Source organism: Haemaphysalis longicornis, unplaced genomic scaffold, assembly GCF_048455015.1.
Source record: "Haemaphysalis longicornis isolate Haplotype H1 unplaced genomic scaffold, Haemaphysalis longicornis Haplotype H1 scaffold_2, whole genome shotgun sequence".
Taxonomy (NCBI): Eukaryota; Metazoa; Arthropoda; class Arachnida; order Ixodida; family Ixodidae; genus Haemaphysalis; species Haemaphysalis longicornis.
In genome coordinates, this window is record NW_027526295.1 from 196,368,067 (window position 1) to 196,440,155 (window position 72,089).

Here is a 72,089-nt window from a genome sequence, read left to right on the forward strand (position 1 = left end):
GTCGAACGCCTCATGTTGGGGAAAGGGAAGAGGGGAAAATGTTTGCCGGTGGAATTGGTTCTTTTTACACTTCCTCCCCGCCCACGGACCACTTAGTGAAGGTCATTCGGGGAAAACTAACCTTCCGAGAGAATCCACTGGTGGCTTGGTGGTGTCTTTATGTCCACCCCGCACTCGGACCACCTCAAGTTCTCTGAGGAAGGTTGGCATCTTTCGCGAAAGACCAGAGGGACATGTACGTTTCTATTTGGCTTTGCTGTGGCCTAATCCATTCTTCATATGTGGGAGGAACATAGTGTGGCTCGTGTCTCCACCTTTCTTCATCCAGCTTGTCGCATTCCCATATAAGGTGCTTAACGCTGGGTCTGCTGTTGTGACATAGCGTGCATAGACGGAAAAAGTTGAAAAAATTGAGATTTTACAAGAATCAGGCAAGCAAACCTACTTCCTAATTTTTCTTAGCACTCGGGCATGTATGGTAGTTCCCGTTTCTTCTGCTTTTAGGTTAGACTAAGAGTCGATGCGTCTATTCCAGATCTTCCCATCAGCAATTCTAGTGTTTTAACTTGAAAAGAAACACGCGCACCGCGAATTCAAGGTACTGCTGGCCCCAGTACCATCCGTGAAGCCGTTTTCATCATTATCGCAGTTATATTATTCATCATCACCATCATTCAATCATCATGTGGGTGCTTTATTGTTATCGCTTTTTTGTCCCCGTAGCGTTTTTTTATGGGGCTGTAATGGGAACCCGAACGCGGTAGTAAACGTCGCTTACACGTATACTACAGCCCGCCACGTCGTTGGTGCGTTCACGCGGATAGGCTTTCTGCGAGCGCATTAGTCGCGCTCCGTGCACCGTGCATCGATACGATGGTTCCTCGCCGGGACAGGTCGGGAGGCGGAGCGCAGGGCTGCGCGTCTCGGCAAGCCAGGCGTGACATCGTCTTTTTTTCTTCCCTGCGCTCACGAACCGACGAACGAAGCTAGGAAAAGAACGCGCTCATCCGCCGAGAACAACGCGGCGTGCCACGCGGCGCCGACCGAAGTGATGGAGAAGAGAATGGCGGAATGAGCTGGCTGTGGGCTTCGCTTTTGACAGCGATGGAGTTCCACACCTGGAGAGCATTTATATACATAAAATGAGCAAGAACTGACGCAAATGTTCTCACTTTGCCTGCGTGCTTGCACAGGCATGCGTGTGCGGGTAGACGATCTCCGAAGCTAGGGTAGTTCATTTTGTCGGCGCCAAACAAGAACCTGTGATCTGTAATTTAAGCAACCGATAACATACAGCCATGCCTGTAAGCTTACGTCGGGCGCACACACGAATAATGTTTCAATTCGAGAAACATGACTACGGAGAAGGTGACTGTGAACGCTGTGGGCGTTCATCCAAATCTACATAAGGGAAATATTCGGCTTCCAGAAGCCCTAGGATTTAAGGGTAGCACAGAGGAAGTTAACTTCAAGGCTGTCGAGGGGACGAAAAGAAGATTAGAATGCTGGTGGACGAAAAGCAGAGAGGGGAATATTGCCTAGGACAGGTACCACCTGTAACAGGAAAAGAGAGTATTTTCTGCCTAGTAAGTTTTTTGTGCCTGCCCTAAGCAGCGCTAGTATTGAACCAAGAGGGGAAAACACAGGTATATTAGTTCTTTTTGGTAAGATGACACGTCATCACACCGCTACAAAGGTGAAACCAATAGTAATCATCATCATCGTCATCCTTATCATCATCGGGCTGGGTTTTCTACGCCCGCTAATTTTCTTCTTGAGAAAATTACAGTGACAGAGAGCGAGAAAGTAATACGTAATCGGTTAACAATTACTACCAAGTACAACTTTCCGGTCGCCCTGTCACACTTCATCTGCATAATACGTGACTATAAACGCCACCAATGGAAGACGTACGCTGGAATCGCGTCGGTTACGTTGCGTTGTCACCGGCCTGCGGAAAAAACAGAAGAGAGAAATACTTACCGTGTTCATTGGCGTATTTAAAGGCTTTTATAAGAGGCCAATCACCTACATTTCGTTTCGGTCTTCTTGGCGTGCAGGATACATCAACGAAATTTTCTGGAATACTTTTCTGATGTTCGTAACCTTCATGGGACTGTAATTTGTAACTACCTTTTTTTATTCATATTGCCGGGGCTACCGCCACTTGCGATACATCATCAAGTGTTTCAGCGCCAAGAACCCCGGACTCAGTTTCACTACTCCGCTTTTTAACGAGAAATTAATCGATTGCAGGCTCAAAGACTCACGTAGTTTAGTGATGTCCATGTGCTCTTCTTGTGATACCAGAAACATTGGCTGCCTTATCTTCTTGTCTAAACATTAAAACGTCCACTCGCCGTCTTGCAAATGAACAGTTTAGATGTGTGTAGGATTCCGGAAAAATTTGTCTTCCTTTGTATTGGCGAAGAGAGGACGCACGCCGTCATTGATTTTCGAAAGCCAGCTTGCAATATTTTTATCGTCGTCATCGCTCTAATAATCTCGCATTATCAATAGAGAGTTTTAGCTACCCGTTTTTGACGGTCCGCTCCGGTATCGGCGACAGGCTCAGCGCAACCGGAGCCAATGCCGTTCGCAGCCAAGCGCGCCACGCATGCGCAATGGCGCTCCCGCTTGCTATCGGAGCGAAGTGGACCGTGAAAAACAGTCAGCTTAAACTCGCATTTATCTGTAACTGAAATCTCGAGGGCCGTTCCAGAAACCATCACATCGCATACGTCCGGCCAGTAGCGGCGGTATTGCAATCACCGATTCTGACCGAGGAGTTCAATTCATTTCACTGCTTCTCCAGCGTCTGTTGCTTTGTCAGTTTATTTGTTCAGCACAAGTTAGCTGGAATAAAAATTGTTTCCCCATTTAGCGAGGCTAGCATCGGTCTTCGTGACATTGGAACATTTTCTATACCGTCTGCAGTATGTTGAGATATCCCCTTCCCCAAAGCCACCCCATTTGCCGGTTCTTTCTGGTCGATTCTATGCCTCAATTTGCGTACGCGAAGTATTCATGCCTTCAGCCCAGTCCCTGTCACCAACATTTACCTTTGTCCTCTTTCGACACCGGCATGCGAAGCTTCTTTAGCGTGTTTTGGGCGAAACGCAAGAGAAAAGAAAATAACTTGGTATTACGCACCCTCGAAAAACAAAACGAACATAAAATGGGAAGGGCAGGTGGCGAGAAGGATAGTAGGAAGAGGAGGGTTTAAGGTATAGAGCCACGGTATAGAGCCAGTCTTGATTAAAGGCGTACTTTATGCGCAGTGCTTATACCGTTCTGTTTTGTTATAATTTTTAGGGAGACTTTGATGGCCTCAAGCTAATTAGAATTCTCATCCGGTGGGTTCTGATATGGGTTAGACCCCGAAAACAAAAAGAAAAGAAGAAAGACGTGTAGATTAAACTAAAAACCGCGACCGCCGGAAAACTGCGAATAAAAAAAGTGCACCGACCACTAATGCATAATCGCTTTTAGGGCGGCAGCACTTGTAACAGCATGGGCCTAGCCATAACGTCCAACTCTATATGTCGGATAGAGCCACCCTGCAATGGCATTCTACATTTGCCCGCTCTTACTCTCGTCCGTAAACAAAATAAGCCGAGTTTCGACCGAACCCGATGCGGGTTATATTCTAGCCGCCTTGGGTCGATTACGTTCCCGGAACGGCATTTGCCTTGATTGCCCGCTGTTCCCCATGCGGGCTAACCCGAGTTCATTTTGGTTTCGAGCGCTGAAGGCTATCGTAATTTTTTTACAACGAAAGCACTGTTAGACTGCCTCGGCTGATTACCCAAATGCCAAATTTGGCGAAGCCTCTGAAGCCTCCCGTATTTTCCGGTTTATAACTATATTGCACCATTGGGTAATGCGCAGTAGACGCAGAGAGCGATGCGGGTATGCGACATGCTAGGCCTAGCCCCACGCTTTGAGGTCTAATGTCGTCAAGTAGTACCCGCAGCTTGACGTAGAATAAGTACGACCATGCTTGGTACGTCGCCAGGCTCAACTTGAAGGCATTAATTAAGCCTGAGCATATTACGGTAGGACTAACGTCAGGCTTAGAATTGTGAACTAGTAATCATTGTAAAATGTACTCATCCGACTATTAACTGCGGGTTTATGTTGAACCCGTAAGACCTAAAAGCGAACCAGTAGGGCTAGGCTCCGTCGATCCTTCGCAAACTCGGGAGTTGCTGCTGTCATTCCAAAAAAGCCACACGTAGTCACAGAGTTGCACATACCTGCAGATGCCCGTTGAACAACACTTAATGAACAGGAACCCACGCTGTTCCAAATCCTCGCGTTGGTACGGACGCTACCAAGCAATGAATAAATCAATGATTCAATTACTTACAGCGCAAGCACTAGGAGAGCCGACCACAAGGAATATGTGCAGGTAGTCTGAATATGTGCAGGAATATGTGCAGGTAGACGGAGATTGCTCTTAGCGTCTTCTCTGTTTAGCTGAGTACACTGCTGAGTCCTAACGCCGCTAGCCCCGAGCCTACGGTGGGAAGTGCGTTTAGCTGCAGCGGAAGACGAAGGACTCGTTCTTTCCCCTCGCCTGGCATCAGGTCACGCGTTTCACAGCAGCCGCCAAAACGGTGCTTAAACACGGCACTGGTAGCGCTTATATATACTTCTACCATTGGCTTCTCCTAATCTTCCTTAGTCTACCGCCCTTTCCTTTTCCTGTGCTGCCGGACGACAACGCCTACGCCGGCTTCGCATAAGGCAGGAGTGGGCGCCTATGACAGCTGCGCTCGAAACTGAAGGACAAATCAACTTTGTATTTCATATTCCGACTACACTATTACCTGAACAAAGCAAACGCATATTCTGTAGGTTCACATTGCCCTACAACGGCCATGAAAACCTCCTCTCCTTTCCCCTTAGCGACTTCCTAGACGTAACTTGAACTTTTTCGTTGAGTTCCGCTTCCGAGGGGACGCAATAAATACAACTCATTTCTCTTAGAAAGGCAACAGATGCCTTCACCGTTATGCCCAGGGAAGTTCCACCCAAAGCCCGATTCCTCAGGGAGTTAAGGCATGCCCGGAATGGATAGCGAAAAACCCGATGCTCGGCCGCAGCGCTTGATGTTGTTCCTCGAAAACGTAAAAACCCAAAAGCAACACTGAACCGGGAAAACCACGGGGGAAAAATCCACATGGCAGAAATAAGCCGCATGGACAAAGGAAAAAACCTTGTTATCTCGATTGAATGCACCGCATTCGGAAACGCAACGCCCGGAGTCGCTCCTGATTAACTTTTCTCTCGAATAAGATTGCTCGTATTGAATGTCAGTTCGACTTCGGTTTTCTAGTTTAGAAAAATGTTGTGTTATGCATTTTTTACGTGTGTGTACCCGCTTGCGCATGCTTTCTAAATAAGCGCGAGGACTTTATAAACCTCGAATGGGCAGCAATGTTAGTGACATCATGAAAGCGGCTCACGCAGCCTTGTTTTAACACGATCTTATTTTCCGAGCCGAATAAATGCATGGGGGTCCGTGTGTACTGTGCAATACGTTGTTTTTTCTTGTCTTCGGGAAGTAATTGAAGTCGTCGTCCGGCGGACAACGACATGTCACCCGCAGGCCCACGTCTTGATGTAGCGAAGCGTCTGAAACTCCGCGATGTGGTTATTGTCTGTAACGTCAGCCGAAGGCTTTCGAAAGAATCGACACGAAAGTGCGTTGTGGGGTTTTTGAATGGTTTATCCAGAACCATTGACTCGACTTCCCGTTGGAGTTGTCATATATTTCTTTTTCTGCAGTATGCACAAGCAAACAGCTTTGATGTCGCGGTCCCCGTCCATCCTTACTCCGAAATGTTTTTGGATAGTAATGCTTTGTTGTCGGTCCCTTCTCTCGGATCTTTTTCAAAGGAGGGTAGTGAATGTTCCTGACACATAAGTGAGGAGAAAAATCAACAATTACCGTAAACCGAAGACGTCGTTTGTAAGCCAATAAAAGCCAGCATCTAGAGCTTGTATTAAATAAGTTTGAGCTTAGAAACATAACAGTGGCCGAATATCATGGGATAAAAAACAACGACAGTTACACGAAGAAATTCATGCCGCTATCGTGACGTTATGGGGCCCGTTAAGGAATTTCAACCTCAGCAGACGCTGAAGGATAAAGAAAACAGACGACACCCTAAGAAGTCATATACCACGTCGGGCTCAAGCCTTGTGACATCCTACCGAGGTTGTAAGTGCGCAGCACTTTTGGGGCCCGTCTCGTCGTCGTAGCTGGTCCAAAATCACCTTATCTAGTCACTGTAGTCACGCGGCGTCACGCACCCGAACAGCAGCTTCGAAAAGATAATCGCTTCTGGTCGGGATCGAAGATGGGTCCCTCGCGTTTTGAAGCCAATGTCAATCCCATTGCGCTACAGTGGCTCACGTCCCTCACATGCAAAGTGTTGAGGGTGATCTTGGCGCTGCGCCGTAGCCACGGAGTCTGCCGTTGCTACGCCGCGAATAAGTACAGAAGAATATCAGATCAACCGAAAATTGGGAATTAACACATTAATTACACTAAATGAATAAAAACTCAGTCCAGTGTCTCTTAATAGGCCTTTTCAGGGGCTCCTGCGACCTCTCTTGACTACTTTCATTATCAACACCAGGCTGATACTAAAACTAGTCAAGAGAGGGCGCCACAGCCCCTGTCTTCCGCCTTGATTGAAGGAAGGGTGTATGTGTTTGGCGATGGGAGACACGAAGATATGAGCGCGGAGTGACGGAGAGATACGCTGGGGGATGCCTAAAGGTAGAGGAGTGGGGTAGCCTAGTTTATGCAGTACCGTGCGGCCCGTAGGGGTGAGGGCAAGGCGAGTGAGTTGCTGGACCCGCTGTGCTTCGAGGAGCTCAGAAAGGGAATTGTGGATACCTAATTGCAGAAGGCGGGCAGTATGCGTGAAGGCAGGGAGGTCGGGGGCAATTTTGTACGATTTCCTGATAAGGGCGTCTAATTTGGCATGTTCCTTTGGTTTGAAGTTTACAATGGGAGCACCATATGTAATGCGGCTGATCAGTAGGGCTTGAACAAGACGGCAGGTGTCTGGTTCTTTTAGGCCATGGCGCTGGGTGCAGATTCTTCTGATGAGATGTGTGAGCTGGGTGACTGTGACATGAAGTTGTGGGAGAATCGCTGCCCTAGAGCCATCAGCGTGGAACGTCACACCAAGTATACGGACTGAGGGCACTTGGGGAACGGGCGTGGAATCGATCGTGACTGATGGGTCCGGAGTGGCATTTGGAGGTCGGCCTCGGGTGCGGGCTCCAAGAACGAGGAGTGCGGATTTATGTGGTGCACGTGTCGGACCACGCTGTTGCAGGTACCTGAATGTGCAATCAACGGCTTGCTGGAGAATGTCTTGTTGAACTCCGGGGGATCCTGTGTTAGTCCAGAACGTGAGGTCATCCGCATAGAAAGCGTGCTGAAGGTTGGGGATGCAGAAAGCTGGTCTGGGAGTTGAAGAAGGGCTATGTTAAAAAGGAGTGGGGATATTACAGAACCCTGTGGTGTTCCTTTCGGCGGAGTCGGGAAAGGGTCAGACTGGAGGGGGCCAATAGGGAGCGTTGCGGTGTGGTTCTTGAGAAAGGCCCGGACGAAGTTGTATGTGGCCTCCCCGCAATTGGTTGCTTGGAGTCCTTGTAGTATTGCTGCATGCGTGACATTATCAAATGCTCCTTGTACATCTAATGCAAGTATGGAACTGGGGTGCGTTTTGCTTAAATTTTCGATAATTTGCTCTTTAAGTTGTAAAAGCACATCTTGGGTAGACAGGTGTGCTCGAAATCCAGACATGGTATGAGGATAGAGGTCATTGTCCTCCATGAATGCCGTAAGTCGGGAGTGAACGAGGTGCTCGAAGAGTTTACCCAAGCATGATGTGAGGGAAATAGGGCGAAGGTTGCAATGGAGATTGGTTTGTGCGGTTTCGGGATGAGGGTGATGTCGGCGTGGCCCCACTGAGAAGGAAGGGTGCCTGCTGCCCAGTGCTTGTTGAAGAGGGCAAGGAGGGAGTTGAGGGTGTCTTCATCGAGGTTTCGTAAGACCCTCGGGTCGTGAGCGGCCTGGCGCCCAGACCGTTGCCCGCACGCATCAGCAGGGACGCCCGCTGCCTGCTTCTCCGCATGCGGCTCAACTGCTGCAATGTGGCGGAGCGTCTGCACCGACACGGGCGCAAGGACTCCCCTACATGTGCGGACTGTTCCGAACTGGAGACGCTCGAGCACCTACTCTGCTTCTGCCCCCACCACGCGGGCCCGAGAGCAGAGCTCCACCGAGCGCTCCAGCATCGAGGCCTTCCCAGCGCCGACATGGAGGACCTTCTGTTCCCGAAGCGACCTGCGGCAACCCAACGGGAAGTCTTCACTTATCTGCTTCATTTCCTGGAGACGACCGGCCTTACGCAGCGGCTGTAGCCCGGAGTGCAGTGATTGACTGGTGTGCCCGGACTGACAGCGTTCTAGGACTGACAGCGCTCTTTATACCTTTACCTCTCTCTATCTCTCTTTGTACTTTATCCTATCACTCCCCCTCTACTTCCCTTCCCCTGCACTGGGTTGTATGCAGGTGAGCTCCCTGCTGAGCTCAAAATATCCCCAGTGAATTTCCTTTCATTTTCCCGTCGCAAACCACAACCCCCCCCCCCCCCCCCCCACCCCCGAGGTTTCGTAAGGTCTTGTTGGTGATTCGATCTTTTCCAGGAGTGGTATTGCGCGTGATGTGGGCGAGGGCCTGCTTCAATTCTTGAATCGAGAAGGGGGCATCAAGCGCAGGGTTCAGGGTACCCATGTAGTCGTTAGATGGAGGAGGTGGCGGGGTTTGCGGGGTAGCAAAAAACTTCGTGCGTAGGGTGTCTAGAAGGTGGGCAGGGGGATGGGGGTAGTTATGAATCACACGTAAAATGTGGTGATACGTGGCAGTCTTGGAGTGTTTTAAGCCCAGCAGATGTCTCAGAATACGCCACGCACGCTTGGTGCTAAGCGTACCCTGCAGCTCGTCGCAGAATGAGCGCCAATTTTGGGTTTGAAAGGTTCCAGAGTATTCCGCGGCACGCTGGGTGACTTGAGCGATGCGGCGCTTTAGCGAGCGATTGTGCTTGCGCGTCTTCCAGCGGTTTATTAAGCCTCGTCGGGCTGCCCACAAACGTGCGAGATGGGAGTCCACAGAGGGATTGGCTGTAGTGAGGGGGATAACTGTTGTGTACTTCTGAACCTTCTGAACCAGGGACAGAAGCTGCCATGTCCATTCTTCGAGGTCCGTGATGCCATCTGGCAGGGCGGTGGGATTCTTGCGGAACGAGGACCAATCGATGAGAGTAGCGTGACCGATTTTACGCTTGAGAAAAAGGCGGGGAATAGTGAGCGCCAGAATGTGATGGTCACTCCCCAAAGTATCCGGTAGTCTCTGCTTTTGGAGGTAGGGGGCATTTCGAGCGAAAGTCAGGTCCGGGTTGGTTGCGCGTGAAACTGTTCCCTATACGGGTCGGGAGGGCTAAGTCGTTGCACAGCGTGAATGCATGGTGCTGCGTTGCATGAAGAAGGGCAGTGCCTTTCCTTGTGGCTTGGTTATAACCCCATGAGTGGTGGGGGCGCTGAAATCCCCAAGCAGAAGAAGAGGGTTAGAGCCGGCTTTTTGTGTAGCCGTCAGAAGGAGGGGGTTGATATCCTTAAGCGGGTGTTGCGGGGGACTGTACCTGTTGAGGATAAAGAGGCTGTGTTGACCCGGGTGAGTTGGGAGAATCTGGACCAAAGTGTTGTTAATGGATGAAGGGATATCATGCTGCTGCGCCGAGACCGTGTTAGAGACGAACACTGCTGTGCGATGAGAGGGATCCTGGGTGAAACATTCGAAGCCACGAAGCGTTGGGGTTGGTGTATCCGTTTCCTTGATTGGCATATGGAGTGACCGAGCTGGGCTTTTTTGCTGTTATATGACCGGCAGTTCCATTGATAGACGGTAATCGCGGAGGGGTCAGACATCATCGGACGGGAGGGGCGTGGCGGCGGCTATCTGGGCATCGGGATGCTGAGATATCTTCGGCTTCTTCGGTTGAGGAGTCCTGTCGCTTTCGAGGGCATCAAGGCGCTGCAGAATCGCCTGGGTAAGGTTTTATGGGCTCGCCTGTTCTAGGGTGGTCATGCGCTGGGTGAGGGAGTCAGTGAGCCGATGGAGAGTCTGGGCAGTGTCGGTAATGGTTTTTTGAGAGCAGCTAAGGCATCGGTGATCTGTTTTTCGACAAGCGGCATGATTTGCGTAGGAATCTTTTCGTCAATGAGGGCGTCGGCTGGTACGTCAGAAAGGGAGGGAGGTAGGGCGGCCGTCTCTGGGGGAGGCAGCGTTTTCGGGGCTTGTTGGGAGAGGCGGTTAGCGTTTTCGAAAGCTTCAATACGCTGAAGCATAGCGGCGTTTTGCTCTTTTATTTCGGCTAGAAGTTGTTCTATTGCGGGCGGGGCCGGGGAAATTGTGATTTGAGAGGCTGGTGCAGGTCGCGTGGCGAGAGGAGGGAAGGAGTGAGCAGCAGGGGAGCGCGAGACAACAGCTGACGAGCTCACCTGTCGGGGGTCGACGTCCGATGCTGGAGGGGTGGTTCGTCCATAGTGGGTGGGGCGAGGCTTGGAGACTGGGTGTGCAGGTATGAGTCTCTTAGGGCAGTCTTTGCATGCGGTTGCATGGGGAGGCTGCACACTTTGCACTGGGGACGTACTGCACGGACGGTCTGCGGGAGGATTGCTCAGTCCACAAGCGGGGCAAGTCGGACGGTCGGGATGCGGGCAGATATCTTGCCTGTCGCGGATGTCGCCGCACAGTTTACAAACTTCTACAGTCCGGCGGAATTTGCGGCAGCGGTACAGGAGACTGTCGACTTTCACGTAGAAGGGCACGTGAGGGCCCTGGAAGGTCAGGAGGGCCGAGGTGGTACGCCCCATGAGGCGAGCATGTATGAGCTAAGGCCTGTTTGCTTTTAGGAGGTCGGCGAGAGCTTCATTTGTTGTGTCCGGGTCCAAGTCATGAATGACTCGCCGGCAAGTGTCGGGAGGTGGCTTCATGTACAGCATGATTTCGTATTGTACTCCGCCGATTTGCACACATGTTATCTTGCTCAGCGTGATGGCATGACTGGCGTTGGGCGTGCTTGCGACAAATAAATTTTGGCACGTCTGGATTTGAATAATGATGGTGTCTTATAATTCCTGCTGAGGAATCGCACTTACTGTTGCGAAGCTTTGGAGAGCGGTGCGAGGAGCCCAGGCCGCGACTTTAAGGCCAGAGCGGGGTCGATAAACCGCGGTGTAATTGTCTTTCGGCAACCGCGGTTGTCGTGCACGGCGGGTGTTGGCGCCCGTGGTAGGTGAAACTCTTGGCTCACTGCGTTGCGGCGCTAAAGCTTACGTGACGTTGCCCGGTGGCTTCGATGGCGCTTTTTTGAGGCGTGAGTAAATGACATGGGTCCAGGGGTTTTCCCGTGGGATAGTGCGGCCACTGAGTTGGTCGAATTCCTTGGCCTCTTGGCGCTGGGAGTGGGGCGCTGGGAGTGGGAGCTCTGCGCCCGCCCGCATGGCCGGATGCAGCAGTACAGAACAGCTTTGGCGCAGTACAGAAGAGCAGAAGCGTCGCCGCCGCGGAAGTTCACAGTCGGGTAATTAAGGAGAGAGAGGCCCTCCGACGGCACTTGAGGCACCGAATTCAGCATGGTGGATAACGTTAGAAGCACGATGGAAAAGCCATTCACTTGCCAGTGAGGGTAGTCCGCTGATTTGGAGGTTCAGAGCGGGAGCCCATACAAAACGTGACCGTCTGTGTCGGCCCCCTGGCGGCAAATCTCCCGTCAGGAAAAAAAAAAAAAAAAAAAAACGAGAGATATACTTTCGTTCTTATGGAGCTCTACGAGATATTAAACCCGACAGTAGCGGTTTTCAATCGGTGATAATAGAAGGCTCATAAGCAGAAGATGGACGCTACTGACTTGCTCGAGAACTTTGCTGCGGCTCCTCACATAGGAACCGAGGTCGCGTTGACCGCGCTTGCGTGCTAGGGAAAGTCAGTCCACCCAATTCCAACGAAGCTCACGCAGGCGGAAATCACAGGCGTCTCTTTCAGGAAATAAATTCGCTTCCCCCAGAGCCCTTAGTGTCTTATTGTTTTTTTACCGCAGTCTTTCAGCGCATTGATAAATTATTGGCAGCGACCACCGCAAATACAATTCATAGAAGATGTGGGATGCGCGTCCCTTTAGGCATCCAATTTATGGAACCAGCTGCTTGTAAAATGAGTCCCGATTTTACGAAATTCTTTATTTAACGAAATAACTGGCGGTTCCCGGTGACTCCCTTAGATCGGGATTTAACTGTAGTTGTAAATATCTGTTTTAAATATTATTTTCTACTTTGACCGGAAGTGCAATAAATACCATGTAAAAAAAAAAGAGACACTCGGTGTGGAGCTGCTGGGTCCTGAAATGCGCACAACACAGGCTCCTCACCTCCTAGTGACCCTACCCATTCGATGCCGTGGTTGCGACATATCCATTACATGGATAACGGCATTTGAGGACGACACAGAGCGATTTAAATTAGCACGTATACCGAAAACATTTTGATGCCCGTCTATTCTCTGTGTGGTACCATATTTTGTCCACTGCTTACGGTGCGCCCGCTCAAAACTGCAAGAAAACTTCCATATTACTTCCGTGACTGTTCTCAGACAGACAAATGTTATGACTCGGCAACTCCCGCCGGCGAAGAGGATTGCGCGGAGGGGCGAAATCCCGTGCTCTGAGCCAACTTCTCGTTACGGGCGAAGAAGCGGGTACTACGAAATCTCGTTACCGAGAGTGGAAGAGTATGTATACATCTAAGGCTCGCGCGCGGCGTAATATCAACGCCACGAGCTTCGTCAGCCTTGAAGCCCGGAGTCGCGCTCGGCCGTCTCCTCCGTGTGGCCAATCTTAAGAAGTCCTGAGTCGGGCCGCTGGCGCCCCGAGTGAGTGAAGGATCCGCGCGGCGGCGGCTTTTGCGCGCGCCAAACACATGCAGCCCCGTAGGCAGAGCCAGGGCGCTCGCGCTCGCTGCATTTTTCATGAGTGACCTGATTCTGCGGAGACGATGTAGTCTTCGGTACATTTGCGCCTCCAAAAACAGCAACCAGAAAACCTTCACTGCTCGGCGTCCATAATACATGGGAGGAACTGGAAGAAGCTCATCGCATCTCCCAATTCACGCGACTTAAGCTCGCGCCAACCGGCAGGGTTACACTTACCCGGCTCGGCTACAGGCCTCCCCCAAAATGCGAACAGAGGCAACGCATCCCTCTAACCATTCGGCAGTATATCAAAGTCACACCCATTCCTAGAAATATGCACCCCATCTACAACAAGGCACGTCGAGAAGCCCGAATACGATCCCTTAGAAAACGCTTTCCCAACTCTCCCTGTACTCGTTACACGGATGCACCTCCATACCACCAACAACCCGCCCATGCCGTGAGTGTCACCGACGCCAACGGTGCAGAACTGACGGCCGCTACAGTTCCCACGACATCTATTGAGGCAGCAGAAGAACTTGCCGTCTCTCTAGCCGCCACCACTGGAAACGACTACCTCACTATAATGACAGACTCACAAGCCGCCTGCCGCAACTTCCTGGTAGGTCGCATAACATCCACGGCCTTAAAAATTCTGCGAAGTGTGCGCCAACTCCCGGAAATGCCCATCATCTGGACCCCCGGACTCGAGTCCTTCGAGGGGAACGAGGTGGCATACGCCTCTGCCCGCGTTCACACACACCGAGGCGTTTCTCAAGAAGGCGAGGTCACGCAGTCCCTGCGCTCTCCCAAGCACACTACTCTTAATTCATACACGGACATCCTCGCCCATTACCGCCACCAACGACGACGCTTCCCGCCAACACATCCCCATTTATCTAGAGCAGAGGCGACTGCCTTTCGCTGACTTCAGACAAATTCCTATCCTCACCCCCCTATCCTCCATGCCATGTACCCCACCCTCTACAACTCTACGTGTAATTTCTGTCCCTAATCCAGCACCCTGTACCACATGGTATGGGAGTGTCAGAAAACCCCATCCCTTACCCTAAATCCTCACCCAACGTACGAGCAGTGGGCGGGCCAGCTGGCCAGCTCCGACCTCTCAGTCCAGCGTAGCCTGGTGGAGAGGGCTAGGGCAGCCAGTGCGGACCAGGGCTTCCCGGACTAGGGGAGGCCCCCACCGGGCGTGCGCCGAACCATCAGCGCCGGAAGCTCGTCTACATAAAGTTTATCCACTCCACTCCACTCTTAGACTTCCAACTTCCTGGCGAGGGGGAAGAAGAAGAAGAAGAAGAAGAAGAAGAAGAAGAAGAAGAAGAAGAAGAAGAAGAAGAAGAAGAAGAAGAAGAAGAAGAAGAAGAAGAAGAAGAAGAGCGAAAGGAAGGAGAAGACGAGGAATACGAAAAGCTACGGGGAAGGAAAGGAGGGAGGAAATGGGCAAAATCTGAAGGGAAGCATTCTTTTTCCCGAAGCCTCTTCGCTCCTACCCATTTTTTTACACTTAATTCCCTCTCCTTGACCGCTTCGGGTCCTCTATGTTATTCCCACCGATCCAAAGACCGCCTCCCAGCGACTCGGTCGGATCGGCCACGAACGTCTCTGAGGTGTTCACTGAGTCTCGCTTTCGTTATTGGATTCCGCGCCATCAAAGCTCGCTTAAAGTCACACTTGATTTGCACATGCCGCCAGGCTGAGGTAGATGCAGTTGCCCCTTGGGCTGTCGTCACTTCTTTTTTCGTGTACAAGTGGACAGTCACCTCCCCGTTTAATAACAACTGTCTGCTCAGTGTACACTGCCACCCCCGCCAGTGAAACGTCCCGGAAGGAAGATCCGTCTAAAGCGGGCAGCAATTTGGGGACGAGGCTTTTCTCGAAGAGTAGGGTTGGGAGAAGGACCCGCTGCAGAAGCTTGTTTCGTCGTGAGAAGTGGCACAGTTGGGGAAGGCGGTAAGGACCCATCTATTCAGCAACGAGCCACCATTCAATTCCCTTCCGCGATTGGTTCATTCTTTAGTTTCGCTTATTCTTCAGTGCTCGGGGAGATCGCGTGTGTGGATGTCTGAACGACCGAGGCTTTTAAAGTGGGTTCCAGGCCTTGTCGCCGTGAAATAACGTTCGCTCGATGCCGCTACTGAAGGTTTGAATGGCTGGTAACGTTTTTCGTTGAGGTATTCCGAAGCTGTAAGCGATGACCGAATGGAGAAATTCTCGGAAAAGTAGCCCGTTATACATTTATTCTTACTGTTACTAATAAAGGGGGGACCTATGATTAGGTTACCACTATTTGATATTCTATGTTTTTATCTTCCTTGGAAGATTTGGGGCGAATAAAGCCAAGTCACACTTGAATATATAGAAGCACTCACGATGTGCCGAAGCGCAGGCCCAGCATGGATAGGGCAGCTTTGTGCCTTTACTGGAGAAGCGCACTTAAATTGTGTACCATTAGGCATTGCCATACTAATATTTCGTCTTTTTTAGCACAATGTCATTGCTTTGTACCGTCATGTACGCGTTAGCTGTTGTTGATTGTAACTCGAACTGAGTGATCGCCGTAATGTTGAGGAATAGGAAGTAGGCCTGCAAAGAGAAGGTAGGATTGCTGTCTTCTCCCTTTTTGTTTATCGCATTGGACGGTGTAAGATCCCCACCGGTGTCTGAAGAAGTATGTTTATGTAGCCATTGAATGAGGAAGGGTGATATGTGTAACGGTCAGGGACTGGACACGAACCTCTAGGATCAGGGAACAAAGTCGAGTAGAAGATATCATAGTTCAAATTAAAAATTAAAAAAAAAGAGATACAATTGTGCTGGCCATTTGGGAGCCGAAATGACAATTGGTGGGCCACCAGGGTAACATAGCGGCTACGGGTTTAGAAGAAGGGGAAGGCAGACGCGCGAAATAAGAAAATTCGGAGGCAAGGAATGGGCTCAGGCGGTGCAGGCCACAAGAAGGTGGAGGTCAATAAGAGAGATCTTCATCCTGCAATGGACCTAAATCTGATGATGATAATGATGATGATGATGATGATAATAGAGATTTATTTAGTGAGTAGTAGTGTGTTCCCCTCGAGAATCAGCAGCACCCGAAAAGAAAAAAATATTCAAATTATGTAATGTTTGGAGGAAACCGAGAGCGTGAGACGCTATGCGCTGTTCAGGGCTCAACATACGAGCAGCGTTCCCACGGGTCACCTAAAATCAGAAACACCCATCTGAAAGGAGCGACAATTAGGTTTAGTAAAAGCGGGGACTATTTCCAGTATTTAAATAAAAGGGAGCAGGGCTGGAGGGACGTGGGGGGGATGCTGAAAGAAGTAGAGAAATAGGGCGTGCGGCTCAAAAGTTGCACGAAGCATGTCATTTCTGAACATTTCGCTCTCTCCCAATCAATTTTGTGGTTTTGACTGTCTGCGTACCAGCTAGCTCTACTTGATTAGCTCACAACTTAGGAGATACCTGGTTACTGCCGCTTAGAGCGCCGAAAAAACGAAAACAGCCATCGCCACACTGCGTCCTGCGCAACCCTCTAGAAACATGACTACTTTCTGTTCGAGTGACGCCTCTTTTCCCAATAAGCTCGCTTCCACCATCCTCAAGAATGTCGTGACGAAATAAACTAAACAGACACGAATATAAGAAGTGCACGGGCATTGTGAAATGCAGTGGGAAATATTTCTTGCCTCATAGCACCTTTATCAGGGAATAATACGTCTCAAGACCGAAAGGCTGCGGCGAATATACATGCCGTGCCACCCCCGCATTCCCATTGTCATTTTTTGTCTCTCCACCCCTCGTTTCTCCGTTTGCTGCAGACAATAATGTAGGAACGTCCGGGCTTCGCCGTTCCCCACTCTCCATGTCTTTATTCCGGGACCGCCCTTCATTTCCGTCCTATGCGACGACGTCGTCTTTACGGACCGCGTTGTGGTTGGACTGCGAGCACGACGAAAGAGACAAAACCGAAAAAAAAAGGAGAAAACCCGCCCAGCGCAAACAAGCAGAAATTGCGGTCGAGTTTCTTTATTTCTCGGACTTCCCTTCTCGAACCTCCGTTTTTTGTCATTTGCCATATCTCTCCCGTTTCATTTTGCCCAGTTCTACCTCGTCGGACGTTATCGATCGTAATATCATGAGTCTCTGTGTGTCGAACTTCCGCTAAAGCTCGAGGGCAGAGCTTTTCTTTTTCTTCTTCCCCCAAACCCGCCGACTGCATTTTTTTTGTTGCGACGTCATAATCGCGCACGTTGTAGTGTAGATACGTGTAAAGTGAAGCGTCGAGCAGGCACCGATTCGTACTGGTTGGGAGCCGTTAATACGGCCTTTGTTATCCCTATTTCCATTCCTAATTCTGGGCGCCAGCACCGCAACTGCGAATCCCCTCAGCGTTCATTGCGGAAACAGCTTCGCTCCTCGACGCCCCGGGTAAATACGAGTCGCCCAGGGCGCCTGTCCGTTCGATCCTGGAATTCGCAGGCGCTTCCGGAACAGTGGAAAGGGATCAGTGCGGGCCGAGCGAGCGCAGAACAGAAATGTCTGGTCACCCACATACAAAAGAAAAACAAAGCTATGAAGTGGAGGCGAGAACGAGCAAGCGAGGCGCAATGGTGATTTGTTTCTTTTCGCCCTCTCTTTTTCAATATTTCTGTGCTTCGTTTAATATCCCACAATCCTTCCTCTCTCCTTTGGGCGTGTTACGAAAGTTTTTCATGCGTCACCCGCGCGCCGCCTTTTCAGCTGTGGCTGCTCCACCGCGCCCCCTTTTTTTCTCGCTTGCGCTCTTTTCTTGTCCATTTTACTGCCCGCTGGTATTCGCTTCACTCAAAAAAGTTTGCCCGGGTCCTCTTTCGCCCAGCTCGCGGATATTTCCTGCGTGAGGTCAAACGCTTTTGCTTTTGTGACTCGACGATGTGCTTACCTTTGCCTAAAAGTGCTCTCTCTCTCTCTCTTCGCGAAATTTCGTTGTCGTTCTTTTTCTTCTCTTCTTTTGTCTTGTATCGCTTCTTTTCTTCGGCCGCTTGGCATCGCAGCTTTTATGCTCTTGACGTACACCCCCACTCTCCCGCGTGTGGATATAAGGGTCGTGAGAAACATTTGACGCGCGGCCGAGTCGGAAGCCGTCGTAAAAACGAGATTCGTTTTGTGTCTCTGAAATCAATAGTCAGTGGCGAAAAGACGTTCTCCCGTCGGATAGTTTGGTAGACATTGGACGAATAGTAGGTGGAACGACTGTCAGTGTCAGTTTCTCGTTTTTGCTATTTTTATTTGATAGTACTCATTTTTGTAAAGTCCCCTTAAACAAACGAACCCGTGAAAGAGCGGTGGATGAGGGAATGGGCGAAACTCTTAGTGGCGCAAAGTCGTAAGCTATAGCAAATAACTCAGGCCGAACCCCCCACTAGGCGAACTGCGCGTATCATATATAGTTAAATATCCGTTATCCTGCGTTGTTTTCAGCCCGTTCTTTCCTTATTGGGGGTAGTGGGAAGTTATTTCTTGGAAACTGCCTCTCTTGCAGGCGCTACCCTCTACCTTATTGGTCAATCTCTATGACCGAGGAACGGTACTGGCACCTTCTCCAAGCCAATATCCTCCCCTGTCGCGCCAGAGTACAAGCAATTTATCCCTCTGTATTTCCATCTGCCCAATGCCCCGACTGCGGGGCCCACGAAACAGTTGCTCACATAATTTGGTAATGCCCTCAGAAATCATTCCCTCTCATCTCTTGTGTGGAGCACTGGAAGGTGGCGTTAGGCAGCTAAGATCCTCGGGTCCAGCAAGGGCCCGCTGAACGAGCAGCCAAGGTCAACGGCGCCCTCCAAGCGCTGGTCACCATTCGTCGTTGGCCCAACGGATCCAGAATAAGGTTTGTTCTCTTCTTCTCTCTCTCCTACTTGGTTGCAGGGCTCGAACTGTGTGCGCGACAAGAAAATTTTTCGGACATTATAATCTCCGCCTAAAGGGTATAACACAACACTACTAATGGGACTTTTGAGTGGCCTAGGCATTCCTATGTGTCACATCGGAGGCACGGGCCATCATCGTAACCCCTCAACTACGCGTTTGAGCACTTGGATAAGTTGGATATGAGCCCTTGGATAAGTTGGCGTTGCGGCAAGGCGTTGCGTCATACGCCAGCACCGACAGCGCAAGTCAGCCAATACAAGCTTCGCTTGAATAAATATGTTTACTCTCTCTCGTTCTCTCAATGGCTCGGCAGCAACGTTTGTGAGGAAAAAATACGGTAATGATCATAGGCCACGCATGCAAACAGTGAACGTGTGCCTGCATAAAATTGACCAGTGAAATCTCAATAAACGTGTTGAAGCGGCCTCAGGCTGTTCCAGTTGTAGTACATGCTAGCGCTGACGTGGGCCTGCAATACAAAGAAAAAAATGCTGGAATGTCACACTAACGCGTAAGGCTTGAAGGTAGCGAAGCTGTACGAAACCTTCACGACCATCACGACGGTTTAAGTCCACGATTGCAGCCGATTTGCTTCTTCTTTGATGCGGCAACCACCTTTACTCCATCTTTGTTGCTATAACGGCGAAAAGAAGCAAATCGGCTGCAATCGTGGACGACGTGAGGAGGGGGTCTTCCACAAACGAACGAACGGAACGCGCACACTTAAACTAGGCGCTGCAGGTGCGACGTGTGCACAATCATGTGTTCTGGCTCGACCAGGGGGCATGGCCCATCTCCCCACAGTCGCGGCCGAGTGAGTATGCCGTTTGACTCTCGGGTATTAACTCACAGTCGTGGCCAAGTGGGTAACACGACTGACTCTGCCAAACCGATTATAACGTCCTGGACGTTGTTGGAGTTTCACTCTGTGCCGTCTTGGCCTTCAGTCTTTTTAGTACTTCAAAAGTGTCATTCCTTTCCTCATCGGTATACGGACAGCTTCGCTGCTACTCCAAGTCTCACACCTGGTGGGAGGTTTCTTAGTTTTTTTGGCCAATATTGACCAAGCTCCCTAAGTTGGCATGCTTAGCCTGACGAGCGTGCGCTCGAGGCACGCGTGTACGATCGCTCGGCATTTTTTTTATATTTCTAACTGCGCACAGCATGTAGAAACAATTTACTAAACAGCTTTGCTGTTAAAAGCCACCGTTATGTAACTCAAACTGGCACTCTTTATTCATTTTTCGCAATGTGCATATCCAAATGAGTCCTGTGTCACACATTGGTGTACCCGACCTCCCACCAAACCTCGGAAACAACGCCGCTTGAGGGTATAAACCCTTACGATACAGTTGCCTTCTAACCTCATCGATTGGCTTGGCCTTTAAAAAAACTGTTGGTAGAAAACTGGAATGGTTCAGCATCACGCGATATATACTGGTACAAGTTCTGGCCTGGTTTAATGACAATTACAGTGGTAGTCCTCTCTTGGCATTTTCTTTCAGTTGCTAACCAGTCCTTAAGGTTTTTAAAGGTTTCTAAAGGGCTTACCAGCATCAGACGAACAAGCGTACCGTAAGAATCCTATTAGTAATCCCGCGAAGACCAAGTTTTATTGATGAACTTTAAGTAAAAAAAAACATTCTCGACAAAGATTTCCTTCGGGCTATGCCAACGCCGTCGCTTCGCTTGGTCGCCGCGGAGTTACTGCTCTCGCGGAGGAACTGGGTGAATGCGCGGCGAGGCAGCCTGATTACCCGTGTTCACGACAGCTTCCGTAAACATATACGCTTCACGATGCCATTTAATCATGCATTAAACCGGCGCATAGACTAAAATAAGATATTCCAGCCAAGCGGCGGCCTGTTCGCTGGGTACATTACTTATGTCTCTTTTAGATCATGCACAATATAGTGATACTTATTCGGGAATTGGAATTCTTCGTCACTGATTGATCAGCTTGTCGAGGCTGCAAGGAATTTTCCGCTGGGGCAACAAATAGCCCCGCGTTTTTAGGCAGCAGGTATAAGGACTCTTTCATGCAGCATGCGGTTTAAAGAAAAGATGAATGTTCGCGTGAGAGTGAGGGAGAAAGAAAAAAGGAGAAAGGGAGACAAATGCCCTGAACAGATCAGAAGCCAACTACCGCAATCTCGAAGCTGCTAGTATTTCATAAACGCTTTCACGTAACCGAACACTCAGCAGTCTAAACGTATCATGGTGTCAAACCACAAAAAGTAGTGGTTGGGTTGGGGTTCGAGCTGGAGTGTTTTGATTTTGTTACGGTTCAGTTGCCGTTTCACTAAATCGTGCACAGAATTGGTTCGAAAACCGCTTCGCAAGCTGTGAACCGGTTTGGAAACTGATTTGGTGACGCAAGCTATCAGCTAAGTGCGGAAAAAAGGTTGATTTATTTTAAAGCGATCATAAAAGCCAAATAGAATTCTGGTTCATTCAAAATACTGATTTTCAATCAGAGTAGTGCTGTTTTGAAGGCAACTGTAAGCAGGTACGCTAGATATTAAGTAAAACAGGCAGTGACTATTTACCAGATAAATTCCCGTCCAGCCCTTATGTTGTCTTAGGGACAAACTTAAGTCACCGCCGACAGACAGGACTGGGGGATATCTTGTCTACCGCTTCATTTTTTTTCGTTGAAGTCACAATCCTATCTGAGAAATTCATCACTCTGACCGTTATACCGCTAGACTGGGGCCTGCGTACAAGCTTGTAACCTTCGTACATTAGTAGAAGACATGTTGAACCAAAAGCTGTGTATTTTTAGATGCGAAGCATCTCATGCTCGGGGCTGTGTACCTCCCTCTCTTGTTGTCGTTGTCCGCCGTCCGCACTTTACTGCGCATGCGCGTCTCTTCAACCCCGTCAGCGTTCGGGCTGACGTCAGCGCAGTCCACTATAAAAAGAAATAGTTAGGCGGCGCCCGGTTTAGATCCCACTACTTTCTGGCCGCAACGGGAGGTACGTGGCGCTCTTCCAAACTGCGCTACAAACCGAGACGGGAGCATGCGCTACGAACGCGCCTTATGTCCTTCACTCATTCAAACTACGTCAAGAAGCTACTGATACAACGAAGGCAGGCGAAGCTGAACGTCAACGGAAACGACGAACTGAAAACTAATGGGAACTTCAGTCGACCCCATGGCTGCTTCGCATATTACTCAGGGTTCCCCTACCGGAAGATGGTGTAATTTTTCTTTCCATTCTAGCACAGAGAAAAAATCCTACAGCAGACACGTATACTACCCTTGAAGTCGATTGTTTTTTCACCTAGGGCAATTTGTTAGCTTCCACATTCTGAAGGGTGCAAGCGAAAATTTTGTTAAATGTAAGATTTAGTTAACACTCGGTCACTTTTTATTGCTTTTATCATTACAACGCATTTTGAGATAGCTATCACGAATGTGTGCGTCACTAGGAATACATGTCCTTTCTGCTTGACACCCGCCATAATTCGCTCCGCTAAGTAACAGAAAATTAATACAGGCTGTGTGATTACAAACTGAAAGGGTAATAATGCATGAAACACGTTAAGGAACTCCTTTGGAAGACGCTCTATATTTTTATCGACAGCACTTCTGCCCCGCCGAAAGGAGTAGCGGTAACCGCAGAATGGCGACATGGACTGGTCAGTGAAGTGCCTCTTTAAAAACAAAGCAGCGCTAAAATTTACGAAGCAGCAGAACAACCGGAAAGTGTGAGCGTTAGATATTGAGGCAGTGCCGGACGGGTCTGCCTTTCTGCACGTGTTACCTACTCCGGGGCTGTTTGTTCTTCGAAGACGAAATACGCAGTGCCTGCAAGCTCGGAGGATAGTTCCTTGCAGAACAATAAAGTGCGTACCATATGCTAACAGTTTTTTCTGCTATATCTGCTATCATGATTTCGTTCCGTTGAAAAATCTCGAAATTCCCTACTCTGCGCATCCTGAAAAATTGATGATCATACCAAGTACCACTGCCCTAGCTGCCTTCACAGTGATGACACGTTTGGTTGGGAAAGGTCGGACAAAAGAAGGAATGTCTAGAGCAAAATAGAGCTGGAAGTGCAAATATTAAGAGATTTATTAATGGGGCAAATAATTAGGACCTTTGGTAATTAAACATTTTATGCTGAGAAGAGACATCACTTTTGCATATTTTCCTAAACCTTATGACCTTAAACAGAAAATGAGCATCGTAGTGCACGTATTTAGAGATTTACAAGCTTGGGAATAAAACTTAGACCGACATTTTTTCGGCCTCGTAATGTCGCAATTTCATCTTCCCCAGAGCTTCTTGTTCTTTGTAGCGTCCAGCTCCACTAAAATGAAACAACAGTCATATCTATCGCAACAGGCATCACTGAAGAACGATTCCCGAGAAAACTAGCAGTTCTGGTTTCGTTCTCTAGGCGCTAAAGAAACGTTTAGGTGATGGCGTCAATTGACACCACCAGGGCCGAAAGGGTTAAATCTAAAATCATGAACACTCGGTCATTAAAGTATGTATATTCATGCAAAAATGAAATGTGAACCCGAAAATATGAACCAGAATAGCCACATTGAAAAATACTGTTCGGGGAGGCTCAATAATGACGCGTTCTTATTGGAAAGCCAGGTTTCCAAAATAAGCTATGTTACTGTAAATAAAGTCACAAGTCAATTCGACTTCAATGTAAAAAAATCGCGCTATTTGTGTGTTCTCGTTCGTATTTTCGTGACCGCGTTTCATTTGTCTATGACTGTAGAATGTACGCGTGCCCAATGGCTTGGCGGTGAAGCTCCAAGAGTTGCGGAGGGCACAGCGGGACGTGCGTTTGCTTAAAATTTTTGAGCTCGTTCAGTGGCCACCATTTGGCTTGTGTGGTCTGGCGTGTGGGACGCTATAACTTCACCGCTTCTAGTCTTTTTATTTGTTTCATTTTGTCAATAATTCGCTTTTCGCAGTCAAAACTGCACCACTCGTCGCAACAATCGATACAGCACCCCACCCCGCTAGGCGTTTCGAGAGCCGTGCTTGTACCAGTACCGTGACTGTAGAATATATACGCGTGCCCAATGGCTTGGCGGTGAAGCTCCAAGAGTTGCGGAGGGCGCAGCGAGACGAGCGTTTGCTTAAAATGCTTGAGCTCGTTCAGTGGCCACCGTTTGGCTTGTGTGGTCTGGCGTGTGGGACGCTATAACTTCACCGCTTATAGTCCTTTTAGTTTGTTTCATTTTGTCAATAATTCGCTTTTCACAGTCAAAACTGCACCACTCGTCGCAACAATCGATACAGCACCCCACCCCGCGAGGCGCTTCGAGAGCTGTGCTTGTACCATGCAGTTTCATTAAATTCAATTCAATTTAATTTATTGAATTCAATTTAATTTTACCAGTACTTCTACTGGGTTGATGAGCTAAAAGCTACAATAACAGCTTATGAGGCCAAGTTTTATGCTGCCTCCGACAGGTGGCGACATGAGCCCCGCCTGAGCACGGCGAGTCAAAGTTACGGTAAGGCAGTGCCGGCGCACGTGATGACGTCATCGCTCGGCAAAATTTTTGAGGGGACGTTCGCCGGCCCAACTACAGTCACCGACCGCTTTTAGGGGCGAAGCTCCTTAAGTCATGGGTCTGTCCATCCCTTGTGTCTCGTGGTACGTGACCGCCGCATGCTTTCGGAGATGTCGCAAAGTGGGCCGCGTTGCACGCGCAAGAACCGGCTACAACCGGAAGCGCAAACTCGGCACCGGGAGCGCGAGCTTGTCTGTGTTCGCCAACGGAGGCGCGAGCGCACGTGCACTGCGAGGGGGAGATCACGCAAGAGATCACGCCACGAACGCAGGCAGTCGTTCTCGGAGATCGAACGAGACGCAAGGACCTTTGTTCGTTTCCTCTCGTCTTGTTCGGGCACAAGTTCGCCCTAAATAAAAGTTCTTTCTTTACCGTTGTGTCCCATCCTACGTGACAAATTGTGGTGGAGGTGCGGGGTAGTCCTCGATGGCGCGGGGTCTTTCCCCAGGTCTGGGCCTGGGAGCATTGACTCCGAAAATAAAAGTTGATTTGTACAATGTACGCACAGTCTTACGTCTTTCTTAATGATGTAATGGACGAACTTTCACGGGAGAGTTACGGTTACCGATGATCTCCCCCTCTCGAGCTTCGCCCCACTTATCATCATTCATTCCGTGGATATGGCGTGATTTTTTTAACTCGACGGGAACCGCCGGTAAGTCCGAATAATCGTAAGTCCGAAAAAAGGGATACGCTGAAAAAAAGCCTCCATTGGTCCAACGGCTGCAAAAACGTTGTATCCGCGTCTGTACATACGCACGCCTACGCGCAACTAAGTCCGCCTGTATTTCCGCCAGCGTTTGTCCGTCACTGTAGGTAGACAATAGCACTGTAAGGGTCGCGCTAGATCAGTATTTGTAGCTTGTGGCGTTGGTGGCAAGTCATCTTCAGAGTCGCTGTTACCCTGCGCCGGTTCGAAGACCTCGCGTACGACTTCGTCATGACCCTACTGAGCACACGGCAGTGCGGCACTACCGATTTTGGTGAAATCTTCAAACGTAGCCGCTCCAACATCGACACCGCTAGCACGGAGGTCAGCGAAAATGACGGATGCTGCGGCAGGTGGCATTTTATCTGTGGGGTTCTGGACTGTGCCGCTATCCTCGTTCTCACTGCCAACAACAAATTCAGCATGCCGAAAGCAGTTGCAGATCGTGTCCTGCGTCACTGCGCTCCAAGCATCATACAGAATGCTGATAACCGACAGCACATCCACAACGTAGCTTTTGCCTCTGTTCACACACAACACCACACGAAGGTGCGATCGGTAGTGCAGCTTCAAGTTTTTGATGACACCTTGGTCACGGGCTGCAACACACTGGTGGTATTCGCGGCAAAAATTTCAAGGTGATCGCTCTTGAGTTGTTGATGTGCCCGTGGGCACCACAGTTATCAACGAATTAAGCATGTTGCGCTTCTGTTGCTCGTGCTTACGGTCGAGCTTCCACATGTACTGCGCAAAGAGGTCCTGCGTAATCCAGGCGTTCGAGTTCGCTTCGTACCAAACCCGGTGCGATTTAAGTCCTTTAAAACAGCTCGGGTTTCTTTATTTGCCTCTGAGGAGTAGTTGGCTCCACCGACATGTTGGCTTCCACGACAACCATCAAAGTTGCTGTGCTTCCCACCGTGGCAGGGTTCGCCAGAGAAAGCAATCGTCTTCTCAGGAAACATCTTGTAAATGACGCCAGTCTCATGACAGTTGAATATGTTGTCTGGTGTCTACTGGCACTGCAGAGAACACAGCTTGTCGGCGCGTTAATTTGCCAGAAGGGTTACGTCGACAGCACCGCTGTCGCCACACATGCCTTAAAAGCCAGGTCATTGCTGTTCTTGAAGTTGCGCAGCCAGCCATTGCTGAACGTGCAGTCCGTAGTATCCATGCGCAGGACGAGCGTCTCTACCTTTTGCCCAAGCATATCTACAGAAACTGGCACCTTTCTAGCCAAAGTTGCTCGTAGCCAGCCAGATGTTTAGTGACACTTCTACCTTTGGGTGGCTGCCGTCTAGGAGATTCTTCTGCTTTAAAGCAGACACCTTTGCCGCTGCCTTCGGAATCGTCTCCTTGTTCTTCAAGTAATCGGAGACGGTTTTCTTTGAAACCGAAAATTCGGGAGCAATTTCGCGTGGTGGTCGGCCGCTTTCAACTTGGCGGATAATGGCAGCTTTTTCGCCACCGTGAGTGTTTGGTAGTTGCCTCGTTTCTTTGTAACTGCGGATAGCTCCTCACGGCGTAGTCCTGTTGTCGCAGGTGGCCGTGGTGGCGAGGGGGTGTCAAAGCCATTTCAGAACATTATTCTTAGCACGCCAACCAACAGAGACAACGGTACACAAAGCGCAGAAAACGACTGACCGTGACTACAGCCAAAATGCGCAAACACGTACGGGCCTCTACGATTCTTACAATTCGGGTAGTTCGACAACTCCTTTAAGTTGTGCCCCGCCTCTGCCAGGTGGCGCCACAGGTCCCGTGAGAGCACCGTGAAAGCGCCAAATTTGGAGTCCGAAAAATAGAACGGCGTGTTGTGCGGCGTCCCAATTATCGGTCGTGGATATAAATGTACTTCAATGGGACATTTTGCTGTACCACGAAAGTGTCCGATTAAACAAGCATGTCCGAATTTTCGGCGTCCGAATAAACGGTCGTCGACTATAGTAGCTTTTAAATAGCATCGCTGCTAGAAATTTTGAACGCTTGTCCTTCTGGATGCGCCTCTTAACCAGCCTTTTTCGCTTTTGTTATAGTTAAGAGGCCGAATTTCTATCCCTTAAAACGCGCGCTTTAGACGCCCAAAAAAACAGTGAACACAATGTTTTAGGTCTCTAACGTCGTAGGTACCATAATTGTTTGCGTAAATTCAAAGAACTTCAAAAAAGACATGCGGGACCTTTATTTACGATAGTAAAACCAAACATCCTTATGTTGCTGTTTATGCTGGCAAAAGAGCGTCAACAGTCGCAAATAAAACTGCTGGACAGACGGCGATTCATTGACCTAATTCAACAAGCGCACTGCCCACATTTGTGGTCAACGGCCACTGTCGCTTATTTGAGCGTCGCATATAGTGAAACAGGCAACAGGCTTGAAAAATAATACTTGGGATCTGGAAGTACTGATTTGAATAAAAGTGTTACTTTATGTCTCCTGACGCAATAAGTGCGACACAACAAGAATACGACGATTTATCATGTTAGTTAATATGCCCCTACGTGAGGACTGTTAGGTACAAATCTAGCAATTTTCTCGTACACAATCACATTAGCCGAATCGTTCAGGCGAGCCGTCTTAACACTGCCGAATGCACTTCCACACATTCGACGAGCCTTCTTCGAAAGATGTCGAGTATTTGAACAAATTTTCGCTGGAGATGTTTGTTTTAGAGCCTGTCGGCAGTGTCAATTTTAAGTCGTATGGAAGTGCCACTGTGAAGTGTTGTTTCACCGTTGGCTCTTCTATTGATGATCTCCGAACAAAGGTGCGTCGGATGCTCAACCGCTGCATTAAGAATAGAGTTATATTTCATTATCCTTATAGAAACGAGAATGTGACTGCACGTGTTTCAGGAATTTTTACAGAGAACGCTGAACGTAGTCTAGGAATTATTGCAAAAATTGTGGAAACAATAGGAAACTACCACTATCTACAAAATTTTGGATTCCAAGTCGCGCCTCTAATCACTGTGAATGAGCGTCCAATTCTAGTGATACTTGCGATTGTTTTCCGGGAGCTGGTTGAACTAGGAGACGAAGTTTAACCCCATAGAGTTCCGAACAGTCAGTGCTGCGCTGTAAAATAAATAACGCTCTCAAACTGCCCTCGAAAGCGAAACTTGAGGCTATGTAGTGCTTACATTGACACTGGTTTTGAAAATGGGCTTTTATCCGTTGTTATAGAAATCGTTACATTAGCGAAGGTGTCCCCGTACCTATCTACGTCGCCTCTATCATGTAGCGGTAACGTGGTGGACAAGCGGCGAGCAGAATGACTGTCTTGGTGTTGACGAGAAGAACTCGAAAGCAAAACGTAACTCGTTTCCCTGCATGGCGATATATGAGCAGCGACGATTCAGGAACAGCGTGGTGGTGACGGACAGTGCGGAGCCCATAGTTCAACCCCAAAAGTTGGCTGACACTAACCAATGAGAGAGTGGGATTTATACACAGACGCGGCAATGGTTGCGCTGCTTCCCCAGTTCTTTTTGCATACGGCCCAAATAGAGCACAGACAGACAGTATTTCCCGGGTTCGTGAGAGCCGCTGCACGTTCAGTGTGATGTCTGAGAGAGGGGGAAAGGGGATTTTGACGAGCGAAGTCTGCTAGCAGAGTCCAAGTTTCAACACGCGCCCGCTTGCCGTAACTTATTTGAGAAGGGCAGGCTTTCCTGCAGCACACAAAGCTTTCCCGCACTACCCCAAACTTGTAGCACGTGCGCACAGTGTAGCTGCGCGCTCAATCGTAACACCATGTAGGCAGAAACGTTAAAATAGGCTTTATAGGCCCGATAAAAACACAATAAAGTACATTCTTAACCTCTAATTCATTCTTATATATCAAAGGGGGGCGATAGGAGCGCAAGGAACATAATAGGTATTTGCCTAAAATCCAGTATTTAGTTATAATTCCCCCACATGATTTCAGGATTTTATATTCATAGCTTAACGTCGGCGCCGTGACGAACGGCTTGTTCTAAGTTAGAAACGAAGAATGGGTAACAATCGTTCTCTGTGGCCCCTGTAGCCATGCAAAGAGCGTTAATTTTACAACAGTGGGTCGAACAAGAAGGGCTATAGATTACCGACTACCGGTTTCTGCACCAATAGTAATCCCAAAACTATTCCACCCATAACTTGCCTAATGCCTTATAATGCACCGCTACTCTGTGACACACTCCTTAAAAAGACATGACGCACATAGTGGCTGATAAGCCACGAGCTTCACTTCGCGCCGTTTACTTCAAGCAGCCTCGCCTAGCAGGGGAGGCATCGGTGCACTCTCCTCAGCGGTAAAGTTCCGGCCTTTCTTTCTGCGTTTGCTTTTTTCTGGAGTATATATATATATTTTTTTTTTGATAGACAGCCCCATGTTTCACCTCAAATCCCTGGAGGAAAGGGTAATTGTTAACTACACAAAGCCTCCCTTCCTCGATCGAACCCGCGCGTGGCAGCTGCATGGTAGAAACACTTTATCTCATCTCACCAGGTTCAAAATAGTCCAAAGGCAACGAGGCAGAGATAAAGTTGAAAAGCACAGCTTGTCAGACCATTTGTCTCTCCCGTCGCTTTTCTTTCGCTTTGCCTCGTTGCTTCCCTTCCCTGACGGCAGGAAATGACATTACGTCAAGCCGTTTAATTTAGGAGACAAAGGACGCCGCGTCTATACCACTGCCTCTCCTTTGTTTCTTCCGACTTTTTCATAGAAATCAGCCGTCCCGGAAGCGAGAGGGAAACAGAGGCGGTCATAAATGGGATAGCGCCTAATACACAAGCGGCCGTGAACGATTTATGTATACGTCACTTGACATTTTCGGTATATATCTTCCCTGCCGTCCCTGCAATGATAAAAACTCGTGTCGCCCGCCCCCTTATAATTGCCAGTTGTCTTACGTTGGTATTTTTTACACTCGCGCAGCACCGGTCAGCTCGCTTTATTTTCAAACGTTATTTGGACGCTCGATTCATTATCTAAATTGAGGAGCTTCTCATTTGGGAATTCGGGATACAGCTTTTCGCGAAGCTCCCACGTTTAATTAATGAAGACGAAGCACATTTCTCTTAATTGCCACGTGACTGCGAAGCGTTCGAAGAAGATCAGTCCACGAGTCATGTTCCGCCATTCCCCTCCCTCGGATATCTTTCTCCCGAGTTCCCTGCCCCTACCACAGGGGCGTCGTGTGAGACCATTGCGTGAAAGCAGCCGAAGGAAAAAAGCATTGCGCTAAAGAAAAGAACAAGAAAAAACATTGTTCGCTGCCCGTCGCATGCCGGTCAATCCTCATATATTTTTGTCTCCCTCCTGCCTTTATTCTTGTTCTTCCCTTTCCTTACAAGTTCAGTGTGATCATTTGCTTCCTACTCGACATAGCGGGTATATATATAGAAAGCGGCGGTGCGATTGTTGGCGGTTATATGGCAGTCCCTTATCGAAAACAAGATCGTCCAGAGCATTTGCCGGAGCGTCTGGTGGGAAGGATAATTAAAATTATCGCATCGCGGCTGCAATGTATCAACTAGAACGAACGGTCTTTCTCTTTTGTGCGTGGGTAAATTCAGTGACCCTTAGACCGTAGAACGGGGCAGTCAGTATTTTGTGCGGAGGCACAAACCTGTCGGTGGAGGTTATTGACGGAAAAGGTGGAAATTCTCTTGTGGACATTGCGCTCTGCTTTTACGGTAGTCTTTTTTACGCGCTGCGAAAATCTAGGAACAACTAGCCTTCGATATGAGGTAGCTTAGGAATCGTCTCAGGATTAACGCACTTGCCGCACGGGCGCTGATACACCGGTGCAGGGTGTTTTTGTGTTCGGCCTATCGATGTGCGTGGAATACTACGCCCCGAGTCAAACATGGAATACCAAATAATTCGCAATAACTTGACACACATCTCGCCAGGCAGTTAGGCGGCGCGCGCCTCCAGTAAGCGGTTGCTATACAGGGTGTCCCAGCTATCATGCACCAAGATTTAAAAAAAGGGTAAAAGCATAACTCGAAAGAAACCAGGTGCATAGTGTTTGCAGTACTGTGAAGAAGCGGACAGTATTTTTTTCCTTAATGAGACCTAATTAATTGATTGTAATTAATTATCTAACTCGAGAAATACTGTCCTAATCACTAAAGTGTCAATGAGGCACTTGTAGGTAACCACGAGGGGCATCTAACTGCGGTATTTCCAGCGATGAACTAATTGCGTACACATTTATTCTGACTGATAAAGGAAACCCGCGAAATATGAAAAATACCACGTGACGGCGCCTCCGCGCGCACCGTAAAGCAACGCCCTCAAACAGGCTGCCTCTGAGTTAGCCAGAATGAAATAGACAAAAGAGAGAAAGAAGAAATCGCGACCGAGTTTGTTCCTTATCTGCACACGCGTCCCGCGAATCTTGCTGTTGCTGCTCCTTCCATGCATGCAACTATCAAGGTGATGCGCTGTATCTTCGGGCGGGTAACAGGCGAAGCAGTTGCTTTCAATCAGCTTTGTTTGGGGACGCTCCTTTACAATGCGCGCGTAAGCGTCGTCACGTGGTATTTTTCATGTTTCGCGGGTTTCCTTTCTCTGTCAGAATAAATGAGTACGCAATTAGTTCATCGCTGAAAATAGCGCAGTTAGATGCCCCTCGTGGTTACCAACAAGTGCCTCATTGACACTTTAGTGATTAGGACAGTATTTCTCGAGTTAGATAATTAATTACAATCAATTAATGAAGTCTCATTAACGAAAAAATTACTCTCCGCTTCTTCACAGTACCTCAAACATTATGCACTAGGTATTCTTCGAGTTACGCAATTTCTCTTTTTTTAAATCTTGGTGCATGATAGCTGGGACACCCTGTATAGAGCGTGTTTGTTGCCGTACTCATTTTATTTTGAGCCCTGGTACGTCCGCTAGGTGAACGAGTGAGTTCATAGCTATTTCTCTCTCTCTCTCTCTCTCTCTCTCTCTCTCTCTCTCTCTCGCTGTGGCTGCATGCATGCGTGCGGTTGTGCTCTCGTGTGTATGTGTGCGTGCGTGTGATAAGGATAGAAAGATAGATACAAATTGATTGATGGATAGGCTTTTAATGAGAAAGAGGCAAGAAGCCCTGGCGGGAAAAGGAAATAAGGGGTGGGGGTGGGGAGAGGCCTTACAGACTATTGAAAAGGGATAGTATTCCGTTCTTGTGTAGTGCTCTTGGGTTAAAAAAACAAATTGAAGGGCAATACACAGAATGTGCTCAAACTGGGCAACAGATCGATCTTCCAGAGGATGCATTGAAAAAGGGACCGCCGTTCACGTAGATGATTGAGTTTGAAAACACACACACACACACACACACACTGAAGGGCACTACTGTGAATGTGCACAAACTGGACAACAGTTAGAGTTCTTCCAAAGGGCACACTGACGAAGGGATCGTCGTTCACGTATCAGACAACCTTATAGAGACCATTGTGTAGTGAAAACCGCACAATTCCTTCAAGTAGGGTGGTGTCACTCCGAACTCTTAGTAAGCGTTCTTGCGCATCATTTAGGAGGGCATGGGAGGATACAGAGAAGGCAGAATAGCTTACTTTACTGTAACAGAAGCTTTCATTCTCAAGAAATTTGATTTTATCCTGAAATGTTGATGACAACCGCACCCAAATAACTTTCAAAACTAGCTATCAGTGCGTCTGCATTACGAGGTGATGGCTAATCGGAATCCGCCGTAGCGGGCAATTTTTCGCGAACGTAGTTGTAACCACCGCTTTTCGGCAATACGTACTTATCTTCCAAAAAGCTAAAAATAATGGCGAGGATCGCTAAATGGAGATATTGTGGAGAAAAGCATTGCTACTTAGTCCGATTTTTCAGGGCCCCAATTTTCTGCTGGAAGCGCCCACTTCGAACTCTGTGGTTTGATCCAAAGTTTGGTACCTCTTCGTCTGGCGTGCGACATGGAAGTAGGGAAGAAAGAAACAGTCTCCCAGGCGTGACCTTTGAAAAGAAGGGCCTTAACAAGGACACCATGCGGACGTGAGCTGGTTGCGATCTACTGAGCGTGACCGCGGCCTTTTGTGTTGCGGAGCGAAAAAAATCAACGAAGATAAGTCGATTACACGAGTAGCGTTGCAGTTGTGCGTACTCTTGATTGCACTGTGCTTCTGCGTCAATAACGATGTCCTGGCGCCCGAGACCAACTGTTCCAAAAACTCACGCCGCAATAACTTAGTTGTAATGGTGTCCATTGGAACTTTGTTATGGGCCATGTGGTAGCAAACTGGGACTTCAATAATTACGCTGCACTTATATGCGTCCAAACATTCGTCAAAACATCCACGGTGCGATCGAGTTTCAACCGTATATATGTAGCCACTTTAGAGCACAATTAATGTTTTCCCTCTCTACTGCGCGGTGCGGCCAAATCAGCGCTCTTGAACCAGGAGGCCTGAAGTGAGAATATGGCGTCCAGGGATGACAAAGAATACGAAGGGTAATACAATGATACCTAAAAGAAATAGGTTTGCCGTTGGTGGAATTGGTTCTAACGCTTGAAAAAAAAATAGAAATTCCTTATAGAGGTCACAGCGCAAGGCAACAGTTCACTCACCGAGCGCAAAAATAACAAAATAGAGAACATGCACGAGTGAAGGACATGTCATACATCTTCTAAGTAGAGGTTGATAGTACAATAATTAACCGTTATGTAAGCAACGATGGTCAATTTCGAAAAAGAGTGACGTGGAGAGGGTGGCTACACATTCCGCATTGAATTTTTTGTGTGTAAAAACTTACGTAAAGGGAAATTACAAGCCACCATACTTGTAAACGCGCATCCCGTATCTCAAGGCTACCTAGGGCTGGGCAGCTTCTGCTGCACAGGCTACGCCCGGACTTCGTCCCCGCACCAGACGTGCCCGAACGGCGGCGAAATTGCCAACCACGACGAAGGAGATCATCAGACATCTTCATCCTCCCAACGGTCAACTCAAGACCCGGTTACCTGTCGACTTAGGCCCACCCATCCAAAAACTGAAATTACGCGACTGCGGCCTGGCTACCATCCATCAGTTCTGGGATTGTCTGGCCTATTCTCCGCTCCGGGAACGTCACCTACGGGAACTTCAGGTGTCGTCTTACGAGATCTGGACCCGGCGCAAATAAGATCAGCAGGGTCGCGCTGGAGCCGCTCCAGGCTTTCGGCACTGTGACGGGCCTCACAGAGAGGCTTTAAATCTGTTTCCCTACTCTCTCCCCCCCCCCCACCCCCCAGTTTAGGCCAACGTGACTTACTTTTAATTCCAAATTTGACAAGAACAACAACAACAACAATAATTGTGTACTATCCACGCAACGCGAGAACGATAAAACAGAGTTACCAGTTTAGGGTGACTTTTAAAAAAAACTCAAATGGTTTTAGTACCGTACATCGCAGAGATTTGGCCTTAGAAAATCTCACAAAAATACGAGTAAAAAAAGTCAAAGGAGGCTTGGTCTTCCAAGTGTAAAAACCAGTCGGCAATTGGAGCTTGTGCCAAAGCACTAAGGGAGCAAAAAGAATGAGCCCGGCTTCAATCTATTCGGAAAGACCTGCTATAAAAGAAAAATAGTAATTACAACTCCGACTGTCCCAGCATTGAGTGGCTGCAGGCGAAGCCCAGATGATCGCTGTCCACTTTGCGCACCGTCCAGGTACGCGCCGGCGTGGTTATCTGACCCCTATACACGCTGGCCGGAGAATAAGCGCTTTTATTCCGCGCTCAATACGTGCTGAGCTATCCGCATCGTTGATCCCTCGTGGTGCCAGTAGTGCACCGCCCGATTTGGTCCGCCGTGAATGAAACCGGCGTCACTTCCACACTTTGATGGCGGCGTTTGAGCGCGTCGCGGACATCCGTGGGCAATAAACAAAACATTATGGGTTCAGATAAGAGAAAATGAGAGCGCTAGAAAGCTTGACGGGCCGCAATTGAGCTGGAAGCGCCGCCGCCCAAGCGACGCGAAATCGCACTCCATTAGCGCGAATGCGCGAGTCTGCTGTCGCGACAGCACTGAGTGTAAAGGCGGATTCAGAGCAGCTACAGTTGCGGCCGATGCTCTGTAGTCGAGATGGCGTGCTGCCAGGAGGAGAATTTCATAGAAAAATATATGTATTTAGCCATGGCGTGTTGCCCATAGAAGAAGCGGAAAGCATGTAATACTGGTTTCGCAGTGGTACATGTCTTCAACAGAATACAAGATAGGTTTATTCGAAATACAGCAATCCCTCGTTAACTCGAAGTCGTAAAATCTGCTCACAAATTCCAGAGAAGCAGAGATTGAGTTAAGTGAAATGCCGAAAGTTTGTGCCCAAGTCACTCAATTATGAGCCAGTGTTGGTAACCAAAGCTCCAACGTAAAAGGGAACTTTCTCAATGAACACCAAACAATTTCCATAAAAAACAAAATTTTGTCGTCACAGATGAAAGAACCGCGTGATGCTCGCCTGTTTCGCGCTCGCATCTTGCCCCAGAAAAGCATTCTCGATCTGCTCAATGCATCGCATCAATTGTTGCTCACCAACGCTGCATTCTATCTCGTTGCGAAGCAGCCGCAGCACGTCCTGTTTGAGTCGTTGTATGCACGTCTGGCGGCTTTTCGTCGTCCGCGTGATCATCTGTGTCGGCCGCAGCTATCTCAACAATGTAGGCGGCGGACAGCTTTCCGGTAATGGGGACATCGGCCTCGTATAGCCCCTACTCCCTATAATTTTCCGTTCACGACCGCATTCGACGCTTAGTGTGAGCGAAGCGTTCAAACGGAGTTGTATCACCTGACTGTAGCGGACTTTGCCTTGTGTCCTCTCTGTCGATATATCGAGATATCCGTGGTACCCCGAAAAAATGTTTCGAGATAGAGGAAAGGGGGGGGGGGGGGGGCAAATACATACCGCATATGGGAGGAGAATGCGCAACGGGAGAAAATTGCGACTTAACCGATATTTCGAGATATCGGAGTGTGAGTTAACGAAGGTTTACTGTACTCTCATGTAAAGATCACAAACATGCCGATTTTAGCGCGAACGTCGAACCATTCAGCCCTATAATAAAGAAAGCAACTGAGAAAGCAATGACACAGCAGCTACTTTCTCGCGTAGCTTTTGGGAAGTCACAGCGACTGGTTTTTCAAATAGCAGCTGCCGATAAAGGCTTTGTATGCAGACAAAAGTAATAGTGCGTTTGCTGTGCCCCTGACTTTGTTCAATGGCACATTTTATTGCTAACACGAAGCAGATGGTGGCTCCTCTGTTTTTCGTACCTCACGAACTGCGTCCCTTCGGGTGGCCTGTAGCGGGAAAATTCAAAGTTTGTTCACATTTGTTTATTTTTTTTTCTTGATGAAACCACGTCTTGTGGGCCGCAGTGCGTTTGAGCCAGTCATCAAAGCCTTGTAATTTCAAAGAAGGAAGGGTGTTGTATTCATTTAACGAACTGTTTTAAAAAGTTTGCTTCCAATTCAGTACGATTCGTAGGTTTTTGTTATTCATACCTGCTCAGGGTACGAAGAAATGCCTAAATATTTCTATTAATTACTGAACAGATATTTTGTCCCATGGGCTCTTGGTGCTCTCGAAGGCGGCATTCCTCCGAACTTACCACGCTGCCTGTTCTAGGCGCAACTGTGGGATAAACAGCACGTAATAGTACCAGATTTCCACAGCTGTACACTGTCGTTAGGCGCATTCCTCGGCCCCTGGCTCGTTCTGAGGTATGGTAACTCTAAAATCATTCGCCTAGGTTTTAGAAGTGTTTGCGATGTACCTCTTGTAAGTTGTGGTAACGGCCAAGACAATGTCGTTTGGTTCCCGCACGAAAAATGTGCAAACGGGTTGCACTTTCTTCGACCCTTTATTATTAGCCTCGCCTGGATTTTGCCTTTGGTTTACGGTCTTTTGCTGACCTTTATTTGGATGTAAACACTTCGGGTGTGCATCATCTGGTTGAGGTAAAGGAAGGATAAACGTCTTAATTTAGCAAGTGAAGTTTAATGTGTAGGTATTATTTTATTTACCCGCCTATTATTATCCTTAATTTTGGTAGACCCCCCACAGAAAGGCCACACCAGCTACAAACCGGAGCACTCAATCTGTCGGCTTGAAATTTCTTGCATTTATTCAAACCTTACTACCTCGCCCCTCTCTCTAACACCCTTGTACATCTTGGCATCTGCATTTTACTCCACTTTGCCACGTCATACGCAAAACTGCTTTCTAACTTTTTGACTATCTCACCGGGCTGTGTTTGGGAAAATTCGGTAAATTCCGTGGTCTTGGCTGCTAAACGTGTAGTTCCCGGAGCATGTTAATACATCCGGCTGTTGCCGTTTGCCAGCCAACGCCCCTAAATGGCGCTGTTCAATAATATCGCATGCCCCGACCCCCACTTGTCTTCTTTTTTCAATTCCAATCGTTTCCCCAATGAACAATAGCCACAATTTGCGTGCGTGGCGTATCCTACCGGGTTGTGCTATAGCGAAACACTGTGCTGCAGTAATGTAATAAACACCGTCATGTTAAGGTCGTGCGAAAGTGGTGAAGGTGAAGTTGCATCCAAATGCCCCCTAGTCGCTGTGAGACTAGTTCGGGATTGTAGGAAGTTTATCAAGCGTCCTTAGCAACAAACCAGAATGAGCTGTATCTAAGTTTCGTCAGTTGGTATGGAGCGAACTATTAGGCCGTTAAATCTGGTGTTTCTTCGATATCCCGAAGTTGCGCACCGATGGGAATAATAAAAACCTTAACTTGTCCTTTTCCTCCTCAGTTCATAATTTATAAAGAGGTGGATGCGTAGTTGCGCATAGCAAGATGATGGACGATTAATATCAATAAAGGTTCCTGCAGGCATTCCTGTCTTCTGTAAGGGGAATTGTGTTGGAAGACGGGTAAATTATCAGAATTCGTTTTTGTGGTACGACACCAAGGGCATCATAAAAGTCCGAAAATTTCCGAAATTCCTGTGTGTCCTATTTTCATCTACTTGTCCTACATCTTCTAGAAGAGGTTTGGTAGACAACGAAAATGATTTCGAGGGGCTTATCAAGGCCATCTAAAAAAATAAGGTAGAAATTACTTGTCAGTTTTTTTTTTCAGTCCTTTCGACAAGCAGGCAAGAGATAGATTTTTAATGTGAACTGGTGAAGTCAGCCCTGGTGGCAGTGGGGCTTGCTTCGCCAGATGGGGATGACTGCAGTGTATCCGGTCAATGTAAGGCACTGCGGGGACAACTGTGAAAGGGAAAAAACATATATTGAAAATGAGGTTCGAGAAAACTCTAGAAGACAAAGATTCCAGTGTCCTTACTAGCCATAAAGAGACGATGTAAGGAAATAATGCCCTGAGGGGGGCGGAGGAAAATAAATCATGATAGAAACGATGCTATTTAAACAAAATGGACTTTTCGTATACTGCATGCCTGTTGGTCGCGATTGTGGGCATGTACTAAAATTATCCGGTACTGCCGCTGTGTTATGATACACAATTGAATGTCCACTCGTCTGCTAAAAGGCAGCCGTGGAATCTAACCGCCCTCCACTAAATCTCTTGATGTACTCGTTTGAATGTTTTGTTCACAGAGGCAGAAAGCCTGAGCTTCTTTTGGACGACATTCTGGCAAAAGTATAAGAAAAAGTACAATCTAATAATTTTATTCATTTTTTTTTGTACAGGATGAAAACGACGTGGAGAAGGACAGAAATGACGAGGAATATCTGTTGTTTCTGCGCTCACTCGAACCGACATTTCTGACGTTCACGCTGCGTTTTCTTTGTTTTCATAGCTTTGCACATTTCTATCTCTTTTCTTCTTTTTCGGCTTGATATTTTTAGCTTCCTTATTTTCAAATAAGCACGCAGTGATGTGGTTTTAGAGCGAACAGGGAGGGGCCAAAGAATGTCGGTTGTTGGTACATTACCAGTGTCGTTAAAATTGTTTTGCTCCATCGCTATACATGATTCACGTACGTAACATGAAAGCGATAAGAAAAAGAGCTGCTCGTTCAATAGGTTTCCGATTACGGCGTATTGATTACCCCTGTTCTCATATCGTTTTGAAAAGGAAGCAGCAAGCCGATACGCACGCGATGTACTGCTTTTTGCTTTCTTTATCTTTCCAGGGCAATGTTCCGTAGGCTTCCTGTTATTGCTCTTGTGTCTCCGAGAGCCGTCCAGATACCGCCTCAGTTCGCGTGGAGCGAGCCTTCCTGTGTCTCCACGGAAATTCATGTCACACGCGCCCCTGATATGCGGGGAGCTCTTGGCAGCTCTTTTTTTGTCTGCTGATTTTCTCCATTTTTATTCCGCGATGTCGCTTCTCCCCTCCTCAAGAACTAACGTGCGCGGCACCAGCACAAACTCTTTGGCGAGGCCCACTTCCCCGGACGTCCAACTTTCTCTACCCTCTGTTTTCTCAACCGAAGCTCCCGAGAACGTCGGCGAAAAGCATCGTCTTCGCTCGGCACCTTCTTTCCCCGTTACGGCTTGGTTCCTTGGCGTCTTGTGCTGCGCGGCGCTATTTCGTCTCCCTAGCGCGTTTTTCGCCGCGCTGGTTCGCAATACTCACTTGGATCGACTTGGCGTGATATGGCATAGCGTAGTTTGGTATGCTCTCTGACTGCGAACGCAGAATTTTTCACTCTTGCTTCGGCACACCGCCGTGGAGAAACTTCGCCCGCCTCTTTCATGACGTTATGCGCGATTTATTATGGTTTTTTTTTCCTGCCAAAATATAGCGAAGCTTGTTCAGGACTAAGTAACAAGTTTAAAAACTTGTTTCGCTGTAAAGCAGGGGGTCTTTTTACTGGTCCTCTTCGCTTTTTTCTTTGGGATGTAGAAGAGACGCAGATGGTTAATGGTACATGACACGGCGATGAGCTGCCCTGAGTGAGTGAGTGAGTGAGTGAGTGAGTGAGTGAGTGAGAGAGAGAGAGAGAGAGAGAGAGAGAGAGAGAGAGAGAGAGAGAGAGAGAGAGAGAGAGAGAGAGAGAGAGAGAGAGAGACTTACTCAGTCAAGGAATGGCAAGTCTGTAACTTTTTACACGCTATCGCAAAATGAATGGTCAAAAGCACCGCGCTTGCTTCATCGTCTGCAGCAAGGTCAGAGTAAGACATGCAACCGAAAAGCTCAGCACTCACGGGGAAGTGTTTGGAGTGAGACTACAATGTTATTGCTTCCCAACAAACCTGCGGACGAACCGAGCGCTCGTTGAATACGAGCTTGAATACACGATTTCAAAGCTGATTTCCCGAATTAGACGCAAGCCTCACCGCAACTATTGATAGCTAGAAAATATTAATACAATAAAACAAAACTGCGCTATTGTTACATAAGATGGATGCTACAGTAGTCTTAATCGTGTATCATCAGTTCGTTATTCTCATCTAGGCGTCACGAAACTGCGCCAAAAGTACATTTTCGCCTTCACCAATGAATCAACGGTTCGCGTTGTGAGCACATGCACACCATGGTTTACGTCGCAGGTGCTATTAGAGCGGGAAAAAGATATACATTTAAGTCTTGACTGTTTTTCACTGACCCTTTTTCTTCCCACAAAAGGCCACATTTATAACATCCTAACGTTTGATGGCACAAAGAACGCCAACAATGTGAGGAAAGACAAACCAGCTCATAAATTTCTGAACAGAATAAGCCGGATTCGCGTTGTTATCCCGGTAAGAACAATTTATGGTTTCTACTTCCAAGAAACGCAGCCAACAAAAGAAGTCGAGGTCAGGTGCGACAGCAATTCCAAAATGTATTTTATTTTCACTAACTTTTCATGGGAGACAACACATCCGTCTCAGGTCTCCACCTTCGGAAGCCTCGATTCTCTGGATCCTTTTTGCCAGCTTTTCTTTCCGCTATAGACAGCGACTGAAAGAAAGAAACGGTCAAAAATAAATCGCGAAATCCCGAAATGTGCTTCGAATTGCACTGTCGGATCGCCTGTGAGTAATCGATAGTGCGCTGCCCGCGATCGGTTCAGCAGGTGGCGCCCTCTGTAGTCAATTCATCGCGCCATGGTGTCATAGCGCTCAGAGTGCACGGAGCAAAAAATCTTCCCTGGAAAGTTTTTGCCTTGGTGGGTGCACATTTACCAGGTGTTATGTTTGACTTTGACCCTTTACCTTCTATTTACGGAGAAAGGTTCGCATTCAATTATCGTTGTCGTTATACGGAGCGGTGCGTGATTTTTGTCTAATTTTGCCCGTCCATACACCTCTCTCCAAGTGCAAAGTGCTTCAATCGTGTCGAATTTGCGGAATCGGATAGACGTCGGCCTCATAACCCGATGAACCCAGGTTTTATTTTTACCACGGGAAGCGCTTTTTTTTTCTTTCACTTTTAGGAGCCATGAAGACAAAACAAGTTTGTGTTATTAGAAATATTTTGTGTTTTACAGTGCCCCCAACGCTTGTCCGAATGCAAACGATGCTTTATTCACTGAGAAATTGATTATTAAAGTTAAAAATTTTATTTTCCCCCTAAATCGTGCGTTTTCGTGCTCTGCAATGACATCACAGGGCCTTGTTTACCGTTAGTTAACCTAGATAGCGCCACCACACCGCGGCAAGCCTCTTTCTGCCTTTTGGTGTGTTTGTAAACGTATTTGTACGTGGCTTGTTTTGTTCATGGAGACAATCGTTTCGTGAAACATGGTGCTCGCTCGACAAATACGGTCACGTGAGACATCGTCGCTTGCGTCAATCGGCCAGTGTCGTCTGAAACAACCCCAAAGCCCCGCAGTCCTGTGAGAGAGAGAGAGCTCTTTAATGTGGGCTGGAGAGGTCAGCTCTGCTAGCGGCAGTGCTTGCTACGCCAGATGGGGATGATTACAATGCAGTGAAGTGAATGTGAGAAATCGGGAAAGCAGCAATAGAGAGAAAACAAAAGTTAAATAAAAATGGCACGCAATGCCCCACCATTCTTAGGGCTTTAAAAAGAATGCGCCCTACATTTAAGCGCAAATGGCTCGTTCGGCAAGCTTATAAACTCTGCCTAATTTGCGTTTCCTTTTGCCACCCTCCGCCAATTGCAGCGCTGTCGGGTATGGCATCATAGGTTCTGTTACTAAATGAGCTAGTGGGTCGCATGGCCATTCCCTTTTTTCCTACTTACGTAGCTTATTTGAGCGAAGTTTACGTTAAAAGTGGTGTCAGTATGATCCTAACGAAGCAATTTTTTGAATGAACCAAACTTGTATTTTCTCTTCATGACTGCTTTCAACCACAACAATCATCACCATCACGGAAAATCGGCTTTCTTGCAGTGCGTTTTCGACGCGACATAAACCATCAGAGAGATATAGAAAGCTTCGCTTTAAAAATTCGGGAGACACCAGTGTTTGTCCATGCGTCAGAAAGCAAAATATCAGGTGTGCTGGAGGGTGTTTCCGAAATTCGTTCGCGATTTTTCCACGCACATTCGGTTGCAAGAACTGCTCCAGTCAGTGTCGAAGGAGCTGTAGACGTGGCGTCAGTCGATGTCGAGGAAGAGGGGAGCAGGAGCGGCCGGAGGGGAAAGCTCGGTGGAATGGGGCTAAATTTACGTGTCTACAGGCCGGCACGTGCCGACGCATTCCATTCCTGCTGCGCATTCAGCAGTTCAGCTGGCTTCTAGCACTGGGGACGCCTTTTGTGCGCGTCCTCATTTCTTGTACCTTATTATTATTTCTGAGCTGCATCGCGGGCCATTCCATGAGCCTGCCAGTGAGCTCCGTGAGCCATCGTTGCTTTCACACAAAAAGGACGAGATAAAGGACCTCTCTCGTGCTGTTTCCAGTGATGTGGAGCCCAATAATGGAATAATTTAGGCTTCGGCTGTACTTATCTAGTGCTCCTCAAGAAACTGAAACTTTAGCCTGAATTTGAGGACGTCTGCTTTCCGAGGAATGATACAACTATCAACAGTGATGCGCACACCTCGAAGATTGAAGCAGTGTTAAACTCCTATTTTCTTTCGGAATTGGCGGGAATGCGTAATGGCCCAAGGTTATTAAAAAAAGAAGTTGTTCGATCTCTCCAGCGTGCCACCATGCCATTTATAGAGAATGGTGTATCGTTGGAGGTAACAACGCCCATTGGTGCTGCTACGCACGAAAGCACTCGCCTTTGCCTTGCGCTGACCCCAACTCTTGGCAAAGATTGAAGCAGAAGGGTCACCCGGGTGATGGTAAAAGTGAGCCCTTTTAGAAAACAGATACTTAGTAATCAAGAGGCAGCACGCTTGAAAGTGCGAATATAGTGGTCAAGCTTTCAGTAAGGTCAGCTCGGTAAGCTCTGGAGGATCGGCTCGCAGGGAGTGCCGCAAGTGCGGCCACTCTTATAATGCAGGCGGCTTCGACGTCGGACGACGCAGAGAACGTTTTATTATGGAGATCTCAACGGAACGGGACCCCGTGTGCTTTATTCAAAGGCGGAGCCCGTGGGACGTGATAAACGGCTTCGGTTTCAGTTTTCTTAAGAACGCGGCAGCGGGGCGATATACTTTAAAGGGGACATCCTCCCTGATGATACGTATAAATAATGTCCGCCCATGCATAGTGCATCGGGAGGAACGTACAATTTCCTTCCGTTTGACAAAATTCCCAGCCCTTATTTCTCGCCCGTGTCGCAGCCCTGTTTTATGTTTCAATCGTCTCTGCTCGCATTCCGTCGCGGCAGCCTGAAAATGTTTAAGATGGAAAGTCTCGCCCAGAGGGATTTAGCGCAATTTTGGCGTGGACGTCGCTCGGACTGCGTGGAAGAAAAAAAAAACTGTCCCCTAAAAGCGTGCTTCTGATCTTAGCGCGGAAATTTTACCCTGGGTATTTTGTCGAATTCTTCGTGGCCGAGAGATTCACCAATAAGAAACAACTTAAATGCTGGAAAACATCGAACTGGAGCCTCATACGAAGACGCCGCTATTTTTTTTCCTAACCTCTCCACGAAAACTGACCGATTGCAAGTAAACTGCAGCACAACTAAGCATACCCACTTAGGTATGCTTAGTTAAGCTAAGCATACCCACTTAGGGAGATTGGCCAACGTTGGCCAGAAACGAATTCTAGCATTCGCCGCATAGTGGCAACACTCGCTCCAAACGAGAAAGACACGTCATAGCGTACGCCCCTTAAACGTTCGTCCACGTGTCGCCGTGCGCATGCGCTGTGTACCGTAGAAGAGCCGCGACTTGAATGTCGAAGCTGCTGTAGGTGATCACTGACTATACATGGACTGGCCGAGGATAGTTTGCATGGCCGAGGAAGAGGCCGCGCGTTGAGAGGCTCGGCGTGCACAGCATCCGCTAACGACGAAAAGTCGTCCTTGCAGGGCGGCGTACGAAAGCGGCGACCAAAACGAGCTCCCTCTGGCCTTCCTCAACATAAGGCCATTGCAAAGTCATGCCGCCGACGTCAACCACGAAGCCGCAATGACACTAAAACTCAACTTTGTGCCCGTCAATTATCCCCAGCAACAGCTTCGCTATTCAAGTCTTCCGCATGGGTGCAAGCATCTCGCCTTTTTATTCCTTATTGGTCAGGGAACATTTGCCTTGACTCAACCGCGACCTGAGGCACCGTACTTCTTTTCACTACATACATTTCTTTGCTTTCGACTTACTCCGACACTAAACAACTCTTCAAACATACTTCTAATTTCGCTTGAATATAATGAAGAAAAAAAGGCAGTGTTACATTCCGAGGGAGCGAACGGGAAATAATCCGCCTACGGGTTTTTCCGATACGCGATCGCTAAGCGAAGCAGACACGTTTGCAAGGTATACCTTGAGAACTCGCCGCCCACAATGACGACATACACGCCAAACACAAACACAATCGGCTACGCACCACCCACTTCCGAAGCACTCCACACCAAAGCCTTCCCCGCAACTCCATGATCTCCTTACCACACCCGCGAACGGAGGCGCGGGAGCGCCAAGTGTCCAAGTCAACTTCGGAAGCTGATGACAGTACCCTCTTCTATACACGCGGTCTTCTGTACACACGGGCGTTTTCGCTTTTCGCCTCCATCAGAAAAGCGGCAGCTGTGGCCGAGAATGGAACCCGCGACCTCGTAACCACGACAGTTTACACGCGTGACATCCAGGGTATTAATTGGCGCAGCTTCTGTTTTCATTTCATTTCATTTCATTTCATTTATTTTACCCTCAAGGCCAGGGGCTTTACAGAGGGGAGTGGGTAAAAACAACAAAAGGTACAACAAAAACAGAATGAGTGATGATATACATTATGAGATAGTGCCGGCAAAAACGGTGTCAACTAAGTTCCTTCGGAACTGTAGAGGCTCTGTGATGGCAGCTGTTGGCCCGGGAAGGTGGTTCCAGTCCTGCGATGTCCTGGGTATAAATGACTGCGAACATGTCTTAGTGTGACAATGCATTACTCCTACCTTATGCTGATAATATTAATAATATTTGGTAATATTTCTTTTTTCTTTTCGGAAATAGCCTGGCTGATCATTGTGGGAGTACATTGTTGCGATACAGTTTAAACAATACCACGAGACGGTAGAAAAATTCCTCTACTCATCAAGTCGAGCCAATGTAGAAGAAGGCACGTTTCTAGTAAACAAAGATTGTGTTTTTAGTAGTGACACTCGTTTAAACGCAACAAGATCTGTAACACTGAACCTCAGGCCTAAAATTTTTCTGTTATTTGGAGACGCCCGTAGATACTGGAACTCCGTGTGGAAATATTTCTCCTATGAGCGATGATTATTCGCGACATCGCTTCTTTCCGCGCACGTTCCAAGGGTTTGTCATGGGGTTCGGGTTTTCGCGTCGTAAACTCGGTCGTTATCGCCGACGCTGGAACGAGGCATGAGGCGAAAACAATCTAGAGCCCGACCTCTCCCCGAAAACATGTATGACGCTGTACTTTGGACACGTGCGCCTGTTATTTTTAATCATTCATTGACCCTAGTTCCTTTCTTATTTTATTTGATCTCTTTCCTGCTTCTTCGCCGATCGTGTCACTCTACGTCCGAAATAACAGAGAAAAAAAAGATGAAGAGAATGTTCTGCTCGACATTGTTTACACGTGGCTAGTGAACCATATTTTATAAGCACCAACGGGGTCATGTGCAGCAATATCCTCGTTTCACCGGGTTGTGTCGTTGGGCATTCCACTTCCGCAGCAATGACAAGAGAGCAAACGAGGGAGGTGGAGGCGAAAGAGGGTGAGAAGTGCGTGCTTCGATGTCACCGCGCTAGATGGCGCTCGTGAATTATTGAAAAGAGCGACGCGCGATACCACGCCAGATCGTTTTTTTTTTTTTGTTTTTTGCGCTAACCCGAAAAAGCTTGTAATGTGTTCCCGAGCGCACGCAACAGTAGCGCCTTTTCTTTCTCTGAGAACGCGCGCAAAGAAAAGGAAAAATACAATAGGGGGAAAAAGAAAAGAAGAGGACAGTGTGAAGCGTGTAAACTTTCTTTTTTCCCTAAAAAAAGAGTACCGAGACAAAAAAGAAGCAAATTGGGAAAAGGGTTGCGGGAGAACGAGGCACCTTGGCTTGTTTATTTTGTCGTCGAAGACGAGTCCCCTATCTTACGACCTCCCAAATGGCTTATAAGGCGATAATTACGGCAATAAAGCAGGAGAAGTCGCAAACACGTCAAAGAGGAAGATGCGCGTGGACGGACGAAGTCATATAGAAAAGGACAGGTTATTTATTGTCGGCGCTGAATCCTCGGGCTTGACATGGCGGGTCTGGGACGACGCTGCCCTGCCAGAAGAAGAAGAAGCGCGACCTCGGCTCCCGTTTTAAAAGGCTCCCGGACCAAACTGTGGAAACCGTAAAGTTTTATTTATGGCCATGGCGACCGCGGTTCGCTTTTGTACACCTCGCCTCTTCTGCCGCGTTTCCCTCCGAACAGCACGAGAGGCACTACTCTTGTTTTTGCGTTAAAGAAGGAAACTACATTTCTGTGTTTTTATCCTTGTCTTTTCTCTTTCTTTTTTTCTCGCAGGCACACGTTTCGTGCTAACGATGCATCGTTGTTTATTATGTTGTATTTTAACCCTGACCATGGGTTCGTATGTATGCGCGCATTTTGCGCATCCGTTGTCGCTGTCCAGGGAGCCGTTCATTACAGCCCCTTATTTGAGCTGCCTGGTACACATTTAGGAATGCAGGAAAACAATGAGTACAACCGCGCCGTCTCCTGCATGCCTTCGGGCACCGACGTTTATAACAAATGAGCACATGGACGGCGCCTGTAAGTTTTGTTGCGGATACGCGCGCGGCAGTGTTACCCACGTTTTATTGATTTAGGCGCATCGCATTGGAGACAATAGCATGGAGGGGAAGGTAGGCGTGGTTGTCGCTACTATGTCATGCTCAAGGATAAAACAGATCCGAAAAATGGTAGTTGCTGAACCATGTTTGCAACATTAGATACAATGCTTCATTGTTCGGATAAGATAAGGGAAGAACAGGACACCACAATATGGAGTTGCGCAAGAACATTTAAATTTAATTATTCCAGGCCCAGGTTTCTTCGGAAACAAGGAAACTAAGGTCGCCTTTCATGCACGCATAACGACGCCCTACTTGCTTTTCTTTCCTTTAACGGTTGCAGAAATAAATACGGCGGACTACTATTTTCACAAGAGTGCACGACTTTTGCGTTCCACGTAACAGCGTGCTATTAAAGAGTGCACGTTTGCTAGCATGCCGAGGTTTAGTAGCGCTCCTCTACAATCTCAATGGGCATCCTCAATGCATCGTGAAGGGGCCAATAGGTGACCAAGGGCGGTGCGGCAGCTACGGGCGTGCTCGAATTATAGCTATACTCGACTATGGCTTTTTATTTAGAGGTGTTTTCGAAACGAGGACTCATCGCTAGATGAATACTCACCAAGCGAGTGGGGAAGCGAGCGGGTGTTGCAGCAGCACGAAAACTTGTGTGGCCACTAGTATCGTGACCACCATTTCACTCCTCAAAACACGTCCCAAACGAAATCACACTGCTAGTTCAGAACCCATCCTCCTCGCCAAGCCTGCAGCAATCTGTATGATTGCCTGTAATTTTTTTTCTCAAAAGTAGCGGATTTTGCTACAGGCGAATTTCGCATCACCTTTTTAATACATTTTTACATTGCCCATGATTTAGTTTAGGTAACGTAGAGACGGTAATTCGAATCGCCACTGGCCATTTGTACACGTTCGCGCTCCCACTGACCGCGCATAATATTTTCAGCTGGCCTTTCCGCGTTCACAAAATGCGGACATTGTCGCGCTTGACAAAGGTTGCTCAATTCGTCCGCTCAACGGGACGGTGATCGCGTTCTCCCTTTCAGTGAATAGCCTACACTCTAAGAAAAATGGTAGTCAGTATTGACTCATTTTACAGAGTCATTGGCTTGCTACAGAATTGACTACCTTTAGACTCTTATGGGGAGGGTCACCAGACTCTCTTTCAAACAGAGTCCTGGGACTCTTAGGGAGGGAGTCGTGACGAAGAGTCAAAAGTGAGTCTGCAGGACTCCTGATAATTAGTCACGGTGACTCCGAAATAGTAAACAAAAAGAGTCTGCTTGACTACGTTATGGCCCAGCAATGAGAGTCGTCCTGACTCTGTTTGGAAAAGAGTCTTGTGACTCTGTTAGACTGAGTCAAAAAAGCGTATGCAGGACTCTGTAAGGGAAGTCACCTCGACTCCTCATTTTCAAACGAAGGGAGTCTTCATGACTACTTTGCGACTAGTAAAAGTAGTCACTCAGACTCTCCGTTTGGCTACAGAGAGCCCGCTTGGCTACTTTGGCTACTACATGAACCCAGCCAAGTCGCCCTGACCTGCTGAAAGGGAATCCCGTGACCCCTGAGATAGGGCATGCAGGACTCTGCAGCACCGTCACCGACACTGAAAATCTGCAAAGAAAAAGTCCAGTCGACTATTTTCCGACTCGAGCAAACAGAATCCCTTCAGAGTCGATAGGGTAAAAAATACCATACAGATACTATTATGACCCTATAAGGACAGCCATGCATACATGCAAGAAACATCAATGCAAAGTACCAACACAACTATTTTATTGAAATAAAGCCTACAACCGTTTTAAATTTTAAGTTATGCATTGGCTCAATGACTAGAAAAAATTGATACAAAATAAAAATGACGAGTTTTTGTCTTAGACAACATATACATGAATAGAAGAAACGTGAGAAATACAAGATTCAAAATTATCACCTTAGACAACATTTGTGTCTCACATAACAAAAACTTGTTACATCGAACGGGACAAGCAACACTGAGTTCACATATACAAAACACAACCCTACAACAGTGATCAGCCACCAGCTGCTGGCTCACAACTTAACAAAATGTCAAGTGAATATGAAAACACAAATTTTTTTAAAACCACATTATAACAAATATTTGAAAATGTCACTTTAGACAACTGAAGTGAAAAAATTCTAGAACAATACAACTCGCAAATTGAAAACAGGACAATAAAATACACAAAACAGAGTTCGGGACAGTGTTATTGCTTAATAAAATTGTAATCTTGAACACATTCCTATTTAATGCATACAGCTGATGATGATGATGATTGTAGGGTTTAACGCGCCGACGCAACGCAGGCGATGAGGCGCGCCGTAGTGGAGGGCTCCGGATTAATTTTGACTACCTGGGGATCTTTATCGTGCGCCGAAATCTCGTACACACGGGCGTTTTTGCTTTTCGCCTCCATCAGAAAAGCGGCCGCCGCGGCCGTTAATGCATACAACTAGGTTCGGCTTTATAATAAGGCCACTTTGACCACTCATACGCAATGCAAATGAACATTAAAAAAGGGTGTTAAAGAATTATGAATTGATGATTGTTATAATTTTCCTGAGAATATTTTGTTCATTTTGGAACACAGAAATTTACTCGGAGGCTATATGTTCCAACACCCACCAGTTGATCTGCTGTCGCTGGACAATGTATTTATTCCCTGGCTTTCCCTGCACGAGCTCTCAAGGTAGTGACTACCTTTGTCGCCGGCATTAAGATGCTCAAGCATGCGCCCGTTTGCACCACCATCAGTTCCTCCGAAACTGTAAAGGTCTGCTTTGCAGACTTCACGTACTGCAGGTTGTATGCCCAGTACATGGCACATACAAGAGCGATTCCTGACGTGAAGTCAAAGACGTTAACGGATACATGTTCGCACACCATCTTAATTGAGTCGGACCCGAGGGGGCTGCTCCCCGTGTAAAGCAGAGTCGGGTACGAGGATGCAGTATTTCGGTCCTGTAAAAAAAAAGACAAATAATGCTGAAATTATTTGCTGTAAAAAAGTTCTTTATGTGAACAGTCATCAATATGTATAAATTATTACTCTGACTGTCTTTACTATGCCACGTGGACTGAAAAAGAAAATACCTGCGATGATAAGTTACAGGGTAAGCTCAGTTATAGTACACCCTCCGGTTATGCGAAGACCCCCTTCATATGATTAATCATTGGGGTCGCAGCAACCTGCCCCTGGAACCTACGCATTAAATACACCGGTTGTATAACGCACAAGTACACGCAGCTAGCTTCATGTGATGCACGACTCGCAACCTGACACCCCTACTGCGGTTAAAAAACCTGCATACTTCCCACCTTTCATGCCGCTTTTTTGCCACATTTTCCTTTAGGCTGTGGCTAGCGTTCCGTCCAGACGGAATACAACTGAGAGCATAGCGTTCCGTCCAGACGGAGCTGGCGTGAAATTTATACAGTTCCGTCCAGACGAAAGCAAAACCGGCTGATTAGACGCCATCTTGAGTATTCATATTGAGTGTAGTGGTTGCGCCTCGGATAATGGCGCAATCGTGCCGGGTTCGATTCTCCTGGATCCTGCTTTTTTTTTTGCATGGTTGTGCCAGCGTCTTGTAACAGCTAACTTTGCGCCAAGTCGGTTTAAATTTCGTACTCAACAGAGCCAAGGCCGACGTAGCCATCGCTAGTTACGCTCGATCTCCTGTAATTATTACCAGTGATTAATTAACAGCTAGGGACTCAGGCTAGTCTCAGTGGGTGGTAGCGGTTTGGCCGGTTTGGTAAAAATCAATACCGACTGCTGTCGCTGAAATATTGTGAAGCGGGTGGCGGGTAGCGGCTTGGAGATCCGTTCGGATTGAGATAGAGTTAGTACGATCATCTGTGATTACTAATAATGACTAATAATAAACATTGATTCTGGCTAGTCAGTGAGCGGAAGCGGTTTGGCCTGTTGTGTAAGAAGAAAAAAAAAGACTGCTCTCAACGTGAGCTGTGTTTCCTCTGGACGGAACTTTAGTGACAGCTGCCTTACCGTCTGCACGGAACTCGACACTTTTCTCTTCGCGTAATAATTAAGAGTGATTCAGGCTAGTCAGTGAGTGGAAGCGGTTTGGCCGGTTGGTTAAAGATAAAAAAGACTGCTCTCAACGCGAGTTATGTTTCCTCTGGACAGAACTTTAGTGACAGTTGCCATTTCGTCTGGACGGAACGCGAAGAGAAAAGTGTCGAGTTCCGTCCAGACGAAATGGCAACTGTCACTAAAGTTCTGTCCAGAGGAAACATAACTCGCGTTGAGAGCAGTCTTTTTTATCTTTAACCAGCCGGCCAAACCGCTCCCACTCACTGACTAGCCTGAATCACTGTTAATTAATCACTGGTAATAATTACAGGAGATCGGGCGTATCTAGCGATGGCTACGCCGGCCTTGGCTCTGTTGAGTACTGTTGAGTACAAAGTGAAGACCGACCGCTCTCACCACATCAATTGTAAATTGGGCGCTAAGTTAGCTGTTACAAAACGCTGGCCCAACCACGCAAAAAAAAAAAATGTCCGGGGGTAATCCAACCTGGTACGATCGTGCCATTATCCGAGGCGCAACCCCTACACCAAATATGAATACTCGAGGTCGCGTCTACTCAGCCGGTTTTACTTTCGCCTGGACGGAACTGTACAAATTGTATGCCGGCTCCATCTGGACGGAACGCTAAGCTCTCAGTTGTATTCCGTCTGGACAGAAGGATAGCGCTCTCCGTCTGGATGGAATTTTAGCACTTGTATATCGTTCCGTCCGGACGGAACGCTAGCCACAGCCTTTCCTTTAACATTGCGCTATCTCCCGGCTTGTCTCCTTGAGGCACTACTCTTTTTCTACTCGTTTCTTTACTACCCCAGTATGCTCAAGGCATTATCTCAAGCAATCGTGACTGCAGCCGCTCGTGCCTGTTTTTTTGTTCACAATCGGTGAAGGGTGCTCAGAGCCACAAGGTCAATTTTTATTTTTCTGGCTGAGCACAACAAACAAATGCCACAAATGCCACTAACGCTTGGTGATAAGATCAAAATAACCGAAGAGACCGAAAAAGCGCTGAGCTACCGCCGACCCTTCCATCTACATTCGTTGCTTCTTTGTTCACGAATAACCCATTTAGCAAATGTCCTGCTTCAGAAAATGCCCTGCTTCACCCACTGCATTTGCATTCTTCTCGCACTTTTGCTATGTTCAGCTTTATCCCATGGTTGTGTGTGTACACAGCTAACACAGCAAAAAGTTTTTGGAGGGCACATATTGTGGAAGTAAATTTTTTTTTCCTGGAATAGGTGCTTAGGTCACGCACTCACAAATTACATGAGGACAAGTTACACAGTAAATACCATGTTGCGCCGAACCATTTACAAAGCGCTGTTTGTCCATTTTCGACTTCACATGTCTGTATCTAGTCTGTGCTACTTCAAGATGTTAAAAAACACTAGCAACTACCCCACTGTGGATCTTTCGAAAGCTTGACTTTGCTGGCTGATATCTTAAACACACTGGTTCCTTCCCAGGGTCTGAAACTCCCCTTAAGGCTTCTCTTTATGGTAAGTTACAAAATTGAGGTTATCAAGAAACCGAAATTTTGAGTGCACTTCACCTTTAGGAAAGCAAAAAAAGTACAGGGTCAGGGCTATTTCGCTACCTCTGGTCAAAGTAACCATGAACGTTAAGCCTAAACACGTCAGCCAGCCTTTTAAAGAGCAACAATTTTTTCCCAGCTGCTGTCTCTTACATGTAATCATTTCTTTTAGTTTAAGATTGGGTACACCCTAATATTTTTAATGCCGAGGGCAACTCAAGCCAAGAGCCCTTTGCTAATGTTGCCATCTAATTCGCAAATTAAGCTCACTGTTCTCACCAGTATCGTGAAGATGTCATCCTCTCTTTCCTTCGCCAAATAGGGCAACCAAACAGCAGCGCTGACACCTTTTGCATCTGTAAAGAGAACAAACTAAAGTTGCACAGCCGAACCCAACTGATGGAAACCATTTGCATCGATTTATCCAGTATGTCGAACTCCTTCCGGTAACAGTATAATTGCAGTGAAACATATAGCAAAAATTACGTCTATATCATATGAAAATACAAGCGAAACCCGCTATATCGAACGGCAAATGTTCTCACCAGTATAGTGAAGATGTCATCCTCTCTTTCCTTCGCCAAATAGGGCAACCAAACAGCAGCGCTGACACCTTTTGCATCTGTAAAGAGAACAAACTAAAGTTGCACAGCCGAACCCAACTGATGGAAACCATTTGCATCGATTTATCCAGTATGTCGAACTCCTTCCGGTAACAGTATAATTGCAGTGAAACATATAGCAAAAATTACGTCTATATCGTATGAAAATACAAGCGAAACCCGCTATATCGAACGGCAAATGACGCAGGATATAGCAATGGAACAGTTGATACACCTTCAACCGTTATCAAAGGGAACTTATTTAACACTAGTTCACCTTCACAAACATTATAGTGAGAGTGAGGGCTGGGGGAGGGGAGGAGGGCAGGCCCATTAGTGCTAGTAAAATCTGCGGAGCGGGCAGTACTGAGCATGGTTTGGGCGCGACCCAGGTGTCCATCGTTATTTGCTCAAGTTACTGCACCCTACATGCAAAGCTATGTCGGCAATGTGACGCCAGCACACAGGGGGAGCAGGCGCTCCTGTGAGCCGAGCACACAGTGGCCGTAGATACCATACAATCTCGCGCCGGATCACTAACAATTGTTGTCAGCGCTCTGGCGGCATGGCGACAAAGCAAACATGCGAGCGAGCAGACAGCAACATATCGCAGTGGGACACGCAGCCTCGCTCCCGACATCTCAACTACGCATGTCTGTACGTTTTCCTCGGCCGCTGCCAGGTGACGGCACCGGGATCTTCGGCCGTGCGCTCCGCGGTTCGTATTTGAATCGTTCATTACTGTTACCGCAAAATTATATTCTACCAATACATACGCGTCCCGCATTTGTACGAAGTGACTGCTGCTCGGCGCCGAAATAAGCCGCTGTCGAACACCTACTCGTTTCTTTTCATGTTGACATTTCGCCCCTCTGTCAGCCTGAGCCAAATTCATCAAAGCGCACTCAGCGTTCCGTGTTCAGGGTCAAATAAAAGCGCCAGAAGAAGTAAAACAAACTTTCACTGCGCCTAGACCGTGGAGCGGCCATCGTGTTCAAGGTCGCCGTTTCGTCGGCGGTGAGCCATCGGCGGCGGCTAGCGCCAACGGTCATGCTTCCCTGTTCGCATACTCAGGCCGTCGAAAAACCTGCCACTCACGCAGACATGCGGTTAGACGCTTCTGCCACGACTGTCCGCATAGTATTCAAGCAGCATATTACACAATTGAGCGTTATTCGCAGAGTGCACGAAGTATTTTCACGAGGGAAAATCTCTCGCCGCGGTGAATACTTCACTTACCTCTATCAGATGCAGTTTCTGTGTTGCCGCAGCTCCGTCCGTATATCTTCCCATATCATGGACGCTGTCCTCACGTGGAGCACGGCAAAAGCACTGTAAAATTGTCGCGACACTGACCAGCGAGACCACGTAGTTACGAAAACCACCCTAACGGCCACAACACAAAGAACGCCCCTCCCGGCGGAGCACGCCGGCAGTTCAAAAATTTCCACTCCGCGGCGCCTGCTCGCCTGCTCGCGGGAAACGCCTGACGTCACATCTGCGGCGACCAATCAGAGCGGCATCTTTTTTTTTTTTTTTTCTATGCTCCTCGTATCTGTTCCCCTCTCCCGCAAAGTTGCGCCCCAACCCGAGTCAAAGAAGAGTCGCCAAAATTATGACTATGTTCTGTGACTCCCTTTTGACTCACCAAGCGTTAAAGGTAGTCGCGGCGCCGGGGACTCTCTTTTGACCACCTTTTTTCTTAGAGTGTATGGCTTTGCCCAGGACCTTTGTACTTCGACATCAAGTTAGAAGCAGCACAGTGCAACCTGCACTCACCGTAAGAACAATCAGGAAAGCGTGCAGGTAACAATGGTGCTTGGCTTTGTTGCCGGAAAGGCGGCTGTCGGTCACGTCTTAGGCGTCAATTTCTCCCCCCACAACAAGTTGTACGGCTCCAACTCGCTTTCATGAGTGCCTCGTAGGCTGGCACGGGAGGCGTAGAAGTTGTGCCTCAATTTCAAAACAGGAACAACGTTTCACAGAGAAAGTGCAAACGGATGCGTCCCCATGTGTCTATACTACACGGAATTGCGAAGCGGGCTGCGCGAAGACACTAACGCACGCATGCAATGGCGGGCACGCGGCTATTCTATTACGCGGCACAATATTCAGGGTGGCTGGCACTTTCCTATTAGCTACTCATTACAAAAATGGCCCTAGCAGTGTTCATTAGCATAATTAGCTTAACAACAGGGAGAACGAGGGCTTCGGCTGGAATAGTGATTGGGGCGACAATTGGAAAATGGCTGTTCCGTAAGCGCACGCGCGAAGGCCCGTCGAAGTGGCGGGTCTGAGTTATGTCCACGAGCGAATAATCAAGGTGCGGCATAGAAGGCTCTCCGGCACCGTAACTGGGAGCGCCACCGCGTGGCCGTAAACACGCACACTGCGTTTCGCGTGGGTAAATACGGCTGTACGTATTTTCGCTGGCATATCGCGACGAAAGATCAAACATGGCGTGCCAGGCATTCCGGCGTAGAGGCTCGCTGGCACTTGCAAAGCGGAACAGGGTGATATAATTATATTAGCAGGATCATGTGTCTGGATGGATTTTTTCACGAGCGTATACAACACTTGGCTGCGGGTGGGATATGGAAATGAGTTAATGAGGCAAGAATGCACACACACACACACGCATACACACACACACACACACACAAATACACGCACGCACGCATGTACACGCGCACACATAGACGTATATGTTTTCTAAAATATTTTCCAGTTTGTAGCAATTAATCATCTGAACGTTACGCGTATCCCATCAGAAATTATGCCCGCCTTGCCAAAAACATACTTTATGAAAATAAATTTGTCGTGCTGTCACTGTCGTTTGTTATATACCCTGTGTCGAGGGTAAATCGATAGCCCGGTACATGTCGGGGGCATAAGTGTTTGAATGCACCAACCTAACTGTCACCATATTCTGCGTTGTCCCTGGTATGGCCTAAAGCTCGACAGACCATATAGTGGAGATGCAAATAAAGACAGCCCATGGAAAATGTGCTGAATTGCACTTCGTCTAACAGCGAATTCACGACGGCCACAGCATAGTGTCGGCAGTGCTGTGCCGCTGGACCGGATAGACCATATAGTGGAAATGCAAATGAAGACAGCCTATGGAAAATGTGCTTAATTGCACTTCCTTCAACAGCGAATTGACGACGGCCACAGCATAGTGCCGGCAGTGCTGTGCCGCTAGACCGAGCGGCGGGGATCTATCCCTTCACATGCGAGGGCGGGGCGCCTGGCTTCTGACCTATGAGTGAACCTTACACGGCCCATAATCTCCTTTTGATCGTGAAATCATTATTCCCTGAAGGTCAGGCTCCCATAATGGCGCCGCTCACTGAACTACCATGGAGGAAATATCCATGTGTACTACGGCGTCTCTATAGCCCCGAAAAGCTCGCCCTCTCCTTCCCCACCCGGCGCATATATACCTATGACGAAACAGAGCCCCGGAAACCGGGCCGGTCTTAACGAACAGGAACGGAAGGGTGATGATGCGTGATCCACTCACATAAAGTTCGGCTACGCCCAGCACTAGAGGCCGCGTAAATATAGGGCCTATTGTAGTCACCAGTGCGGGGGCCCATATCCAAGCGCTGACAGTGCATCTCGCTGCGCGTCCATTTCTCGTCTACGGGTTGCGGACGAATGTAACCTTGGCCCGGTTCGATCGGTTGCTGGCAAACAGGAAGACGTTAAAAGCTAGACAAGCAAAAAATTTCGCTTTTCTCTCTCTCTCATTTCTTGTTGTTCTGATTGCCTGGGCATGGAAATGTTGCCGGAAGTGGAAGGACAGCCGAGAGAAAGCGATGCTCGGAGGTTTCCCCTTTTTTCCACGCCGACCAAATAGCCTTTAAGTGGTGCCGCGCAGCCGCAAGCGCTCACCTCAATCCTGGACCCGTCGTGGGGCGCTCACATACGCATACATGCGCAATGCGGACACCGGAGCGTGCATTTCCCGACGCCGCCTCGCCTGATCCATATACAGTCGCTGGGCACGCACGCACACAAGCTTCATGCCGTGGAAGCACGAACGCTGGAATACACTCGGGGGAGAGGATAGGGAAAAGGGGAAAAAGTGAATGAGGATTCGCCGTTAGGCCTAACGTTGCCCATACTGCACTATTGGGAGGAAACCTCCGGGCCATTTTCTCGGTGCTTAAGTGCTCCGGCGTCCTTGACGCACTGCGCAAAAAAAGGCTGGCGGTTAATAATCAACAAAACATCCTCTGCATCGCTTCTTATTGCGGCTTGCGTTATTTTGCTGTTGCTCCTTTTGCTTTTGGGATTCCTTAACCGCACGCTATCCTTCATTCCAAGCAACCCTTTATTGCTAAGTGCTTCTGGGCAAGGATGCAGTTTATGGCAATGAAAAGGAGCATTCAGCCTTTGCCGCCGCTAAAGGGAGCCTTCTCCGAATGCATGCAGTTGCCAAAGCCGGGAACTGGTGCACTTGATCTGCTTTGAGAAGGAGCGATGGCGCAGAATGGCCGGAAGTAGTACCCCGGATGAACAGAAAATAGAAAGGATGGAAACTACAGTAACGAAACCGCGAGCGCAAGGAGCCTACGGTTCGGAATCGCGCACGTGAAACATGGACGAACGGGAAATTCGCGTGGTGGGGACTGTCGTTAATTATCCGTGATAACAATCGCTCAGTCAGCTATTTTTTATTCTCACAAAGTGATGAAAAATATCTGCAATGCATGGGTACTAAAAGATTCTTTGTTCAAAAATTGTTTTGATTAAAGAACGTTTTTTGATTTCCCCTCATTTAGCAATGGACACAACAAAAATTAGGTTTTTATAGCCTTTAAAAACTTGCGTGCCTCCTTTTTTTTGCGACGCTAAGAGGAGCAGATTTTGAGAGAACTTTTATCTAAACAAAAAAAGGTTTCAATGAAGCGAAGCTTCGTCCAAGCGTAGTTAACCTTTTAGAAGCACACCTCGGGTGTGGAGTTTGAGAAAACTCGCATTCTAGAAAAGCTAGTCAAGGGAGGTTCGTTTGAGGGTAGCTCTGTTGTACTGGAAATTATCTGCGCAAAGTATGTCCGGTCTGGCGAGGGGCAACTGGGAATTTTCGTGGAAGGAAAAACTTTGGTTGCAGGAAACGGCTGTGACCAGCACACAACATGAGTCTTTCCGCATCTTTGAGACAATAAGCGTAAAGAAAAAAATTGACGCAGCTTGCACTAGTGGTGCAAGGATGGAGAAACAGCAGATTTGGCGGCCCCTCTCCCTTCGCCGACGCCACTGTACACGAGCCTTAATACCGTGTATGGCGCAGGGACATCACGGCTTGACGGGCGCCGGTGAGGCTCGGCGGAGCTATGCATAGGCTAGTAAAGCAAGCGCTGCTAGGCAACGCGAGGTAACGTGATCACTCCGCGAGGTTTTGTGGTGCGACGGACTCCTATAACGCTCGTCTTAAACAGATCTGCCGATGAAATACCGCGCAAGAAGCTCCACGTTGTTCCGCGTCGTTGCATCACTGCACATAAGGAGCCATTGGAGAATGTGTCGAATATCACATTGCTCAGACAGGTTGAACAACATGGGATAAGCGTGTCATAATAAGCCAATAAACATCGCAATGTACTGTACAATTGCGCATTGCATCGTTTTTTGTTTGATTTGCGCGCCAGAAGGAGAAGCGATTTTTTTCCAGGCCCGGGCGCTTGCCCGCGACGCGGACTATCGCACTTTTGCCACCGACAACGCCGGGCGCATCCGTCATCTGACCCCGAGCCTGACGAGAAACAAAAGGAACCGAGTGTAATCCCCACCGCGTCTAGTCTTGCGAATGAAAGAGAAAAATGGCTTTCCTTTCCACGCCATCTTCCTTGCTCGGCTATACGGCTCTGCAGCGGCAGAGTCATGATTCCTGGTGAAGCGTCATTGTTCTTAATCAGAGTAACAAACAGACAGACATCTATAATTCCCTTATCAGCCTCACTGTCAACGGCCACCCAATTCCCCGACGACCCCACATCCGCATCCTCGGCTTTATATGGCAACAAGACGGGAAGAGCACAGTATGAACCAAAAGGATTATCAATCAGATCAATTTAATCGATAACATGCTTCGCCGAGTCACCCGCCACAAAACAGGCCTAAAAAAACACGAGCTTCGCTAGATAGTAGAAGCAACTCTCTTTTCCAGAGTTTTGTACGCCCTTCCCTACGTTAAACTCACGAAAACTCAAAACAATAAATTGGAGATCGCCATCCGGAAATGCTTACGAACGGAGCTCGGTGTGCCCATGTACGCCCCCAACTATCTTCTTGCCGACATGGCCCTCCACAGTACTCTCGAAGAGAAAGTAGCCGCACACATCGCTGCCCAACAGCACAGGCTCACGACGTCAACCCAAGGTCGCACCATCCTGGCTGATATAGGGTTTGCGACATCTCACTTATCTCCTCTACCAAAACAACCTCCACCATAGGACACAATCATAGAATAATGGCCAAGCCCATCCCACGTCACATGGACCCGTCTTCAGACTCCGGCAGGCGCCGAAGTAGAGCCCTCCATCTTTCCAGCCCATCACATGGCACATATTACACAGACGCCACGTTTACCGACAACATAGCCACAACTGTCGCGGTAGGTCCACGTGAAGAAATCATCCGTCAACATTGTAATGTACCTTCTTCTACAGCTGCTGAAATCCAAGCCATTGCCGATTCGATCATGCTGCAAACCCATTCAACTGACCAAATTACCATCCGCACGGAAAGTCGATTTGCCCTCCGAGAATTCGCAACTAACTCCTTACCTACGCACATTCATCACGAGCTGACATGCTACATGGCAGCCCACAGTCACCTGCACGTATTTCTAGAATGGGTCCCCGGGCTTTAGGGAATTGTAGGGAATGAAAGGGCTCACGCTTTTGCTCATGCAAATCAAAACCGAGCGACCCTCAAACCTGGCCCCAGGAATACAGCCCTAAGGAAGAACGCGCTGCCCATCGCAAGGCCCGAAGGCAACAGCTGAAGGACCTTCGCAGTTCCCGCCGCAATCTTCCTCCTCCCACTTCTGACCTCAAACGCCCCGAGGGCACTTACATCCGCCAGGCTCAGACTCTCTCCCTCCCTTGTGACCTCGTTCTTCACTATATCATGACCCGAGATGGCACGCCCCACTGTCAGGTGTGTGGTGCCTATCCCGACGTTAAACACACCTACTGGACTTGTCCTCGCGCCAGGCGATCACCTCACTTTCTTCATCCACACCTTTTACCATCCCACATTCCATACTCTGGGAATGCTGGGCTGCTCCTCCGCCTGATATTCGCCACTTCCTTTGGCCTCGCCTCGGCCGGCACATTGCCCACGTGCGGGGCCTTGACATCTGCGGAATTCTCGCCTGAACGTATTGCAGGCCCACCAGAACCACATTTTCGGCAGCCCGGACGTGGGCCGCTTTAAATAAAGTTTGATCTCTCACTCGTGAAACTCAAGTAACACAGTCGTCGCAGAGGTGTCGACTGCGTTTTCTTTTACTGTTATTACAAGCTGTTCCCCATTGTTCATGATTTGCACTTCAGGGTAGAACGACACTTTTTAGCAAAAAGAAAATTGCTGGAATCCTTTGAGGTGCGGCCAACATGTTAACACTTTGGAAGCAACGAACTAGCCCTAGCAGCTGAAGAGGTTGACATTAAAACGAAAGGGCTGTTAAAGGCTGCATTCGCATTATTTCCTTCGGCTGTATCTTGTGCGCTCTGCAATCCACTTTTTTCGTGTAACGCCACCCCTACCTGCTTGGACGTCCCCTTAAAGAATGTGTCTGCGTCTTATGTGTTTCGCAGACGCCACTGCACTGCAACCTTTACCGTTATGTCCACCTTTTCCGCACTCCTGGCGGGCCGCGACGTGCCTCAAAGTGGAAGGGATGGAGCTGATAACGGTGAATCGCATAAAAATCTCGACTAGGAATAACTTTTCGCTTGTACACTTGGACAACACCACTTAGTGGCGACTGAATGGGATATCCGAAATTGGTAAATGAGTCAGTACAGTGTAAGGTGCAACTCGCAAAATTGGGCCTGCGCTGTGGGATCACGCAGTGGTATTCTGCGAGGAGTGATCCCACAGCGAAAATCACATTCTGGAATGGAGTATTACGTCGGACGTTCTTCTTCGTCAGGTTTGACCCTTGCCACGAGAAGGTTTGCCGCTCATGCACGTTGTTTCCAAGCAGACCCAAATAATTTTATTTTTAACACGAAAGTGTTTTATTCCGGGATTCATGAAGATTTCACTTACGTCATGTCCGTCACGGAAGTGACGGCATTAAAGCGAAGCAAGCGGCCTGTAAAGAGCGCACCCATTCACACAGGGTCTCCTTGCGGGGAAGCAACCTTTAGTACTATAGAGTACGTTTACTTCGGGTTCGTTTTTGGGTTTTATATTTTAACACGAAAGTGTTTTATGCCGGGCCGGGATACCCCAAGATTTAACTGAAGTCATATCCGTCACGGGCATGACGCCAGTACACAATTACCGAAGCGACCCGCCAGCAGGACGTCGCTCGCCAAGCACACCGACAAGACAGCCGCTGACTCGCAAATCATGCTCAGCTGCAGATTTCGCTGCACATTTCACTTCCGTGCTTTACCGATCCCTATGACAGTAGAATCAAGCACAGTCTTTTTTCGAAAGTGTTTATTGTGCGGGAAGTTGTGAGTAGGCAAAACTGAGAAATTCTGTTGGGCGATGTCGGTGGTTACGATACATTACATACATGTTGATGCATAATGTTGATGTCGAACTATTTAGGAGCGTATATACCAAGGTTAGTAGCCAGGTGCAGTGTCGGTGCGTTCAACCCCTGGTTTACAGTTGCAAGGTCAACGTAAATGCGCCCTGGCGGTCATTAAGCTTATTCTAATTACCGCTTTCGAACATTGGCACAATCGCTACACCTGAAGCTCCGGTATTGCAGAAGCTTCACGTAGTATATTCGTCGTTAGAGAGTTTTCGTCAGGGATGTCTTTTGACAGCGAAGCTGTTTAAAAAATCGTAAGTTTTCGTGCCCGCAGTGAAAAATACTACGAATTTGTCAAGCGCGAACGTGAGCGCGGGCATTGCGGCGACCGCCCGGCAGTTAACAAAACCAAGAAAATGCCAACGCTCCTGTGTGCATGCCTCGCTGCGACCGCCAAGCGTCCTCGGCTCAGGTTTGTCAAGCCTAGCCTATCCAAGTGGTAAGATAGGGCAAAATTGGCCAAAAAAACTTCAGCGTTCGTCGTAATGATGACAACACTTGCTCGGAACCAGCAAGACTACAGCGTTCGACGTAATAGTGGCTACACTTACTCGGAACGAGAAAAACATGTCATAGCGTACGCCTCTACAAGGTGATGTCCAATGATTATCATTTCAAAAAAAAAAGAGAAAAGAAGCTCACACTTTTAGCAACAATGATGGAGAAAAGAAGACGCAAATCTGCTGATATCATGGACATAAACCCTAGGAATGGCCGCGAAGGTTGCGTGTCTTCGCTACCTTCGAGTCTTACACGTTAGTGTGAGCTTCCTTCATTATTTTTTTATTCCTCGGCTTTTGGTACTGTAAACCCCACACTAAGGTCGATTTGCACGTCATAGTCGGTGTCATTGAATTTCACTAATAGACAGGGCACACAGAGAACCGGGTTCAGCCAGTCTTGCGTGACCGAACCGAACCAGATTCGACACGCATAGTGCTCTTGTCAAGGAGGGTTGTCTGTTGAGGAGGGTATGAGTTATGTTGTAGCCTTCGGGGATGATAGATTCGTGTCGAGTGAGTGAGGGGGAGGACATCTGCGGTGGCTTAGGTTGTATACATTGGAGGCGAGTGAGGAAGTTGGGGGTCTCGTGAGGAGGATGTATGGGCGAGGCAGCCTTCGGTCAAAAACAGTGTGGCGTGTATGCTTGCAGGAAGTGGCGTGGGTCCCATCGCTTCCGGGTCAGTCAGCGTGGCCACGTGTCCGATGAGATGGATGAAGGATACTGGAATGGCTTGAAGGATACTGGAATTGATAGAATAAATGCGGCCCTAAAGCTATGGGCGCCAGGCTTCCTTTGAGTCCGTGAGTTCAGGGACGTAGGCTTGAGCTGTGGGGGCTGTGTCTACGGCCGTTGTGGCTGTGTTAGTGTGGATAGTGGTTGTCGAAAATAGTTGCAAGTGGTGGTAAACTACAGTGAATGCTTAGACTTCATTGGTACAGTACTGGGTGGCGGCGCTGTTCCAGGATTGAAGTGCAAACGTGGGGAAATTGAATGGCATCGAATAAATTGTATTACAAGAAGGATGGCCTAGGACCTAAATGAGTAAAGGGAAAGTCGAAAAAGTTGGCGTACATATATAGCGAAGAGAAGGCGCGAAAAAAAAGGATGAGGATGGCAATGAGAGAACAGGTTTGACAGTCGGGCACTAACGATTTCTCATCCATTACATTATAACGGTTCAACTCTACATTGTTTTTGGCTGGAAAATTCTAGCTGTGCCACTTGCGAAAAACCCGTCTGTGTGCGAGGCCTACCTGAGAAAACAAACGAATGCCGAGCCAACAAGAAAGAGGAGCGCGTGTGTCCACGTTTTGGCAACGTCTGGGCAAGCGCAGGGTCGCGTGTCTGTTGAGAAAAAGAAAGTCGGGCCAGCAAGGAAGAGGAGGACTGGGCTTTCTTGCTGGCAGAAACGTTCGTGGCGCCACACCTCCATCTTCGGTTGTCTCCGCCCCCTTCTGTGCGTCTATGCACACAGCGGTCTGTACACACAGTGGTATAGTGGTTTATGTGTGCAGTGGTGTTGGTGTGGGCGTGGATGAAGCAGGAACTGAAGTTAACCATACGAGAAAACGGTGTACGAAATTTAGGATAAAAATAAAAACCTAGCCTTGTTTGACCTAGAGCCCCGTTTTGTTTAGGTAACTAAATTTTGTTTTACTTACCTCCGCTGGCGTCATTCAACTCCTCATAAAAGTCTAACCACCTGAAATGCGAGCTTAAAAAAGCTCTACATCTTGAACTGTCGTAAAGGGCTCTATCTGTTAACCTGGAACAAATTTTCAGCTGTGTGGACGTTTTCGCTCATTCGTGTACGCATAACGACATTTAACGCAACTATAACCTTGTTAAAGGAATAACAACAAAGAATACCCCAGAAGAAGCACCGGTAGCATTTCGGCTGGCGTACCCGCAAATTTTCCCGCCATTTTTTCGCGGGGCTACCATGGTTGCCAGACCAGGACTGCCCTCTGTTGATTAGCTCGCATCATCCTAAAAGGCCGCGGACCTGTCAGCCCGCTCTGGTTACAAACCCCTGCGCGCTCGCGCCGTGGCCTCGGGCTCGAGCCCGGATTTTTTTTTCGCTTCGTCCCTACGGGAGGTACTACAAACGTATGGGGCCCGAAAAGGCAGTCCATAAAGGGGAGGGCAGTCGTGGTCAGGCAACCATGGGGACGAGGCGAAAAAAACCCGGGTTCGAGCCCGAGCCCGTGGCGCGAACGCGCAGGGGTTTGTAACCGAGCGGGCTGACAGATCCGCGGCCTTTACGGATGATGCGAGCTAATCAACAGAGGGCAGTGCTGGTCTGGCAACCATGGTAGCCCCGCGAAAAAATGGCGCTCGCTCCTATTATTCAATGCGCTAAAAATTAGAATCTGCCTCTGGACTAGAAACGTTTTGGGATTAAGCTCCACTTTTCTTTTTGTCAGGCAAATTTTCTTCTACCCTGTACACACATACCAAAGGGAATTTGCGAAGATTAGTGGGCTGTGCAGTGAATCCTATATCATCAGTAGCATTACAGAGACATTTCTGACAATGGAGAAGAATAGCGCAATATCACCTGTCTCCTACCTTTGTCCTTCTGGACTCTACGGCAAACTGCTCTCTCGGGCAATTTGGCGGCAATTGCCCTAAAGACAGCGTTTGTGCCTCACGAATGATTCGTGCTCTTGTGCAGGCGTTCCCTGGTGTCGGGAAAGAAAGAGGAGGCCGTTCTTGCCTTCCCCGGAGCAGGAATGTCGCAGACAGCGCTGCGGCGATGAGTCGAATCCGTGCTTCCGCGGCAGCTACGACGGCCTTCGTGGACTGGGCTGTGGTGGCACTCCACTGCGCCGCTGCGGCCGCAGCCTGGAACATCGAGTATTACGGCAAGGGGCTCTTTCTCGATCGGATGGGCTTGATTTCGTCTGCGTGCATTCGGCAGGAGACCACACAAACACGCGTGCGCACAGCCATGTGTGTACAAGCATACGCCGGCTATCTCAAAAGCACGCACATGAGCACGAAGTCAGCCAGGAAAGATATGTTGCGAACGTATTTCTGAAACTACTGTAGCCTAAATTTCGCAACGTACTCGTAAAAGGTTGAGCCTCAATTTTGTCGAATTGCGTTATAGAGAATTCGGAAATGTGTTAAGTGCGTTTGTTGCCTGCTGCACCGGTTTTAGCGACTTGTTTACAGGTCTGCTTTGCATACACCGGAAATAGCAACTGCGCTAAGCCACACAGTCCGTGGCCACTGATTTCGAACTATCGGCAACATCTATTAAAAATCGTCTGCATCCTCTCGACCTTGAATGACTTGTTGGGAAGTATAAAAAATAACAATGACTTGTCATTCGACAACAATTCACAACTAGCGTGCCATCAGAATCATTTCGCGCTTTTTAACGCTTCACCATTTCTTAAAGCTTCAGGAGTGTTAAGGAAGTGCGCTGTCCTTGACTCAGTTACCTTCGAAACTAATCAGAACGTTTAACTATACACAAAATACTCGTCCCTGAGACGGCAATTATCATCCTGCACCGAACGATAACTATAGGCCTCCATAAATATACGCACCACTTCTTTTACAAGCAAGAAATCAGAAGTAGTTAGCCACTCGTGAACTCCGCCTCTAAGCCATCTTAACAAAGTAACGGCGTCCCGTGCACAGATGGAAAATCACAAGTAAAGCTAGTGCTGTTGTTTGTTCCGTTAGTGGGCATACTTGCTCTGCGGAAATCATAACAAACACACCAAGCTTGAGTAGCGACTTCGGAGATTCGGGCGGCTGAGGGAAATGGGATATACCAGGAACCCACGGAAAAGGCGTATCCGGCAGGTTTCACCGCTAAGTGCAGAGTCGGGGTGGTCAGAAACGCAAGAAGAAAGAAAGGTTTGAGAGTACACAAACCACCGGAGCCTTGGAAAACCGAGAGCCTCCTGCCCGACGGACCTTGAGTGGCCCCGCAAGAAAACAAGAAAAAAAAGAAAAAAAAAAAAGCCACGCGTCACAAACTTTGTTTGCTGTGCGTGTCGTGATAAAAGCCTTTCGCCTAGCTGCAGCGCACTTTTATAAGCGGGAGCAAACAAACACCGTCAAAATCTTAACGAAGAAATTGTGTTGATACTTGAGCGGGCCAAGAAAAGTTTGGGGACCTAAAAACAGCGAGCGACCGGGCCGGAGAGCTTCCCTCATTTCCTGTGAGGGTGAGGCAATGGACGAGGAGCCAGCGTAAAGGCTAAAACGAATTTCGCCTTAATGCGGAAGCTGAGATGTGGGGGGGCGGCCTAAAAGCAATTTAGAATGAGAGGGAGGTGCTCAGCCTTTTAAATCTTATACGGGACGAGTTCATTGGAGTAACAACACAAGACCCCCACGTCACTCTTGATAAAGATAATACATTTTCATCTGTACGACGTTCGGATAAATGAGTTGCTGAGAGTGACAACATTGAGCCCCCTACATTCACCACAAATACTGAGGCAAAGAATTGCTGTCAGTTCACGAGTTTTGAGGTAATTCTTTCGAACGTTCCGTGGGAAAATGAGGAACATATGGGCATTGCGTGGTAGTTGCTTAGGGCTCAGGTTGGAAAATTGCAGCCAATGATGTTTTCCGGACGGGTAACAAAATAAACGCTACCGCGTGTAGAAAATTTAGGCACATATAGCCTGACTTTTGTGCACGTGGTAGCGTGTACAAAATATTTTAGGCATGAATTCAGTCCAAAATGATCCCTCTGGTGTTTTGGTCTAGTTGATGTGTATATTCGGCAAGTAAAATAACGATCTCGGTTTACTCCGCTCGCAAGTAACGACAACGGATATATAGTGCGTGTGACCAAAGGAAGGATATTACTGCAACACTTGCTTGTTGTGCACTCAGTTCGGTAGCTGAGTGACTTTGTCCTTTCGCAAAGATCGTAAGGTTTTTCATCTCCTCTCCCCTGGAGTTATTTTTTTTTTCGCGGGTGTTAAGCGTTCTGCCGCTGACGTGTCCATGGCAGCAATTACGGATGCCCAAATGGGAGGCTATCCCAGTCGCCTGAAGCGCCCATTTGTAATAGGTTCACGATTTCTTTTCTTGCTCGCAACACAAAATCATGTAAAGAGCTTCATGCTCAGCAATAATTGCGGAGAAAGCTGTTCGGAGCTGTGCCTGGAGTGCGTTAAATGAATACGCTCCAGGTTGTAAAGCAGGTATGTTGCGCAATTTACCCAGAGGCTGCGATACGTGTCCATGGCCCGTGCAGTAAGTGATAAAAAGGGGCAAAATAAAGGGAAAGAAATAAACTACAGCTGACAGCCGCGGAAACGAACGAAGCGAAACCATAAATCTAAAGGCGAAGCGAAAAATCTAAATGTTCCTGCCGGCAGAGCGGCGACAAGATAAAGCGTGGCCGTAGTAGGGGAGATACGGTCAACGCAGCTGAGTGGAGGCGGTGAACGGAAACTGTAGACGGGGTCTAATGATAGAGCTCCGGCTAGGGAAGGCGTGGCACTGCTACCTTTCCCTCGGGCAAACTGATGGCTGGAGAATGTAAATGGGAAGTAGTGGGCAATGAGAAAAGCGGGCGATAGAGGGAGGAAAGGGTGGGCAGAAGTTTTTCTTTTATTTTCATTCGGGAAGTCCACTTGTGGGAAAAAGTGCGCTTACAGAAATAGCGTTGGCAAAAGAGCGATTTAATTCTTGCTCCTATTCTGCTTCCTGTCTTCTGATGACGGAAGAGGCCAGGGCTCGTTTTTCTTTTCGACATTTCGACCGGCCTGCTTTTTAAGAAACTCTTCGTTCCCTCTCACAAAAGTGCACCAATGCGCACGCTTGCTTTAGTTAGAGAAGTATCTTCCTTCCTTCCTTCCTTCCTTCCTTCCTTCCTTCCTTCCTTGCTTTCTTCCTTCCGTCCTTCCTTCCTTTTTTTTCGTTTTTTCTTTTTTCGTAATTTCATTTTTCTTTTCATCTTTATTTATTTATTTACTTTTCTCTTTCTTTCTTTTGCTTCTTTGTTTCTTTCCTTCGTTTTTTCTTCCTGTCTGTTTCTTTCTTTCCTTCTTTCTTTTTTCTTTCTTTCTTTCATCCTTTCCTTCTTTCTTTCTTTCTTTCTTTCTTTCTTTCTTTCTTCCTGTCTTTGTATCGTTCTTTTTCATTTCTCTATATAGTTAATTAGTAGCAAGGTTCCAGGATGACATCACTGAAGCTGAGGAAAACTGCACGCTTTAAGAAGGGCTTGCGTTCGGGCTAGTTGGTATTACATAACGTTCATCTTAAGCGCACAAAACACATGGACACAGAAGACAAGGGCAAGACAAGGACAAGCACACTTTGTTGCCCGAGATTTATTAGGGGACGCGCATTAACACCTCCAGAGCGTGTGCTACAACAAAGTGGGCGCACACAAAAAAAATAGTGATGTCGATATGCCGTTACTTGGTCTTAGTCGACGGGACGACCGAAAACTTTGGGGTGTGAATGAAGAAACAAGGCTAGAGGGATATTACACTTTCCCTCGGATTGGAGCTCTCGTTTGTCAAGCATCATTTTTAATGGTTTAGTTGTCCGCTTTTGTCTTGAAGTCGTCTTGCAATTCATGAGGCACCATTCTTAATAGCCACCCCCTGTGTGTTGTACGTGCACTTCTTTTTCATAGCTGTGTACATACTTTTTTGTTCGCCACCTGTTCCTTTCCAGCTCCGAACGGTATAATGAAAATATGAGGATGATTTGAGGAAGATCCGGTATATGGGCGTTCTTCTATCGAATTCTACGTGCTTGCTGCCGGCCAAGCACGGTGAGAAACAATCACTCGCCAGTGGCTGCCAATTGCACTCATAATTCGTGAATACACGCACCCTTGCACTGAGTATAGTCGAATTTGACTTGTGGAAGGGGGGAGGAGGTGGTATTGGGTATTGGTGCAGTTGACGGGGCAGTGTGAACTTTTCTCAGAAATGGCGCTGAGAAATACGTTTTCAATGGACATCTGACGCAGCAATGCACTGCTAGTTCCGTGTTATAAGGAATTTTTTTCGCTTACTCCCGTGGTTAGTTTCCGGCGTGTGGGGTTTTGTTCCAATGTTTGCGCGGGTAACATTAACACGGCGGAGTGAATGCGGAGCTGTGTGCTCGAGACAAACGCCGAGAAAATATTTCGGACCCGGAGCGGCTGGTGGCACCGTGTTTCATGGACTGCCCTTGCGTGTTTACGACACACGTGTTAATGCTGTTTTGAAAGAATAGTTTGCGAGCACTCGAGCACGCAGAACTAAACAACCGCTTCACGTTTAAACGCATTGAAATAGTATGTCTGCTGGCGCCGCGGAAATGCGGGCTGTGGGCGAAACACCTAGCTTTCGAAGTCCTCTCGTAGTGAATTAGTCAGTTTGTCATAAGGTACGATGGTGGCGCGGCGCTCATTTTCTGACGGCGGGAGTGAATACACCTGTTTTACTGCTCTGCCAGTTACAAAAACGTCCTACATTCTTATTTAGGTTGATAAGAGAGCTTTGGGTTTCGGGGCAGCAACATGTTAAGTCCACTCACCTCCGCTAGTAAGGATTGCTAGCGAGCGCGCCGTGAAACATTTACTTCGCCCCCGCACGGCTCAGGAATTTTAGTGGAAGTGGGTGAGCATTATGTGACTCTTTCGGATTCAGATTCGGGTTTGAATTCGCACTGGAGTTGAAATTGTTACTGTGAGTGCATGTGAATGAGAGGGCAAATGGAAGTGGAAGTTAGAGTGACTATTTGGTTTTAAAATCACCATTTAAATGAACATGAGTGAGCTGCGTTCAATTTCACTCAGATGTTAATTCGAATTGAGGGTTTAATGCGGCGAAGCTACATCTTCGCTATGAGGCACGCTGCAGTGGGGGGCTCTGGTTTAGTTTTGGCTACCTGAGGATCTTTACGTGCGCCTAAATCTCGACGCACGTGCGTTTTCGCTTTTCGCCTCCGTCAGAATAGCATCGACGGCCACCGGCAAAGAACGCGCGTCCTTGGGCTCAGCAAAAAACCTCCTTAGCCCCTGAGCCATCGGGGCATGTTTTGCCGATGTATGTGCATATACGTGAAAGTAGGCTTTTGTACTACACCGAATAATAAGAAACAATGCGAGCGGTCTGTAAAAAAAAAATATGCAAAGAATGGCCTCGTTTGGGTAAGGAACATAATAGCTTTGCTTACATGTTGTCAACCATAATACTTATCGGAATATTTGTGTTTCATATACTTGTATTTATGGCCTCGCGTATAACCTTTCTGCTTCCGAACCGGGTGAAGGCGAGCTGCCTGAAATTCATTTCGGGGGCTACAGTTTAGCAGGGAAGTTCAAGCTTCCTTTTGCGGGCTTGTTTGTTGGGGTGGTGTAAAGAGGGGAGGACAGGCTATCGTGATTACTTTAGCATCAAGACAAGAGTAAGTATCTTCTCTAACTTCCAGTTTCCCGGCCAAAGGTATCGGTTGCGCGCGATATAAACTACGAAGCATGAAGAAGATATACGCGAATTGTTCGTGCTGATAATCTTTTGCCACTTGTAGGAAACAAATTTTAGGTTGGGAAGATGCATTGCAGTGAAGAAAACAGCGGTAGAAATAAGTTTCCAGTACCGTAGTGAACGTTCATAAATATTTGCCAGTCACTCGTAGCATCGAATATCTGGTGCAGTGTTTCTCAGCTTCATTAGTTTGCAGCACTCTTTAACAACGACCCTGTTTTATTTTGTTTTTCACGCCTAAGTCCCCCTGAAAAAGTGCCCGGTCGTTTGTTGGATCACGCGTGACGTCGAATCTGTCAAAACTCGTTCAATTATCAAACGCATTCTTCTGAAATGTGTAGTGATGATTACATTTCCCTCCAGAGGAAGCAGGGGCAGAAATTTAGGCTACGGAAGCATGTACGAAAATGGAGAGACCTTTGGCAAAGAGGGGTCAGGCTTTGTGCGTTATTCTCAAGAATTGTTTGCGTCTATAAGGATGAGAATTATGGGAAATACACCCATCATTTCTAACGTAGCAATATGACGAATGATGCTAAGGCAACAGGTAATGCCACATTTAAACGTGTAATCAAGCGGAAATTGCA

The 72,089-nt window shown here is 47.9% G+C and overlaps 1 long non-coding RNA gene across 2 annotated transcripts; it reads right to left on the minus strand.

Annotated features, from left to right (window-relative positions):
- Nucleotides 1-49,252: 49,252 nt before the first annotated feature.
- LOC144167593 (uncharacterized) lies at nucleotides 49,253-55,255 on the minus strand. 2 transcript variants are annotated; one of them, XR_013322047.1, is made up of 4 exons: nucleotides 54,969-55,255; nucleotides 53,673-53,749; nucleotides 53,407-53,483; nucleotides 49,253-50,494 (listed from the first exon to the last, which is right to left on the minus strand). It is a non-coding gene; the product is annotated as an uncharacterized LOC144167593 (long non-coding RNA). The 2 variants fall into 2 exon arrangements; XR_013322046.1 differs by lacking the exon at nucleotides 49,253-50,494 and having other exon boundaries at nucleotides 53,078-53,483.
- Between the last annotated feature and the right edge of the window lie 16,834 nt (nucleotides 55,256-72,089).